This window comes from Phascolarctos cinereus, unplaced genomic scaffold, assembly GCF_003287225.1.
Source record: "Phascolarctos cinereus isolate Bilbo 61053 unplaced genomic scaffold, phaCin_HiC Scaffold_4;HRSCAF=312, whole genome shotgun sequence".
Classification (NCBI taxonomy): domain Eukaryota; kingdom Metazoa; phylum Chordata; class Mammalia; order Diprotodontia; family Phascolarctidae; genus Phascolarctos; species Phascolarctos cinereus.
The window spans coordinates 142,235,756-142,307,844 of record NW_027555847.1 but is presented as its reverse complement, the minus strand read 5'-3'; the positions used below and the strand labels follow the sequence as shown (position 1 = coordinate 142,307,844).

Genomic DNA, 72,089 nt, shown 5'->3' with positions numbered 1-72,089 from the left:
CATTTACCTCTAGTTGGGAGGTTGTCTTTCCTCTTAGGCTTCAGCACACTGCAGATTGCTTTGCCTTGATTTTCTCTCTAAAGCAAATGATTATCTCCTACTTTAGGCAGCTCCTCAGTGTAATGATGAGTTTCCAAAAGTCATTCCTAATGGGGAGACATGTTGCTTCAGAATTCTATGGTCTTATTTGCATTTCAATTATAAGTTTTAGATGTAATTTCCAAAGTCCTTATATGTACAGGATAGTGTTATTCCAAATGTTTATGAAAGAAAGAAAGTCAAAATTGCTCAGTGATAGGGAACACAGGAAGAAAAAAATAGATAGATCTGTTTCAAGAATTTTTCAAGAGTTTACTCAATTTTATTTGTCCAAGAGGAACCGATGACCTGACACCATAGTAGAGACCCCCAAAATCTCTAAAGAATCAGCCACAGGCTCTAGATGGCAATTTAAATCTCTTGCTCTTAGGGATTACTTTGTCCCTGAAGCAATTTAAAGTTCTGACTTGCATATATACAGAGATTGAAAACTTTCTGATATTTCATGAACTGTGCCTCCAAGGCCCAATTACTTGGAACTTTTTACATTATATTATTTTAAACAAAACTATGTTTGAACCTTCACTCTAGGAAACAATGTAGTTGATCTCAGTTCAATTAAATCAAACACATATTTATTAAACTGTCAGAAGCCTCATAGTATAATGGATACTGGCTTTAGAGTAAGGAAGACGAGAGTTCAAGTCCCACCTTTGACAGATCATACCTTTGTGACCCTGGATTATTTATTTTGCTTCTCATTGATCTGGACAACTCTCTAAGACTATAAGTTGCAGAGAAAGTGTCAAACTACATTGGTAGAAAGAGTTTCCTTCCAAGGTATCACATACATCAATGAAATCAACAGGCTAATCCCCATCTCTATGAAAAATACTATACTAGGTGATAGTGCAAGTATTAGGTGGCAAGGAATAATTGAAAAAAGGAAAAAAATGAGGTATTTTCCTTCAAGAGATTTATGATCTAATTTGAAAGAGAGCACACTGCACAAACCTATTCTTAGCTATACCTTGTGTTTTGTACTTAGAATGTATTAATATTTATTTCTGCGGAATTTAGGGATGTATATTGTTAAAACATCTTGAAGACATGTTGTAAGGAGTTGGACAGTACACAAGAAATACCTGGTGTCCTTATTCTATTCCAGTGTTTGACTTTTCACCTTATTTTAAGCTGCAGTTATATTTCATCACTGAAAAGGACAAAAGATAAGTTGGTGTAATCTTTGCTAACATTTTATTCAAAATTTTTGCATATATATTCATTACAGAAATTGGTCTATAATTTTCTTTCTCTGTTTTGACTCTTCTTGGTTTAGGTATCAGAACCATATTTGTACCCCATTCTACCTCTCCCTTTCTCATTCTCTCCATACTATCCTCTCTCACCCTTAATTTTATTCTCTAGATATCATCCCTTCATCTTCAACTCACCTTGTGCCTTCTATTTTTCTATCTATCTATCTTACATATATTTCCCCCCCTCTACTCTATTACTGACAAAGGACTCATGAGTTACAAATGTCGTCTTTCCATGCAGAATGTAAACAGTTCAACCTTAACAAGTCATTTATGATTTCTCTTTCCTGTTTACCTCTTCATGTTCTCTGAGTCTGTATTTGAAAGTCAAATTTTCTATTCAGCTCTGGTCTTTTCATCAAGAATGCTTGAAAGTCCTCTATTTCACTGAATGTCCATTTTTTCCCCTGAAGGATTATACTCAGTTTTGCTGGGTAGGTGATTCTTGGTTGTAATCCTATCTCCTTTGCCCTCCAGAATATTATATTCCATGCCCTGGTCCTTTAATGTAGAAGCTGCTAAATCTTGTGTTATCCTGATTGTGTTTCCACAGTACTTGAATTGTTTCTTTCTGGCAGCTTGTAATATTTTCTCCTTGACCTGGGAACTCTGGAATTTGGCTACAATATTCCTAGGAGTTTTCCTTTGGGGATCTCTTTCAGGAGGAGATCTGTGGATTCTTTCAATTTCTATTTTGCCCTCTGGTTCTACTATATCAGGGCAGTTTTCCTTGATAATTTCTTGAAAGATGATGTCTAGGCTCTTTTTTGATCATGGCTTTCAGATAGTCCAATAATTTTTAAATTCTCTCTCCTGGATCTATTTTCCAGGTCAGTTGTTTTTCCAGTGAGATATTTCACATTGTTTTCTATTTTTTCATTTTGTTTTACAGTGTCTTGATTTCTCATAAAGTCACTAGCTTCCAATTGCTCTATTCTAATTTTTAAGGAAGTATTTTCTTCAGTAAGCTTTTGGACTTCCTTTTCCATTTGGCCAATTTTTCTTTTTAGGGCATTCTTCTCCTCATTGACTTTTTGGGCCTCTTTTCCCGTTTGGATTAGGTTATTTTTTAAAGTGTTATTTTCTTCAGTATTTTTTTGGGTCTCCTTTTGCAAGGTGTTGACTTATTCTTCATGATTTTCTTGCATCACTTGCAGTTTTTCCTCTACTTCTCTTACTTGCTTCTCAAAATCCTTTTGAGCTCTTCCAAGGCCTGGGACTGATTCATATTTTTCTTGGAGGCTTTGGATGTAGGAGCTTTGATTTGTTGTCTTCTTCTTTGTATTTTGATCTTCGTCACCAAAGTAAGATTCTATGGTCTGACTCTTTTTGCTGCTTGCTCATGATCCCAGCCAATTACTTGAGTTTTAAAACTTTGTTAAGGTAGGTCTGCTTCCAATGTGAGAATGTACTGTGCAGCTGTTTTCAGAGATACTTCTAGGGACTTGTAAATTTTCAGTTCTTCCAAGGTGCTATGGTAAAGGGCGAGGTGTTTACTCCTTTCCTGGCCTGTGCTCTGCTCTATGAGTGACCACAAGCACTCCTCCTCACCCTAGAACCTCCATCCAGAACTGTGACCCAGATCCAAGCATAGGCAAAGCAAGAGAATCCTGCACCAGCAGAGAGATCCCTGCAATTCCCTTCTGATCAGCCACTTGATTCTCCCTCAGTCGGTAGGCCTGACCCTCGCCCCAGGGCCATGCTCATGGACTGGAGCTGGCAGCCCTCCCTTCTCTCTCACCCCAGACACAGACTTGTCCTATTGACCTTCTAAGTTGTCTTTGGCTTTCAGGGGTTGAGAAGTCTAGAAACTGCCAAAGCTGCCCGTGATTCAGTCCTCTGAGGCCTGCTCCAGGTTCACCGAGGCCTGCACGCGTATGCCAAACTGTGTTCGTCTCCCAGCCCTGTGCAATAGACCTCTCCAAACAACCATCCAAGTTATCTAGGGCTGGAAATTTGCTTTACTTTGTCTTTTTGTGGGTTCTGCTGCTTTAGGATTTCTTTAGAGCCAGTTTTTTTTAACAGGTATTTGGAAGGGTTTGGGGGAGAGCTCAAGCAAGTCACTTCTTTTACTCTGCCATGTAGTCTCTGCCCCCCAGTTTCCTCACTTTAATATGGAGACAATAATAACCTTTATTTCCCAGAATTGTCATAAAGATCAAATGTAATAGATATAAAGTATTTTGCAAACCTTAAAGCACTATAAAAATCACTTTGCTTTATTGGATGGTGAGTCCCATGCCAAACCCCATTATCTATAGCTTGAGAAATAAAGAAGTGAAAGGAGCTGTGGAAAAGCTATTGAGCATGTCTTTTCACAGAGACTCTGAAAGACTTGGTATTGGGTTTATCATTGGCAAGAAAACAGTTGGCTTCCCCTGAAAAGTGCTAAGGAGGATTTTGATTCCTAGGATGTAGATTTCAATTCATATCATTGTTGTGGGTACTTTCTCTATTATCATATAGATTAGGTCCATCATGATTTAGTAGGGTATTTCTTGAGTTCCTGTGAAGAAAAACTTGATGGTGGGTGGGAGCAGGTCGATGGTTCAGTGGAAATAACACTGGCCCTGGATTGAGAAAGATCTGAGTTAAAATTCGACCTCAGACACTTGACATATACTAGCTGTGTGACCCTGGACAAATCACTTCACCCCATTGCCTCACAAAAACAAAAACAAAAACAAAAACAAAACCATGATGGTCAACCTACTTGTGATGAGTCTCTGGATTTACAGTACCTGCCCTGGTCCTCAAACAAGCCTGTCACCAAGCAAACAAAAAGCCTTTCCACTATGGGAGATGCCAAAGTCTATACTCTCAACAATGCTTTTGAGAGCCTAGTGCTAATTGCATTCCATCCTGAGGTATCAGGGAGGACCTTATGGGAAGAGTTTATCACATTAACAAAAATTTAAAAATCATATGCTCCTATCAATGGTTGAACTAAAATGTTTTCCATAAATAATAATACTTTGGCAAGAGGAAAAAACGATAAATACCTCTGATTACATTGCAAGAAAGTGAGAACCTAATGGGGGTGAGATTTACCAAGGGTTACACAGCAAGCAATATTGGCTCTTGATTTTAAAGTACATCATGATGAAGTCTCCTATTTCTGTTTCTGTTAAAATTACACATGAACTAATAATTGTTTTATAGCTTTGTTAAATTGTGGATTCACCATAAGGGACTAGTGTGTGTGGGGGGAATGGATAAGAGTAACTAAGAATGAGGAGGCATATGGGAGAAGCTCTGTGTTTTGATAATGTTCACAACCCTTTAATGCTTTTCATTTTGCCTTATTGAACATTTTTTTCTCAATGATCTTATGATCTTTCATAAGGAATTGGCAACTATATAGCAATCCAGAATGACTCTTAGCTTATCTATGATTTTTAAAAAACCTTTAAAAGTAGAAATTTTAGGATTTTTCATCATCATGATGAGATAAATCTACTTTGAAAGTTAAAAAAAAAAACAGTAGCTGTGCTAGAGAAGGAAATGGCAAACAAATTCAGTATCTTTGCCAAGAAAACCCCAAATGGGGACACAAAGAATCTGACACAACAAAAACAACTGAAAAACAGCTGTTTTACCTTAGGCAAGTTACTTCCCCTCTTGGGAGTTTTGTTTCTTCATCTGTAAAATGGAGTTATACTAGATGATCTCTAATGGGTATTCCCAGTTTTAACATTCTCTGATTATACTAATTTTTTTTTGTTTATTCTGTATTGGAAACACAATAGCCACCAATAGAACCATTCCAAATCATAATAGTTTAAAAAGACAATGAGGAAAATTATTTAATTTATGTCGTATGACTAACTCAGCTCACCACAAGAGCAAGGACCCTATACTAACCTTGAAGGGATAAGACCAGCTTAACCTTCTATCTCAAATTCGCATTGATGAGGTGGGAGACAAGATGGAAGCAACTCTGTTTAATTTTAACAAAGCATTCACTTAAGTAGTAAAGTAACAGGAACTTTTTCTCAAGTTACGATGACATAGAGCTCATGCTGTGCTAAGGACAGTGTGTGCACATCTTATGCACTTATCTGACTCCAATCCCAGATAAACTGCTAATGACCATACAATAACTAGGGGAGTTAAAGATTGTTAAAGATCCATAGAATGGAGCACCAAACCAGGCGACCTTTGCTCATAGATCAGTCACCTGAGAGGGGCTTCGGTACATCAATGAGACCTCATGAACAGCCTGTGGCCCTCAACATCCTTACAGATCCCCAACAACTCCCCCTTTTTGTTAGAGATGGAGCTTATGAAGCTCAGTCCCAAAGTCCTTTATCTGATTAGCTATGCACCTGAGCAAACACGGTCCAAAACACAGCATGGCCAGCAAAATCAAACATAATGGCAATAAAGAAGAAAATAGAGATATAAACCAATGTCCAAGGTTATTAAAAGGGTTATGGAGTTTATCTAGCCAATCAAGTATATGTTGGGCAGTTTTATCTGGCATCAAATCTTCATCAGCCACCCTTGTAATATCTTTAGCAATTTTGTATAAGTCATCAATATCCACTGCAATAGTAGAATTCCCAAACAGCCCATTTAGATGTCTACGTATTCTTTGCCAATCCTGTGGAGGTATTTTCTTGCAGAATGACCTCAGGTATTATCTCTCCCCATGTAACTAGTCTGGGCCATGGTGGTTTTGTCATGAAGGCCCATCGTGTTGTATTTCCTGTCTCTGCTGCTGCTGTATTCTGTATCCCTGCTGACGATAATGACAAGAGGCACAGCTTGGTTAAAAGTTCTTGTAGCACTCCATTCTTATTCTTTCGGCTCCTGTGATTCCTGGCCGGCCTGTGTTTTCTTTTCAGCTTGCCTTGTTCCTTCTGAATGGATAATATGGACATCCTTTGTTCTGACCCAAAGTTCTCCATCACCTGTGAAAATAAGAACAAACCCTTGCCCCCAGGTTAGCACTTGCCCTGGGCCCTGCCAGACACCATCAACATCTCTCCACATGACTTTCATATTATGTTTAGGAGAAAGGAATCTGTTTGATTTAGTGGTGTCACTAGCACTGTTGTCATTTCCTGCCAGATATTTCATTGCAGGAGAGAGGTTACAACTATCAAATTTTAAATAATTTATAGTGTAGAGTACAATGTTCAATTGATGCCAAGGGGATCCCCTAGCTCCCCCTTTTTGTTTTTGGAGCACCATTTTCAAGGTACGATTGGGCACGTTCAACTGTGGCCTGACCACGAGGATTATAGGGAAGGCCAGTAGTGTGACTAATAGAGAACTCAGCACAGAACTTTTTAAAACCCTGCAAAATATATGCAGGACCATTATCAGTTTTTAAGCATTGATGTGGGCCAGCAAAGGAAAATCAGTAAAGTCCTTCCCATTCTTTTGCTTTATTTGTGCAAAACACATTTCAGATCCTGATTCTGGTATTCTTTTCCATGCAGTTAAAACACATGAAGCTATTCTTTCATATGTTCCAATTGGTAAATGAATTTGTTCTGCATTAGTGGACCATTGTCCTTGACCAAATAGTTGTTCAGACATGGTTTGAACTTGTGGGCCTGGGGCTAAGCGGAGGGCCGTGGCACGGGCCTGTTCTGAAAATTCTGCTATCCAAAACATTGCTTGACCATGACTCAGCACTGCCCTTGCTATGGCTTTCCAATTATTGGGAGTAAAAATAGTGTATGCCATGTTTTCCTATCATAATAATGTATAGGGAGAATTAACTCTGTAAGTAACACAAGCCTTTTTCAATTCTTTTATCATTTGTATGCCTATGGGGTCATGTCTCCTTCTCATCTGCCCTGGATTCTGTGGATCAGGCTCTTCTATCACAGGATATATTTGTAAACTCTCTATTCCTTCAAAATCTGAAGGTTTACACTGCTCTAATAATTGTTGTAAGGGGATGGTTACACTCCCTCGTTCAGAAATTTTTTCACTTTGTAATATTCCACAATGCTCACAAGATGGCTCTGTGACTACATGTTTCTTTTCTCTTTCCCCTTTTCTTGGGGATTTTTGAAATTCCTTATGGCAGGGTTTTTGAAATTCCTCATGGCATGTGGCGGGAACTTCCTTTGTTCTTACAGCTCCTAAAGCTTCCTCATTCTTTGTGCAGCTCATATCCTCCCATGTGGGAGGGGGTTCTGGCCATTCCTCTGCCTGCTCTGTTCTTAATTCAGCTAAATCAGGATATAACATATAAATCTTGGGTCTGTTCTTTCTCTCAGGAGATCCGGCTCTACTATTGTTAGGCTAGCACAACGAGGAAGTTGTTTGAGTACAGGCAGGGGACTTTCTTTTCTCACCCTGTATTTCAGCTTGCAAGCCCATTTTTATAAGATTATAGATAGTGAAAGTACCCAGAGGAACTGATTTGGGGCTTTTTGGTGTTATAAAATTCTGTCATTTATTCTGCCACTATTTTCCATTGTTCTAAATCTAAGCTCCCTTCTCTGGGAAGCCATGGAAATATTATATCAATAATATCTAGAAACTCTTATTTTCTTAGGAGTTACCGAGCACCCCTGTTCCTTAATCACTTTATATATTACCCTAACATTCTGTTCCTTATCTGAGAGTTTACCTAGATTTTGCCTCATGATAAGACTTTATCTTACCTCTCTGTAGTCTTCTGCCACGGGATACGATTCGGAGACCTCTCACAAGGAGGCTGCCTGGCTTCCCAAAGACCTCGGTGTCCTGACCGTGGGGTGATTTCTCTGCCTTTTCTCCAGCCTGACCCTTTGCTTTTCAAGCTAAATGGGGTCCCACATTGTGGGTCGTGGGTTGTTTTCTCAGTTTTCCTCTGCTACCTGCCCTTCAGTCTTCAGACTACCAAAAGGGGCCCCACATTGGGCGCCATTTTGTCATAGGACTAGCTCAGCTCACCACAAGAGCAAGGACCCTATACTAACCTTGAAGGGATAAGACCAGCTTAACCTTCTATCTCAAATGCGCATTGATGGGGGCAGGAGACAAGACGGAAGCAACTCCATTTAATTTTAACAAAGCATTCACTTAAGTAGTAAAGTAACAGGAACTTCTTCTCAAGTTATGATGACATAGAGCACATGCTGTGCTAAGAACAGTGCGTGCACATCCTGTGCACTTATCTGACTCCAATCCCAGATAAACTGCTAATGACCATACAATAACTAGGGGAGTTAAAGATTGTTAAAGACCCATAAAATGGAGCACCGAACCAGGTGACCTTTGCTCATAGATCAGTCACCCGAGAGGGGCCTCCATCCATCAGTGAGACCTCATGAACAGCCTGTGGCCCTCAACATCCTTACAGATCCCCAACAAATTTATTTTAGTACATTTTATTTTCAACTCTTAAGTACAAGTATTCAAATATATGAATGAATATAACAAAAGAACATGCCACCTAAAACAAATGATTGTTTATGTGTCTAGAGATTCCATTACTCATTGATCATTATTCTCCCTTCCCACAGAAACTGTGAATATTAACTTTATTACTATTGAGGAGTATAGTTGTCATCATTCTTGTTTTTGTGACCCTTTTCTACTTCTCTACTTTGTGTATGATGGGTACTTTAGACAATTATCATTGTCTTTAACAAGTTATGACCAAGTATTTTCTTCTTTTTGATTCTTCTTTATTCATTGTGCATCAGTTCAAAGAAGTCTTCCAATATTTCTCAAATTTTTTTAGATTAATTATTTCTTATGATACAATGATATTTCATGCCATCAATGAATATTTGCTTAGTCATTCTTCAATTAATACACATACAGTTTCTCCCCACCTATTCTAGTATTTTTCTTTTACGAATAATATAGCCAGAATATATACACATATATATATTTGTGTATCATACATAAATATATATTTATACTATCCATATAATATATATATAATGTATGTACAATATAGGTAGTTAGGTGGCACAGTGGCTAAGTGCTAGGCCTAAAGTCAGAAAGACTTCACTCATGAGATCGAATCTAGCCTCAGACACTTACTATGTGACTCTGGGGAAGTCACTTACCCCCGTTTGCCTCACTTCCTCACAGGAAAAATGAGCTGGAGAAGGAAATGGCAAACTACTCCATTATCTCTGCCAAAAAAAAAACCAAACAAAAAACAACAACCCTTAATGGGGTCATGAAGATTTGGACATGACTGAAACGAGTAAACAACAATAACAAAATATGATCTGGGGTGAAATCACCCGTCTGAATATCAGTTTCCTCATTTATAAAACAAGTAAGATAAATATTGACCCACTTACTTCTCAGGATGGTTCGAAAGATCAAATGAAGTTCTAGATTGATAGGATTATAGGTGTTGACCCAGAAGGGACTCATCTGCAACCCTTACTTTAAAGAGTAGAAGAATTGAGCTCACAAAGACTAAGAGCCTTGGGCAAGGCCACAAAGGTAGTAAATAACTGAGCTGGGGTTTGAACTCAGGTCATGGAGATTTGAAAGTATTTTACCCAATGTTACACTTTATGCAAATAATTATAGGTTCTTATTATAAAGACCATTATTATTAATGATTGGTATAAAGATAATGGTGATTTTCAAAGTGACATACATAAGGTAGTCTTCCCAGTGGACTGAACCACTCAGAGAAACAAACTTTAAATGCTTCCTATCAATCAATAAATATTTATTGAGTTCAATTTATATTCTTAAACCCTGAAGTGAACACAAGATAAATAAATGATATGAAATGAGTCTTGCTCCCAAGGAATCTAAAATCTAATCAGAGAAACAAAATGAGCATGTGTGAAATTGATCAGGATTTCACAAGCACACAATCAAGTAGCATCTCTGTAAACTGCAATGGTGAGGCAATGTTGGTGGAAAAAATGAGCTGTGGGTTAGGCCTTGAAAGCTGATTAGAATTCATATTTCTGAAAAAAGACAAAAAGAAACATGTCCTTGGTGAGGAACTTAGAAACAAATTCCTAGAATTGCTAGTCAACTCTCTCTCTTTCTTTTTTTTTTCTTTTCTTCAGCCAGAGGAAAAGTTTATTAGTGGTAAAACATATAGGCCGGGTGACACCCGTAAGGATGAGTGGGCAGGAGAGGTTCTCAGCCTTATGGGCCTGAGATTCTCAGCATCTGAATGAGGGCCAAGGTGGATCTTAAATACTAAAGTAACTTTGGGTGGCCAGAGAAGGGGGTTGGGAAAAGGGTCTAGGTAACAATTCTAATTGGGGAGGTCAGAGAGATTGAATAGACAATGGGAATAGATAATGGAGGAACAGGAAGGCAGAAGTTTGAAAGGCATCTGCACAAAATCAAGGTGGGGCTAGGACTTTCAAAAGGAGATAAAGAAAGGCCTTTCTGGGGCCTATAGACAAAAGGGAGCCAGATTCTTTTAGGGAGCATCTGAATAAGATTAAAAGGTAAGGCTAAGGCTTTCAAAGGGAGATGAGGGTTTGGGGCCTGTGAGTCAGATTTCCTTTGGGCAAAGGGTGAATATCTTGGCTTCTGCCCCACCACCCCCATCATTCCCTCCAAAAATCAGAACCAAATTCTTTTGGTGAAAGGAGCGAAGGTCTCTGCTTCTGAAACTGCTTCCTGCTGGCAAGGGGCGTAGAGCTGTTCCTGTCTCTCTGGGTCCCGTTAAAGGGGTCAAATTTCAAAACCTGGCTGATGCCAGGTTCAATGGACTAGAGACCTTGCGTTGGTATACAGTCATCTGGAAGTTGATGGCTCCAACCCTAGAAGAAAGGAATCTGGCAAGAATATTTAGTAAACGTGGATGAAACAAACACAAAAATATGATCAGTAGTGGAATGAGAATAGGGGCCAGTATAGAAAGAAGCCAGGACTCCCATGAAAAAGATTTTGGAGAACTAAAGTTATTGTGAATTTCTTGCATCCAAACTGGTTTCTCTAAAATATGAGCAGTACAGAACTCTCTGCCCAGAATTGTTATACATGCAACACAATGTGTTTGCTAAAGCACATACACTCCCACTGCAGGCAAGCAAGTAGTCTAGGGCTATTCTGTCGTCTAGAACTACTTTTGCTAAGGAATCCAAAGATTGCTGGATTTCCTGGAGACCATAAGCTGTCACATTTGCCAACTGGTGAATAGTCTCTGACACTGGAGGAGGGGGAGGATCAGGGGAAAAGATGCCACCGTGATACCCTTGTCGAGAGCCTTAGGAGGAGTCCCGTCTGAAGTAGAGGTCTAGGGAGGAGGCATTGATTTGAGAACCTTGTCCGGAGCTTGAGCTGGGGTCTCTCTGGAAGTAGACACTGGGGCGAGGCCCGTGCTCAAGACCTGAGTAGAAGTAGCCTCTAGAACAGGGGCCAGTTGTGGCTGAAGAAGCATTTGAGATTGGCAGTTATTTCCCGGCCAGGGAACCATATGAAGAGGTCTAGGGGTTTTGGGGTGCTGGGACCCCAAGATCACAGTACCAGGCCCTGCCTGAAACAATTCAACTCAAATCTTCTTCAGCCAGAAGAAAAGTTCATTAGTGGTAAAACATACAGGCCTTGTGGGCCTGAGATTCTCAGCCAACTCTCTCTCTTAAGAGAAAGAGAGTGAAAGAGAGAGACAGACAGAAAGACAGAGAGACAGAGAGACAGAGACAGAGAGAGAAATGATGAGACTAAACTAACAGGTATAGTGTTTTTGTTTGTGGTTGTGTAGAAGAAAGTTGGATAAATGAAGTATGGTCAAGTTATAGAGGGATTTCTCTACTTAAAGAGATTCACAACATCACAGAATGTGAAAATGGCAATTCCTCTATGCAGCTATTGTCCTACAGCGGATGGAATGTTGGATTTGGAGTCAGGAAGATGTAAGTTTGAATCTCACCTTAAATATTTACCCATTGCGTGACCCCAAGCAAGTCATTTAACCTCTCAATCTTATCTTTGAAAATGGGCACGCTTAATGCCTTCCTCACAGGGCTAATGTGAGGGTCAGATATGAAAAGTTGTATGAAGCATTTATCAAACTTTTTAAAAATATAGAAATGCTAGCTATCTTCATTATTATTATCTCAGAAGCCATTTAGTCCACCCCTTCCCCTAAAGGAACTTCCACTCTAACACCTCTAACACAACCAATAAGTGGTTACTCAAGTTTGCTTAGAACTATTCAATGAGGGGTAACCCATCACTTCTCAAGGCAACCCCTTCCATTTGGGGGAAGCTCGGATTGGCAGGAAATTTTGCCTAATGTTGTTTTCAACTTCTACTTTTTTTGTTCTTGGTCCTATCATTAGGGTTCCACTTCTTTTAATCTCAAGTCTTTTATCTTTTCAAATAGAGAAAAAAATGTTTTATGATGTGTGTCTTTCATTTTAGTCCCCTCCGTGACTGTTCCTTACCATAGGTGCCGGGGTGATGAGTGTCAGTGGGGAACAGAAACAATCAGGCTTTGGGAAGTTGATTTTGAAAGTGGGTGATTTGTCATTTTTCACCTTATATGATTGGTGTATTACACACAGGTTCTCATGTTTTCTGTGAGAAGATAGTTTTGCTGAGTTTTATCACAGCTGCTTTCACATCCTTGTTCCTCAGGCTGTAGATGATGGGATTCAGCATGGGAATGACTACAGCATAGAAGAGAGCAATCAGCTCATCTGTTGCATGGGAGTCTTTAGACTTAGGCTTCATGTACATGAAGAGGATGGTCCCATAAAACATGATCACTACAGTCAGATGGGAGGAGCAAGTAGAAAAGGCTTTTTTCCTCCCCTGAACAGAATTGATTCTCAGAATGGTAAAGAGGATGAAAAAGTAGGAAATGAATATGAATATCACTGGAGTCAATATTACAAAGATATTTGATATCACCAATACAATCACATTGAGGGAAATGTCCTCACAGGCCAATTTCAACACAGCCAGTATCTCACATGTGAGATAATCAATGACATTCCACAAAATGACAACGCATAGTTAGGGTGGTTTGTATCACTGAAGTCAACCCACCTGCCATCCAGCAACTGGTCACCAACTTCACAGAAAGCCCCTTATTCATGATGATGGGATATCTCAGAGGCTTACAAATGGCCACATACCGATCATATGCCATTACAGCCAGGAGCACACACTCTGCACTCCCCATGGCAAAGGAAAAGAACATTTGTAGTCCACATCCAACAAAGGAAATAGATTTTTCCTCTGAAAGGAAGTTCACAAGTAACAAAGGAACTGAAGCAGAAGTGTAGCAGATGTCCAGAAAAGAGAGATTACTGAGGAAGAAGTACATGGGAGTATGGAGGTGAGAGTCCAGAATGCTGATTGTAATGAGGAAACTGTTGCCCAAAAGGATTATGATATACATGATGAGGCATAACAGAAAGAAAAGAAAATAAAAGATGGGGTAGCCAGCAAGGCCATGAAGAAAGAACATAGTCACAGAGGTCTTATTTTGTCTTTCCATGTGCTCTCTATCTTCCACCTACAAGATTTCAGATAAGACAAGGAACCAACTTTATCATACTACAGTGAATTCAAATACTATTTTTATTTTTGAGAATCTTATATTTAACATATGACCATAAATGTAAAATTTCCAGTATTCAAGCCAAATTTTGCACAGTGGCCATTTCTCCCAAATAATGTATCAAAATCACCCTCACTTTCAACTTAACAGTGTTACACACACACACACACACACACACACACACACACACACACACACACACACACTGCTCTGAAAACAGATTTCAAGCCATCATTGGCTCTCTAGACCTAGGAATTATTAGGACTATTAAAGTGATGCCTGACCTGATACTAGGGTAGATTCAGCAGCCATTCTCTAAGCACATGAATTTTCTAAAGAGAGAAAGTGAAGCTAGAAGATATTTATTGAACATTTATAAACATGTACATTTTTGCAAATATCTAGTATAGCATAAACCTGCAAGTGTATGAAAATAACTCATTCTAATCAAGATTATAGTTTTCATAATATCCACAAAATATCATACAAACATTTCTGCAATGAAATTAGGTTACAAACTAATATAAGGTCCTACATGGGGTTCAATAGGGTCCTAGTTCCTCTTGGGTATGCTTTGGCATAACCCCAGTCTCCTTGTGGGGCAAAGAAAACTTGCTTACCTATCAACCAGAGAAGATGAACAGAATTGCTTTTTCTGATGAAGGAAATAGGGAAGAGAGAAGAGAGAAGAGAGAAGACCAAAAAATTTTATTTGTTTTTAGCTCCTTCCCTGTACTTCTTGTTTAATCTACATTAGTTAAAATCTCTGTCAACCCTTCTTGAGTTGAACTTGATGTTTAGGTCTTAAATTACCCACTTTGTTTTTCAAGTTCTGTGCCCAATCTTATGAGAATTGGGAATGGGCAGGAAGGTTGTCATCCAAACCAAGTCAGTTGGCTGCATGCTTACATAATCATATTAATTCAGTAATACTTCTCCATGTTTCCACACATTCTTTCTCCTTTGCATACTTAATGTCTGCTTCCAATGTACTCCTCCACAAACTGCCAGAAATTCATACCTACTCTAAAGATTATGATTGTTGGTAGCGTGGCCTTATACCTGGCACCTTTGGAGTATAGTGCTCTGTGGACTTTTAGAACTAAGTCAAAGTATGGCAGAAGAATACGATTAAAGTCACTTATCTAGATCAATCAACAACCAACAAGCATTTATTAAGTGATTACTAGAGAAGTGAGTTTTATCTTTTCCTTTACCCAAACAGAATGCATCCAGCATGTATGCAGGCCACTTAGCCTTCTGAGAAAAAATGGGCCATGCATCAAACTTTAAAAACAAACATAATCAAACCTATATTGAGTTTTTAAGTTATATTTTTCCTTCAACAGGGGAAATGTATGCATTTTTGAAAGGTATCCTTACTGATATGCTGGGATCCGTTTTCTAGGTATGATGGTTTTTTAGTTCTGCTCTTTTCTACCAGTTACACCAAAGACTTTCCCCAATCATTATATTCATCCTTGATTTATTGAAGGGAAGCATCTATTTTCAATGAGCTTTGCTCCCCACACTACCTTTACTCGGCCCAAAATGCATTTCAGTCCTGCCCCTAATTTGAAGCATGCTGCCTGTCAGTTGTGGAGCAAGTCATCTTTTCCTGCTGAAGCCACAATGGCAACGGCATAGGAACTGAGGCAATCAGATGCCATATTACAATCAGGCCAGTGATCTATTCCAGAGATAATCAAAGGCAGGTCCACACAAAAAGACAGTGTGAAGGATGCCTGACATCATAAACATAACAAAAAAAAAGCTTTAGTAAATAGAGATCTTAGGACAGAACTATGTGCTCTCTGTACCAATTGATATTACCTGTTGGTTGGGAGATGCCTGGTGCCTACAGGTTTTATGTCTAGGAATGAAAAAATCAAAAGCCTGAAGAGGAATCTTGATGATTCTTAGGGCAGAGACAGTGCTATTAGCATGACCTCTTATCTTCCACCTGGCTTTTTGTATGATCTTGTCTGCAGAATCAGACCTCCTGAATCTACTGTTGTCTACTTCTGCCAAATGTGTACAGTAGGGCAGAACTTTGCTATTCAGTACAAGGAATTCTTGTCAATAAAATTCATTTTAAAATTATGGACTCTTGAGTTGGAAAGTTAGTCCTTCCAATTTAGTTCAAATCACATCCAATCACTTAGTCCAAATTGTGATAAACATTACAGAATTACCATTACAGCGATCAAAATTACTTTTAAGCTCCCAGGTGTGCTTATAGCCCATCATATCCAGCTCTCTTCCCCTGGGGGCTCAGAGCTGTGTCATTCAGATATCTATGATCATTTATAGTTTATCATTACTATCTAGGTAATAGGAAACCTAGACACTAGGACTCATCATGTCTATGATCTTGCTGTTTAGCTTCTCAGGTGGGGCATGTCTTCAAGATGAAGACCACTGGCCCTGCTTTCAGTGTAGTTCCTGAAACCATCATCCAGGGAATCAAATCTTGTGGGATTAGTATTTGATGACTGTTTCTGAAGGTGCTGTAACCCCTAACTCCCTGCAGCAATAATTGCTAAAGACAAAGAAAATACATTTCTCTCCATCAAAGTCTTCAGTGCTGTCAAATAGTTCAATATCAGAATAAATATGGTTTTATAAGGAGAAATAGCATACAAGAAGATGCATTTGTCTTGCTGCTATGCCCTAAGAATTACATGGCCTTTCCATCTAACTTGTAGCTAAAACCTCCTGCATGTATTCTTTCCCTGTATCAGAAAGTGAGTGCCTTGAGAAAAGGTACCACATAGCTTTTTTTTATTTTTATCCTCAATGCTTAGCATGGTGTTCTGCACAGAAGTGCTGAAGAAATGCTTTTCATTCATGCTTGCAGTCATTCAATTGTTCATTTATCCTCTCCCTGACAGCCTGAATGATGGAGAATCTTTCTTCTAGCCCCTCTACCGTCTCTTCCAAGAGAGAGGCCAGATTGCTTTTCATCATAAATAATACCTAGCATGGGAGAAATACAAGCATTGCACAGTTTAACAAATATTCCCTAAAATTCACTGTGTTCTCCACACTATGTGAAAACAAGATCTCCAGTCCTCAACTGAGCATTAATACCTGCTGGTGTAAATTAGAGACCTAGTTTTCCATCTCTGTTGGTTTTGCACATTTTCTTTTCTATACAATTTTGACTTTTTAAAATTTTTTCACTCCCTTCTGACTTTCTGTCTCACATGATATAGCTTAGAATCCACGTTTGTGTCCAAGAATCCCTTTGCATAAAGAAAAATTCCACACCCAGAGTAGATGGTTTAGCCTCATCTATCCTCATGAACCAGAGTCTTGCTTAGCATTGAGTGATTATTATGTCTTTAGCCATTACAGTCATTTACCTCTAGTTGGGAGGTTGTCTTTCCTCTTAGGCTTCAGCACACTGCAGATTGCTTTGCCTTGATTTTCTCTCTAAAGCAATTGATTGCCACCCCACTTTAGGAAGCTCCTCAGTGTAATGATGGGTTTCCAATAGTCACTCCTAATACGGAGACATGTTGCTCCAGAATGCCATGGTCTTATTTACATTTCAATTATAAGTGTTAGATAATTTCCAAAGTCCTTATATGTACAGGATAGACTTATTCCAAATGTTTATGAATAAAAAGAAATCAAAATTGTTCAGTGATGGGAAACACAGGATGAAAAGTAGATTGATCTGTTTCAAGAATTTTTCAAGAGTTACTCAATTTCATTTGTCCAAGAGGAACCAATGACCTCACCCCATAGTAGAGGTCCCCGAAATCTCTAAAGAATCAGCCACAGGCTCTAGATGGCAATTTAAATCTCTTGCTCTTAGGGATTACTTTGTCCCTGAAGGAATTTAAAGTTCTGACTTGGATATGTACAGAGGGTGAAAACTTTCTGGTATTTAATGAACTATGCCTCCAAGGCCCAATTATTTGAACTTATTACATTATATTATTTTAAACAAAGCTATGTTTGAATCTTCAGTCTAGGAAACAATGTAGTTGATCTCACTTCAATTAAATGAAAGACATATTTATTAAGCTGTCACAGTATAATGGACAGCTGGTTTTAGAGCAAGGAAGACAAGAGTTCAAGTCCCACCTTTGACAGAGCATACCTTTGTGACCCTAGACGATTTATTTTGCCTCTTATTGCTCTAGACAACTCTCTAAGACTATAAGTGGCAGAGAAAGTGTCAACCAACATTGGTAGAAAGAGTTTCCTTACCAAGTTATCACATAGATCAATGAAATAAACAGGCTAATCCCCATCTCTATGAAAAATGCTATACTAGGTGATAATACCAGTATTAGGTGGCAAAGAGTAATTGAAAAAAAGAACAAAATGAGGTCTTTGCCCTCAAGAGATTTATGATCTAGTTGTAAAGAGAGTACACTGCACAAACCTGTTCCTAGCTGTACCTCAGATTTTATACTTAGAATGTATTAATACTTATTTCTGTGGAATTTAGAGATGTATATCGTCAAAACATCTAGAAGACATGCTGTGAAGATTTGGACAGTAGACAAGAAATAACCTGGTTTCCTTATTCTATTCCAATGGTTGACTTTTCTCTTCTCTTTATTTTAAGCTGCAGTTATATTTCACCTCTTAAAATGACAAAAGAAACAAAATGTGCAGATCTCTTCCTCCTCTTACTTGTTCACAAGTCACAATCTTTCAACCTTCCTTTGGAGGAAGTAAGTGCTTCAGCTGAAAAGCTTTTCCTAAAAGCTGGGTAGAAGCAAGAGTGGACAAATGGCTTCAAAGCTCTTTCTTACTCCATATGCACTATAGGCCAGGTCAGCAAAAATTGGTTGACAAAGTATAAAATCCAGCAATATGGCCAGGGAAAATTGGTGTTTATCTCTTACATATTAACTGCTCCAATCAGAGATAGTAACTACTTCTAGTTGTTCACATTAATTTATATTTTATAATTATAAAACACTTTATATACATTATTTGATCCTCAAAAGATCCTGTTAGGTAGCAGAGATATTACTGGACTCATTTTGTAATCAAGAAAAGTGAGACCTTTACATATTAAGCTGTTCAGTCAGTCGACAAGCATTCATTAAACCTTAATCATGTGACACATTACTAAGTGCTGGGGATATGAGGAAAGGGCTAAAAATAATTCTTGATCTCATGGAGCATGTATTCTAAAGTGTGACTCAACAGCTAAATAACTAGGGCCATATAAGATAAATGCAGAGTATATCAAGATGATCTGAAAGGGGAAGGCATTAGCAGCTGGGCAGGGGCAGGAACTGAAAGAGACTATCCTGCAGATGGGATCTGAGCTGAGTCTTGAAGGAAACCAGGGAAAGTAAGGGGCAGAAGTGAGAGGTAGAGCATTCCAAGAAATGAGTCAGGCAGTGCAAAGACCCTGTGAAGGAACTGCCAGTAGGTCAGTGTAGCTGGATCACAGTGTATGCAGAGGAGTAAGGTCTATGAAAGAAGGATAATTTGCCCAAGGTTAAAGCTCAAAAGTGATGTGCTTGAGACCTAAGTTCAGGTTTTGACATTTAGTAATTCACCCTACATACAAGTAAATTAAATTTATTCTTAACTTAATGACTCAGAGGTTTAGTACATATAAACTCACTGAAAGAACTCTTCTATTGTATCCTTTGGGATAATTCGAGTGAATTCCACTGGAATCTTACACAGAAGGCTTTTCAATGTGACTTAAAAAGACTTAGTATTAGACCCTCTGTGCCTAGAATGGAGAACGCAGGGTGAATGTTTCCATGTGTCTTGGCAGAGTCATAGAAATCATAACCACAGATCATGGGGCCCTACTCAAAAGCAATGATGGAGAATATGGGGAGGTAAAGGTACTCTCAAAAGATAAAGGAAGCACAAGGTATTTTGTGTCATGAAAGAGGGATCTGTTTCTGCTCAAAAGATCCACATAGTCAAAGCATTGGAGAAGAGGGCAATTAGGTACTAACAACTAGGATAACCAGAAAAAGCCTCTAAAAGGAAATGATATTTAAGCTGATTCTTAAATAGACACATGTATTCCAGGAAGAGGAGGTGAGGGGGGAGAACATTCCAGTACAGGGTATGACTTGGTACACAGGCACAAACCTGGGTCACTGATAGTCATCAATCAAATAAGGCAGTTTGGCTGGAATGTGGAATGTGTAAAGTGGAGCAATGTATAATAGATCTGAAAAGGGAGGCTGGAGCCAGATTAAACACCCAACGGAAGAGTTTGTGTTTTATCCTAGAGGCAAAAGAGAGCCACTTAAACTTCTTGATCCCAGCTGTGCTTTAAGAATCCTGATTTGGCAGTTGAATGGATTGGAGAGGGGAGAAAGAAATTAGATGCAAAGAAATGAATTAGGAACATATTTCTAATAGTTAGAGAGAAGGTGATCAGAGTCTGAACTAGGGTAGTGACTATGTGAGTGGACAGTTACAAGAGATATTGTGGAAGTAGATTTTGTAAAACTAAGCAACTGATTGGACTTGGGAGGGGAGAATAAGAAGTTAAACATGATTTCTAGTTTATGAATCTTGGTTATTAAAAGGATGGTGATACACTCTGAGACTCAGGGAATTTAGCAAGGGGTAAACTTTGGAAAAGATAAGATCAGTCTTGGAAGTTCTGAATTTGAGAGGTTTTTGCACACCCAGATGTGCTATATCATCAGGGGTATGTCTGAGTCAAACCTGGTAAACCCACTTTGAAGTGTTTGAGGCAATGATAATGTGTCTTGTCTGAACCCACCATTTTATAGTTTTGCAGAAAAACTAGAGTTGACTCCCCTCCTTGAATAAGCTTTGTCATGACTGATTCTTGTCTTTGAAGATTCTATTTCACCTTTCATTTACTTCTCAAGCTTGTATAGGAAAGTTTTTGATTAACATTGAGAAACAAATAAAGAGGAGTTGTTGTAAGTCCCCTGGCTTATGAAGAAGTGTTGTGACATTCCAACTGGAATTATATGTTGTCCTGATGTCAACAAATCATTCTCATCTTGTCTTTCCCCTCTAGTTTCAGAGAAAGAGGTATTCCCTCCTATGTATAATCTGTATTTCACCCTTCCTTGTTCCCTCTCACATCCTTTTCTTGTGGATGTAATCTCTTCTTGCAGAGGTTGTTTTCCATATCTTTTCAGATAAATACGATAAATATTTAAGACAACAGAGTTCATACCTGACCCTATTGCCCAATTTACTTAGGTTCTAATTTGCCTGATTCCTTTTGCTAATAAATTCCACAAGCATATCACCTAAGCCTCATCTCCACTTCTTCCACTCTCTTTCTTCCTCCTAAAATACTGTGTTCTGATTTCCATTTTCATTCTTTGATAGAAAAGGATGATCTTTGAGGTCAAGGTTGATAATAGCAATAGATTAAGTACACATGGCACTTAATAGGTCACAAAGTCTTTTCCAAACTTTGAGATGAATAATGTAGGCATTATGATGCTCTTTTTATACATGAGAAATGTGAATAAAATGCAGTAAGGTTTTGACTTACTCGTGGTGACCTGGCCTAAAAACACCATAACGAAGGTTCAAATATAGTCTTTCTATCTCAAATCACAGCAGCTAGGTGGTACAGTGGATAGAGTGCTAGGCCTGAAGTCAGAAGACTCATCTTCCTAAGGTCTGAGACACTTACTAGCTGTATGACACTGGGCAATCCTTCAATCTATAAGTAGCATAAATGTTTCAGGGCCCATAAAGGCCCTGATATAGTTCACCTTGGTTGTCATTCCCCAAATTTGCCATTGTCCTAGGCCTTGGTCACAGATTGAAGTACGGGTTGGACAGTTACTTGGTTATCATCATCTTCATCATCATCATCAGCAGCAGCAGCAGCATTATTTTATTATTGCTTTTGCTGTTTGTGGCAGTTGTGACATATTTAGTTATCATTATGTTCTTTCAAGGCTCACTTCAAATTACAGCTCTATTCTTTTCTCTAATGTTCTAGAAAAATTCTGAAATTTTTTCTAGTTACAGAGATCTCTCCTTCCTCTGAGTTCGTGCAGTCCTTAATATTTGTTCTAGTCATTAAGAATATATGTTTTTGGCCAATATTCCACTTCTCCAACTAGATGCTAATTTCCTTAAGTTCCTAAGGCTCAAAAATTTTAAGGCTGACCCATAGACACACAACTAGTAAAAATGAGGAGGTGGAGCTGAAATCCAGATATACTAATTCTAAATCAAGGATTCTTTCAACAGCACCTCAATGGCTCCCAAGAAGGTTTCATGATGTGTTAAAATTCTAACTGGGTATGGTAGCTTTTGGATCATCAGGGAAAGAAATTTGACAGGGTAAATTATTTTAAAAATGTTTTGTTTCATACAGTACAGTTAATGGGACTTAACAATGAACAGGATGAGAAGAGCAAGGAAGAGTCAGGGAATGTGGCCACAAAGGACTTATCTGGCATTTCCCATTCTTTACAATTTTCTACAGCTACCAAAGTATTATTCCAGATAGATAGGTCTGGCCGTATCATACTCGCTTCTCCACACTCCTAGTTCCTAAATTCCAGTAGTTCCCTATTCCTTTTAGGATCAATAAAAATTCCTTTCTTTGAAATAAAATCACTTAAAAACATGATTCCATCCTACTTTTCCATCTTTATTATTCATTATTCTATTTCATTCAGTATAAGGCACAAGCAAATTGGCCTTTTTGCTATTCCCTTTCCTGACTCCATGAAGTTGTATGGTCTCTTCATGCCTAGAATTCATGCCTTTTATCACATTCTTGGAATCCATAATTTGTTCAAAGCTCAGCTCAAATGCCATCTTTTACATGAGATCTTTCCTTATTCCTCACCTTGAGCTTCTCATGCCTCCCACCAAAAAATGTTATATATTTATTTTGTACATATTTGGAAGATGTTTGTATGAATATATGCTATCCCTCCCAATAGCATAGAAGCTCTTTGAGGGCAAAGAATGTTTTGTTTTTGTCTTTATGTCACCAGCACAAAACACAGGACCCAGCAAATGGTGGGTGCATATGTTTTCTGACTGATTTATTAGTGAAACTTATGCATTGAGCAGGCCTCTCGATTGGTATTCCTGCTGTTCTATAAATTCCTGTCACTCATTGAACCAAAGTACAATGCCTTTCATGCTTATTTGCTAAAAGATTTCTTCCCTACCAGACGTTTAACTGCCTCTTTCACATCTTTGTTCCTGAGACTATAAATTAAAGGATTCATCATGGGAGTCATGACCCCATAGAACATGGAAATGAGTTTGTCTGTAGCTTGCAATTTATCTGAATTTAGTGATGCTTTGGGTTTGGGTTTCATATACATAAACAGGATAGTCCCATAGAATATAATCACCACAGTCAGGTGGGCTGAGCAGGTAGAAAAGGCTTTACTTCTCCCTTCAGCTGAGTGAATCTTTAAGATGCTGGAGATGATTAAAGTGTAAGAGACAACAATCAGTAGCAATGGAGTTAAGGTGAATACTGTGGTGGCTACTAACATGATAAATTCATTCCCAGAGATGTCAGCACAGGCCAGTTTCATGACTGCCAGGATTTCACAGCTGAAATGATTAATGACATTATCCCTGCAGAAAGGCAACTGGACCACAAGAATTGTTTGCACCAAAGAATTGACACCCCCTGCTAACCAGGAACCAGCTGCCATCTGCACATATATAATCTTGCTCATGATGATGGGATATCTTAAGGGGTTGCAGATGGCCACATAGCGGTCAAAGGCCATCGTGGCCAGAAGCACACACTCTGTGGTCCCCATGGCCAACCCAAGAAACATCTGAACTACACACCCAGAAAAAGAAATGGTTTTTCTTTGAGGTAAGAAGCTCACCAGTGTAGGAGGAATAGAGGTGGTTGTATAACAGATGTCCAAGAAAGAGAGGTTGCTGAGGAAGAAGTACATGGGAGTGTGGAGGTGGGGGTCCAGGATGCTGATTATAATAAGGGTGCCATTGCCTAGAAGAATGACCACATACATTACAAGGATCAGCATAAAGAAAATAATCTCAAGTCTGGGATAGCCAGAAAGTCCCTTCAGGAAGAATTCTGTCACAGTGGTTTCATTTATCTTTTCCATTTCACCTGTAGAAATTCAGAGAACACAGAAGAAATATTTTTACATTCAAATCTGTTATTGTTCAGCTACATTTGTGTGTCAAGTACCTACCGGGAACTTCAGTGTTGAAGGTGGTGATCTTATCAATAACCATATATTTGAATTTTTTAAAGCTGTGTCTAAAACTGAGACAATGTCAGGGTTGAACTGGACCTTGAATTTTTATCAGCCTCTTTAAGTGGACCAAGGTCAGGTCCTTGTTGTAAAAACTCTGCTCAGGAACATTTGTCCCAAGTAATGATCTTCTTCCCTGGCCTCTCCTTGGTGATTTAATGACTGGATTAGTCATAAGGAGGTGGAGAGTCCTTGGTGACAAAAACACTGCTCTGTCTGGTTTATTATTAAGATATTAACATTTAGAGCTGGAAGGAACCTTAGGAATAATCTAGTCCAACCCACCAATTTTACAGATGAGGAAACTGAGGCACATATAGGCTAAATGATTTCCAGTTCTGCTTTCTTTGTTTGAATTATTTATCTTTCCAAATTTCTTAATGTATCAAATATTTATCATCTTCATTAACTGATCTACTGTTGTACTTGGATGCTTTGAAGGAATCATGATTTTTCTAGTGTACATACTCACTCCACATATTGAGATTATAATCTCTCTATAATTTAGTAAATTGTCCTCATCAGTGGCTGTAGCCAAAGACTTTATTACATTGATATAACTCAAAACCCAAATGGATCTGGGATCTCATCAGTTCGGGTATTACTTCTAATAGTGCTGTTCTGCAGATTGCAACTCATCCATGTCTGGCCCTCTGGTGAGAGTCTTGTTCCTAGACTCCCATAGCTTTACCCTAGTAGTCTTTCCCCACATGCTGGAGGTCTTCATTGCTTTCTCTCAATATCTTGAGAAGAACAGTGGAGCACTAGGCTATGCACCCATCATCTCACACCATCATAGTGTCAGCCAATCTTTTATTCTTATCTTGATGAAATCTTCAGGTTGATCTCCTTCAAAGAATATTCATACATCACTGTTTATTTAGCCATTTGCTAACTGTTAGGCTAATTTAGGTGGTTTCTAATTCTTTGCTATTATAAATAGTGCTGTTAGCTTTGATAAAATGACTGTCTTTAAAGTTATGCTGGTGGCTTATGGTACAGTCTCAATGATGGGATTATTAGACAAAGCAGTGATATGATTTCAGCAATAATTTTTGCATATCCAATTTGCAATTCCACTAGTGCTTAGGAATGTGTTTCTCAATATTCCTGTTAGCACTGCTTTAACACCTTTGCCAATTTGGCCATTAATATGAGTTAACACCTCAAAATTGTTCATTTGTATTTTTGTGATTATTAGTAAATTTAAATATGTTTTCAAATGATTGTTTACAATATGTATTTCCTCTTTGTAGATTATCTGTTCATATTCTTTGACCATTGTGCTCTGGGTTCCTTATCAGTTGTAGATGTTAAGTTTTATTTGTTATATTTATACAGTTATTTCCCCCAATGTTTTATGCTTTTTTTGGGCATAATTATATACTTTTTGTTGATCAAACATTTTTACATAATTTTCCAATATTTGAATCTATATACATAGTTCTAATAAATTCTTTTTTTAACATACACATTTTTATCTACTTTAATGACTGAAATAAAACATCCCATTTTCTTTATTTTTTAAAAGTTCTTACATAGACCAATGTTTAATTAAATGATTCAGGTGAAAATTCTTATATTACATAGCATGGGGTAAAGACTAAATTTATTTTTTTTGGTCTTTATTGAGCTTTCCCAATCAATTTATGATATAATGAATTTTTCTCTATTTTAATTTTCCATATTTTTGTAAAAAAAATAATATTTTGCATGAAAGGCAGCATGGCATAGTGAAGAGAGAGTCAGCCTCTGACTGATGAAGTCCTCAGTTCCAGTCTTGCCTCTGACACATAACTATGGGATCCTGGGTGAGTCAATCAACCCTTTATATTGTTGACAATTTATTTTTTCTACATAAATTCCATTATTTTAATTTAGTTTTGCAAAGAAAACATTGGCATTTTGATAGCTACAAAATATATCAATAAATTAACTTGATGACAATGGTTATTTTTTTGTCTAATTTTCTCACAAACATTGAATTTCCCCCTAATTATTAAGATCATCCTTTTTCTATAACCAAAATTTTATTTATTGTTATAAAATTGCACACATGTAGAGGTAAGCTAATGCTTACCTATACATTATAAAAGATAGTTAATATATTTATTATTATTATAACAAATAATTATATTATCAGTTATTAATTATGTTATAATTATTATTATAACAGATAGTTAATATATTTATTATTTCCAGTAAGCAAGACATGGGCCAGTATACAGTTCACATATTCCACTGGTATCTAGCCATTGCCAAGAATACCAAGATCATCAAGCAAGTGATATTAATCCCTTGTGGTGAATTTATGGGAAGATATGATCAGGGGGAGGGGGATGTGTTATAATCCACAGAATTGGAGGGAAAGTCCATATCACTGAGACTGCAGTTCTGTTTGCTGGGATTTCTATTCTTAACAGGGATGCTTTCTTTAAAGTGTAGCTTATTTCTTACAACCTTACTCAGCTTATTTAGTATCTCAATTTTTTGAGAATTTTTCACAAATAATCATACATTTGAAAAATAATGTTTTGATCTCCATAGTAATTAAATCACAGGCAAAATCCTTATTCCTATCCCTAATTTCCTATATTAATTCTAATACTTTATTTTTTCTGTTTTCCCTGTTGTGTATGTATATCTTACTGGCAAGTTGCTTAAATTCTGAGACTCAATTAGTCTGTGAATAGGAAGAATATAAGTAATATTTCATTCATAGTATTCTTGTGAGATTCAGATGAGAAAAAAACATATTGTAAACATTGATATATAAATCAAATCTAAATGAAACTCTTATTATAACTCACATTATACTGTGTTAAATAAGAGTGTTGAAAGCAGAAAAAAAGGTTTTTGCCTGTTTTTAACACAACAAGGACAGGATGGAAGTTCTGAGATATAGGATCCAGGTTTTCCCTGGCCACTAACCATTTGGATGACCCTGAGTATCTCTCTTGTCATAACAGAGTCAATAAAACTAATTTTCACCAGAACAACATAGCATTTTATATGATTTGATGCTAAACCTTATAAGCATCAAAGTATCATGTTGAGTTTATTGTTTTTAATTGGAGGAACTCTATCTTTTGAAGCTATTCAGAAAGAAACAGTCTTTTTTTCCCCTTTGTACTCTGGTGCCTGTGGTATTTTTTACTCTAGGTGGCATTTTAAAGTAATACTCAGTTTTATCTTTTCAATATCATATTGATATTTCCCTTTTTGTTTTTACTCATTCTTGAACATGAGTCCTGTATCATGCCTGCATCATTATTATTGAATTCTACTTCATGAGCTTCGTAAAACAAATGTTATGAAGCTGGACATTGGAGCCTGGTGATGAATTGAATGACACCTGTTTTAACTGACATCTGTTATCTTTTCGTTTCTCTGGAAAGGCATCCTTTACATTGCACACTGTTGGGGAACTCAGTGACATCTTGGGATAGTAGTTCTTTGGATCTCTAGACCTCTGTCTAGGTGGAATCTGCCCATTAGAGTGTACAAATGGAATTAACTAAAAGAATTAAGGTAGGACAAGGCTTTGGAGAGCATAACAGGGACATTTACCTACTCTCTGGGTGAGGTGGTTCAAGAAAGAAATTTTCTTTAGGGGCCAAGAAATACCTGAGAGAGAAAGGAGCTCTAAGTCATCTGGTATGTTCCTGCTCTGCCTGCTTCTTCACCCTCCCCACTACAATGTAACAAGAAGAGAACTCTTGTTAACATAAGGTGAAATGAGAAGCCAATTTTTTTTTTCTAGATCATCTGTGGCACACATTCTCTTCCTTCCTTCTCTCCAGCTAGTCAATATTCCTTACTCAATTTGTGGGCATCATTCCCCATGTTCTACTACCTTGATGGCCTTTACATGTTTTTTAGTCTTCCACTCATGATACTCCACTAGTATATAACCATGTTAGAGCAAGAGGTAATACAGGAGACATATTGGTTCTGTGCTGTAATAGGCATAGAAAGCATACATTTTAGAGCAACATGTTTTTTCAGATATTCATGCATCTCTCATGAACTTAACTAGGAACAGGACCACAAACCTCATCCAAACATCAATTTATTTTAAATGATGGGATGATTTATGGAAAAGCAAAACAAATGCTAGAAGTTAAACGATATTGTGCACCAGGATTTTCATACTTGTCCTCTAAGGCACAGGCAGTAACACAATGGCACAACTGTTTTTCTTCAGTGTGAGAGAGAGAGAGAGAGAGAGAGAGAGGAAGAAGAACAAGAACAAGAAGAACAAGAAGAAGGAGGAGGAGGAAGGAGGAGGAAGAAGGAGGAAGGAAGAGGTGGAGAAAGGAGGAGGAGGAGAGGAATATTTATATGTACCTTAATTCCAATGGAGATAAAATGTTGAATTATTTTTTCTTCAATGTCCACCTTACCTACTACTACTATTACTACACACAATGACAGAGAGACAGAGAGAGAGAGAGAGAGACAGAGACAGAGACAGAGAGAGACAGAGAGAGAAGAGGAGAGGAGAGGAGAGGAGAGGAGAGGAGAGGAGAGGAGAGGAGAGAGGATCGCACTATTGACATTTTTCCTAAAACCAATGGAGATAGAATATATTGGATTATTTTCCTTCAATGTGCACTGTAACAAACTATTACTACTACTACTATTACTACTACTACTACTACTACTACTACTACTACTACTACTACACTACTATTACTACTACTACTACAACTACAACTACTACTACTATTACTACTACTAGACATACATAAAACTACTGAGAGCAGATTCAGACACTCTCTAAGCAATAAATTGTTAGTTCAGGTGATAGCTATATTCTTTGATTAGAACACAAATGCATACTTGCATGCCAACCTCTCAACAATAAGACTTCACAGTGTGTACAAGGCAGGACATATAGAACCATAGAATTTAAGTAGGATAGAATCTGTACCTTCAATAATCTCCATCAAACCAACTCAATCTCTGGTTAAAGACCTCAAGGGATGGGAGCTCTTTATTTACTAAAGAAACTCCTTCTATTTTTGGACAGTACTCATTGTTAGAAAGGGTTCCCTTACATGGAGCCTAAATCTTCCTCTGCAACTGTTTATTTAACTCAACTCATTAGCATTAGTCAGAGTACTGCTCTATTGCTCAAGACTGACTGATCAGCATGTGTATGGTCTTCAACTCAATTTACCTTTTCTTGAAAGACTGCTTTCCTTTCATTTTCATCTTCAACTTTTTTCGATTTGCTTTTGAAGATTCTTCAGCTGATAGGTTCCCAAAGAAGTCAGTCCTAAAGGGGAGATACATTACTCCAGGATGTCATGATTATTTAGTTCTCTCATGAAGTTGCAGTTATAACAAGTAAAAGACCTTGTATGTTCAAGACATGCTTATTCCTGAAAAATTATCAAGGTAGTATACTTAAATCATTATTGTTCACAAATAGAGAAAGAATGAAGAAACGACAGTTGCATAATTTAAGGTTAAGGACAATTTCATTTGGCAGGATGCCCAAATGCAATCATTGACCCCCCATGGTGGAAGTCCATTTCAAAAGGACAAGCCATGGGCTCTAGAAGGCACCTTAAATCCCTATTTTCTCTTTGGGATTTATTTTGTCCCTAAAGTAATTTAAATTGTGGCTTGTAGAACTTCATAACTTTTTAGTACTTCAGGAATAATGCCCTAAAGACCTAATTACATAGAAACCATTTTCTGATTTCAAATGGAAAGATTATCAGGGATAAGGGTTTGTTCCAGATCCTTAATCCTCCTCATGATAATGATAAAGAATTTCCTCTGCATCTATTCTAATAGCTTTGTCCAAACTGCTCGATTCCCCCTCTCACAATTTATTGACCACAGAGTAAAATAACTTGAAGTCCCAGATCCTGATTATTTGCAGTAATGGGGCAGAACAATGCTATAGATAATTCGAAACTATTTCCATGCGAATCAAAGGCACTCTGAGGATTTATCTCACATCCCCAAAGTTGACAAAGATGTCAAAAAACAGAAACAATCAATGTTGGAAGAGGGAAGCCAGCCACAATAATACTCAGTTGGTAGGCCAGTGAATTGGTTTTACCATTCTGGAGAATAGTTTTAACTTATGTTTAAAAAAGAGACTAAGCTTTCATTCCCTTTGACACCTATAGACACCTAGGGACACCGATATTGGACATATATCCCAAAAACAAAGATAGAAGGAAGGGTCCCATGTATAATAAAATATTCAAAGCAACATTTTGTGGTAAAACAAACAGGATAAATAATTGATTTTTTTTAATTATTAAGAAGATTATTATTGGGGGAGCTAGGTGGCACAGTGGGTAAAGTGCCAGCCCTGGAGTCAGGAGTACCTGAGTTCAAATCCAGCCTCCAACACATAACACTTACTAGCTGTGTGACTCTGAGCAAGTCACTTAACCCCAATTGCCTAAACAAACAAACAAAAAAAAATTATTTACCAAGAATTGTGCTAAGCACTAGGGATACTGAGGAAAATCAAGATAATCTCTGTTTTCAAAAAGTTCACAGTCTAATTAGAGGACAGGATATATCAGAGAAAGTTCAGCTTGAGAATGGAAAGGCTGGGAATTCCTAAGTGACTATCAGTTGAGGCAAGGTCAAAATCCCAAAGTTCATATGAGCTATATTGAAAGTTAAGATGGTAGTAGGGCACAAAGGCATGGCAGATGGTAAGACCTGGAGTATTTTAGGAAATGGGAGCAGCATAGATGACACATATTTTGAGCTGAAGGAAACATAAAATAAAACACATCAATGTGAATAAAACAATTTTAAGCTGTCAACAAAACTAAGGTATAATTTTTAAATCTATTTCCATTGAACTCTGATTTTTTTTGGTTTTGTGTTTGTTTGATGTAAACTTATGGTTTTGTCAGTTAATGGGGAATCTTAGGGTAAGAACTCTGTCCACTAGAACAATGACTCATCCATAAATTATCAACAAGCATTTCTTAAGTACACACTCTGCTCCAAGCACTATGCTAAGCCTCAGAAATACAATAAAAGGCAAAAAAAAAGCATCCCCTTCCTTCAAGGAGCTAACTTTCTTTTTAAAAAAAATTAACCCTGAATTTAATGAACACTCAAAAAACCTCCTTTATATGTAGTAGGAGAGAAAAAAGATTAATATGTGAAACTTGAAATCTCTATTTATTGCTTGATCTTATTAAAGTACACATGATTCTTTCAAAGATGTCCTGTTCATTTGTGTTTCCTTTTAAGCATCTTTCTCTTCTCTTCTGTGCATTTAAAAAATTATGCAATTATCCACTTTTCTTTCTTTTTTTCTTTTCTTTGGCAACACTAGAGCTAAATCCTCTCTCCCCAACAAAACCTTCAATAAACAAGAAAAACAAAAAAGAAGTTTACAATCTACTGGGATAGAATGTGTGTGTGCACGTGTGCATGTTTTAAGTATGTGTGTATGTATAAGTTTATACACACATACATCTATCTGTAGCTATACATATATATACCTATACCTATACACATATGTACATGTATGTGTGTATACACACACATATAGTCACATATAGGATACACACATAGTAGATAGAAGGTAACTTTAGAAAATTTCATGAGGACACTGAGATGGTAATAGACTTGTTATGTTAATAGTCACATAGCTATTATATTTGTCAAGTCCTAAAATAAATAAAAACCATGAGTTGAAGAATAAAGCATCTTTAGGTGAGATATCAGGGTAGCAAACCTGGCACCCTGGAGTATGTCCAGTGGATTTCCCAACGAAGAGATTCATGAAAAAGTTTTTATAGTTTTAGGAGAAGAAGGGGAGGAGATAGTATGAGGTAGCAAGTCCTGGTCATGACACCCCAGTGGCCCTTGGCAATCTGGGCAAAGAAAATCACTTCATTTTGCTTGTTTTCTCCTCATGCCATGAATCCAAAAGGAAGGAGGCAAGGACAGTAGAAGCTGAGATCCAGCTTGAGCTGGACTCCCCACAAGGCAACATCCCTGGGTTGGGGGACCTAGGGTATGGTTCAGCTTAACCTAATCCCTTTATCTTAATGCTGGGAATGTCAGAAAACTACTAGAATTTTGACATTGGCATGATGACTAAGAGGATTAGGAAGTCCATATTACAATTGGTATTAATAATTTCTGTCATTACATTAACAATTATATTACCAATTTTGTCATTTGTCACAGGCATAACTCTAACCAGATTTTCTTGCCTCCAAGCCCAGCCCCCTGGCCGTATTGCATCTCTTTTCCATCTACATGTATATGTATCTGTTACATTTGGGAACTCTACAGTATTTCAAAGAATAAGGAAGCCAAACTTTGGAGACCTAGAGAGCAAGAAAAATGTCACATTTTCCTGTCGTGTTCTACTGGTAAATTGTTACTTTGAAAACCACTCCAAGTTACAGAAATATGGAACCACTTTCTTTAACTAGAATAAAATATTAGTGTAGCAGACATACACAGAAATTTTTACTCTTCTCTTTCCTAATCCCTCCTGGATAAGGACAGTTTCTCTCATACCCTCAACTCACCATTGTCACTTTCAGACTATCCTTCTAATACCATCATCCTGTAACCTCCTCTCCTCTGAGGTTTATACATTCATATTAATCATTCAATTCAGATCTAGGTGGGCCTGATCTATTGAACTTCGAGTAAGTCTCTCTCCTTTTGTAAGAGTTTAATGTATGTCTCACTATCTTCTTTATCAATTCTCACTTGGACTAGGAGTGTGGTTGTATGAGTGGAGAGAAAGGTATATAAATATAAATTTGGAGAGAGAGAGAGAGAGACAGAGAGAGAGAGAGAGACAGAGAAAGAGAGAGTCAGAGAGAGAGAGACAGAGAGAGACAGAGAGAGACATAGAGAGAGAGAGAGAGAGAGAGAGAGAGAGACAGAGAGAGAGAGAGAGAGAGAGACAATCAGAGACAGAGAGAAAGGGGGGAGAGATGTAAAGGTAGTGTTGAAAGGAAAATTCTTCATTTGGGCTTTGACCTTGACTAATGAGGCAAAACTCAGGATAAAGAAATTTAAATGGAGTTTATTCTAAGTATATCAAGGTAGCAACACGTTGATGAGCTGATTGCTGAAGATCAGCAAAGGCTTCAAAATGGGGCCAGGTTTTATAGGTAACTTTAACACAGTTCACATAGGTTTACCTCAGCAAAAGAAGTTGGGCCCTTGCATCTAAATTCCTCCCCGAGGTAACAAGAACATGACAATTTGCAGGTAGGGGTATTAAGGTCACAAGTAGGGGATGATTTGGCTATGTGACAAATATCAGGGGACTGGGTAATGCCTCCCCCAACACAGATTGATAAGCAGGACTGGGATACTGAGTCAACATAACTTTCAATAGTAGAAATGAAAACATTGAAAATTAATTGGTTATCTAGGGCAAAAGGGTGAGGAATCAATGATAACACAAAATTTCAAAACTGAGTTATTGGAAGGATGGTGCTGTCCTCAACAATAATAAGAAAGCTCAGACTAAGATAAGATTTGGGGGGAAAGATAATGAGTTCTCTCTTAAACATGTTGATTCTAAGATAACTATGAGACATCAAGTTCAAAAATTCAAATAGGCCTTGTATTGAAGACACAATATTGGAACTCAGAAGAGAGATTAGGGCTAGATATATAGATCAGAAAAATCACCTGCATATAGATGATAACTGAACCCAAGAAAGCTGATCAAGTAAATGGGATAGCACAGGGAGAAAAGGAAAAAGGGCCCAGAAAAGAGCCTTGGAGGACACACACAGTTGGAAGTATGATATGGATGAAGATCTAGTAAAATAGACTGAGAAGGAGTGACTAAGCAGGTACAAAGAGGGCTGAGATAGAGCAGGGTCACAAAAACCAGGAGAGAAGAGGGTACAAGAGGAGATGACCAACAGAATCAAATGTTATAGACTGCTGAGGAAGAACGAAGATTGGGAAAGGCAATTGTATTTGGCAGCAAAGAAATTACTGTTAACTTTGAAAAGAACAGTTACAGTTGAATTTTAAAGCCGGGTTACAGAGGATCTGAAAAAAAGATGATAAAAAGGGAAATGAAGGTATTGAATATCTTTCAAAGAGTTTAAAGGAAGTAGAAATATAAGAGAAAAGCTATTGAGGATGATAGGATAAAACAAGAACATTTTAAGAATAAGAGAGAGATAGATATGCAGGAAGTAGAGAAAGGCACCAGTATATAAGGAGATATTGAAGAACAGAGAAAAAAGTGGGATGACAGTGAGGTCAATTTGCTGGAAAGTACTAGGGGAGATTGGATCCAGGGTACCTGCAGACAAGGTGGCCTTGGCAAAGAGGTCTAACTCTTCATCAGAAAATAGAGTGAAGTTGGAGTAAGGGATGATGACGGAGAAATGTGATATCGGGGGGGAATAGGGAGTTTGTGCTGTTCAGCCTTAAAGTTTTTGGTGAAGCATGATGTGAGATTCTCAGTTGAGGCTTGAGGAGAAATAAGAATGTTTGCAATAGGAATGGCGAGTGAGATAAGGAATCTGTTAGAGGGGAATAGGGTTGCCTTACTACCATGAAGGCTCAGTTGTAATTAGATAACATAAAAAGTTAGTAGATCCAATCAGCTCAGTTTCATGATGTCCTCTAGTTCCATTCAATATTAGGAATGAAGGGAGCAGATGATTGTTATAATCTAGGTTTGGGTTTTCAATAATCATCTAATTGATCTCCATGCTTCAAATCTTTCCCCACTCCAATCCACCCTCCAAAGAGCTTCCAAAATGATTTTCCTATCTTTACAACATCTCTTATAGACATCTCCTTCTTTCCACTCACACAATGAAAATCTTTGCTCAGGCCCTCATTGCTTCTTGCATGGACTATTTCAATACCCTTCAAATTGGTCTCCCTGACAGAAAAAGAAACTGAGATCTAGGGAGATTAAGTGACTTGTGCAAGCTCACAAAGTAGTATGAATTTAACCCAGGTCCACTCACTCCAAATTCTCTACCAGATGCATCAGTAGAGATGAAAAAACACTCCTATTAAAGCCACCAATTCTTTTCAAAAGGGAATAAATACAGATGAGTAGGTGATATGAGGTATATGGTGCTTTATATGTTTGAAATTATGTTGGATTTTTCATTTTTCTCAGTGTTTTATGACAAACCAACCTGCATTTAATTTCTCTGTGCCTCAAGCAATTTTTTTAGACTTTCAGTTGTTGAACAAAGTCCTGACCAGTGGCAGTACAAGAAATTTCTTTGCTGTTGACTGCTTTCCACTTAGTTTATGAGCAAAAATTCAGCATCCCCATATTTTCAGTTTCAATTCCACAGATTTATAGTTTCCTTTACTTTTATCCATGTGTAAAGAATCATATTTCTCTGGGCAAGTTTTTGGTGTAATATGTAGGTAATATTTATAATAATAGAAGACTTCTTGATATTTCCGGTTTCTGACATCTTTGAGAAGTGTTCTTTAAGGCAAGAGCCTGATAGCCCAACAAAATATTTCTAAAAAAGCCATAACTGGGAATCATTGGTGCTTCAAAACAAAACAAGAAAACAAAAACCAAGTTTAGATAATTGAGTCTGTGTAATACGCAAAAGTTTGGGCTATAATATTCCTCAGGGTATACTGAAGTTCCCAACTCTCAAGTTGAAATTGCCTAAGGGATGGAGTAGGTCCCTGAAAAGAAAGTATGAAATTGTTTTCCCAGAGCAGGCTTGGTCCTTCAGAGAATGGTCCCAATTTTAGGCACTATGGAACAGCAGGAGTTACACAGCTAAATGTTCTGTGAGATCACCTTAGTAGCCTCATGCAAGACTTCTTTCATGTATCAGAAGCATAAGCCAGGTCTGACTGTGCTGCTTCTCATCTTGCTCTGGAGAAGAGAGAGAAAAAATCTCCCCAGTGAGATTCTTCATGCAAAAAGAATATGTTATTGGTGCTGATATTTCTGAGAATCTTGTGTTTGATCACTTCATGACAAACTGTTCCAGGAGAAGAACCCAAAGCCTCTTGGGAATCTAAGATGTTTTAGAAATCAAGTCAACAGCAGATAAAGAAGAAAATAACACATGCTTGAAGGTAAACAGAAACTTTGGTTTTCTCTAATCATATCAAGAGTGTTTTTATACCTGGTCAAGTGAAAAGAATTATTTAGAAAATATCTGGCAGTTCATTACACACACAGATTATTATGAGTTTCTGAAATTCCAATGTAGTCTCTGGAGAAGGAAGCACTTGATATGCAAGCACAGGAGATTGCTTACAAAGCAGCAAAGTTTTATGGTCAATCTACTCAGTCTTAATGATGACTAAACTATTGAGGTGAATTTACTGATTTGGTAACCATCATTTTTCATATATTGAATCTTCAATAGGGAGAGCAAGAGGTTAATGATAGAAGGAAAGGCTTCAAAATTTCATCAGTGGTCTGCTGAACATCCCCACCCAAATGTCCTATAATCTTCTCAGACTCAAAATGTCAGTGTGATACGGTTAAAAGAACACTGGCTTTAGAGTCAGAGAACCTCGGTTCAAAATGTCCCAGGCTTCATGTGACGTTGGGCAAGTCATGTGTCCTCCCTAGTTCTCAGTTTACTCATCTATAGAATGAGACCATTAGACTACTCTGAGTTTGCAGTCTCTTCGAGCTCCAGTTCAGTAATACTATGACCTTCAATCCCATGATCTTGCCTTCAGACTCATTCTTTTTGCAACCTTCACGCCAAGATCCAAAGGTGGAAGAGGCACAATCCTAACCCTGAAGGCATACACAACCTAGCAGACCTATCAGGTGAAAGAGGGCACCAGCCATGATCTCTGAATAATTATCTCAAATCTCTACTTTCCATGAGAAAAGGCTGCATAAATTGCACTCTTTCCATTTCATATCAGAATGGAAACTCCTGGAAAGTGAGGGCTCTTCCCTTTTTACATTTTTGTATCTCCTTAGTATAATTACTTGTATCTCTCGGCAGCCTTCTATATGCTCCTTTCCTTTGCATTTGAATAACCAGAAACACTTGATTACTGCTGACACAGTTTAGTTTAACCTGTCGTTATTCATATATTTCTATCAACAATGTCAGTGTCCTGTTTCTTCTCAGGAACAATTTTAAGTATCTTTTTTCTCACAGAGAGTAGAGATTTGAGATAATTATTCAGAGATCATGGCTGGTGCCCTCTTTCACCTGATAGGTCTGCTAGGTTGTGTACTCCTTCAGGGTTAGGATTGTGCTCATCCACCTTTGGGTCTTGGCGTGAAGGTGGCAATAGGAATGAGTCTGAAGGACAAGATCACGGGATTGAAGGTCATAGTACTATTGAACTGGAGCTTGAAGACACTGTAAACTGAAAGTAGTCTGACATCCTCATTTTATAGAGGGTATTAGATGAGTAACACCCTCTACTGGTGTTGTCACTCCACTACAGTAATAATAACTATTGGAGATGTTGTTACTCCAATCAGATAGAGTGATCTAATTGGAATTAGATTATTAACTCTAATAGTTAGTAATAGATGAGTAAACTGAGACCTAGGGAGGACATATGACTTGACCAAGGTCACATGAAGCCTGAGACATTTTGAACCGAGGTTCTCTGACTCCAAAGCCAGTGTTCGTTTCACCATACCACACTGACATTTTGAGTTTGAGAAGATTTTAGGACATTTGGGTGGGGATGTTCAGCAGGCCATTGATGAAATTTTGAAGCTTTTCCTTCCATCATTAACCTTTGCTCTCCCTATTAAAGATTCAATATGTGAAAAATGATGGTTACCAAACTAGGCCTCTATTTCCTCATCTATAAGATGAGGAGGTTGGACTAGATGATCTCTAAGGTACCCTCTAGATCTAAATCGATAATCCTATGACATGGGTTACATGTTTAATTGAGTTTTTAAGTGGGTGTCAATGTTTTTTTGCTTGATTGATAGGAGGGGCTCAGTAAATCCTTTTGGAAGGAATTGAGCTTCCTTTTTAACAAAGGCTAGAGCTACAACTTCCAGGTTCTAGTCTGTGGCTTCTTCCTTAATATCAGTTTGTGCTAATTGGTTAATTCCCCCCTTCCTAAGCTTCCCACTCCCCCAGGGACCAATCACTAAGCAACTGTTCTTCTCTGTTGGAACTGCTACAGGTGAAAGAAAATGTGATGGAAGGACTCAACCGGACATCTGGGAAGGAGTTTGTTCTACTGGGGTTTTCAGAATACCCAAAGACTGAAATGTTCATCTTTCTTTTATGTCTGGTGATGTACATGGTAATCATATTGGGGAATACTAGTATAATTATTCTGACTATCCTGGATTGTCACCTTCACACCCCAATGTATTTTTTCCTCAGTAATCTCTCCTTCTTAGATATCTGTTTTACATCCTCTTTTGTCCCCAGAATGTTGACAAACTTCTCATCAGGGAGAAAAAACATCTCCTTCTCTGGGTGTATGATTCAAATGTATATCTTCCTTGCCATGGGGTCCACAGAGTGTGTGCTTTTAGCCACAATGGCCTATGATCGGTATGTGGCCATCTGTAATCCCCTCAGATACCTTATAATCATGAACAAGAGACATTGTGTGCAGCTGGTGGTTACATCCTGGGTTGTAGGTTTTCTCAACTCGACTATAGAAACAGCTCTTTCAACAGGGTTGCCCTTATGTGGGAAAAATATGATTAATCATTTTTTTTGTGAAATCTTAGCCATACTAAAGCTGGCCTGTGTTGACATCTCCTTGAATGAAATTGTTGTTGATAGACAGCATAACACTTGCATTCTCTCCATTATTGTTAATTATTATCTCCTATATTTTTATTCTCTCTGCCATCCTGAGAATCAACTCTGCAGAAGGGAGGAAAAAAGCCTTTTCTACTTGTTCAGCACACTTGACTGTGGTGACTGTGTTTTATGGGACCATCCTCTTCATGTATATGAAGCCCAAGTCCAAAAATTCAATTGCGGACAAATTTATCACATTGTTCTATTCAGTAGTGACCCCCATGCTGAACCCCATCATCTATAGCCTGCGGAACAAGGAGGTGAATGCAGCTGTGAGAAATGTGCTGAAAAGACTTCCATTCAAGAGGTGATAATGAGATGCTTAAACCTGGTCATTAGCCCCTTTCTCCTCATGATTCTGACACAGAAAAAGTGGAAGTGGAGTATCTTTATAACTTGCTTTATGTTCTTCATCAAAAGATTGTCAAACAACATTTCATCTGTTGTTACAAGGACTTTTATGATTTTCACACATGAATGAAAAGCATCTGGTAGGAAAAATAACTTTAAGACACTGCTTTCTCAGCAAAGGAACTACCACCACTAATCATCTCTGACTGCCAATGGTACCAACAGTACCATTGAACTTTTGCATTCAGAAGGTCTTAGCAACATATCCCTTTTGATTCTGTTGCTTGGTCGCCTACTCAGGGAAGAACAGGCACAAATGAGACAAAAGTAAGGCATTTGCTCGTAGCCACCATGGCCTGGTAGGATAATAGGAAAGGTGTCTCTCCCCTACTTGGTTCTCTCTTCCTCATTTATAGCTAGTAAGAAAGCAAAATGATAGAAGGCCGAGTTGTACCTTTTGACTTGCCCAAGGTCACACAGCTAGTTAAGTGTCAAGTGTCTGAGGCTGGATTTGAACTCAGGTCCTCTTGATTCCAGGACTGGAGCTCTATCCACTGCACCACCTAGCTGCCCCTAATTCTTTATATATTTTGAAAATGATAACTTTATCAGAGGAACTTGCTGCAAACATTTTCCCCATTACCTATATCTCTTCTAGTTTTAGATGCTTTGGGTTTATTTGTGCAAAAAGTTGTGAATTTTATGCAATAAAATTTTTTTTTATCCTCTATCACCCTCTCTATTCTTTGTTTGGTCATGAACTTCTCCTCTGTCTTTCATTACGCTTTCAAATGCCTGCTCAACAGGTTAGACTAAAGAGTTTCAAAAGGTCCATGTGGTACAATTCACAAAAATATAGAAATTTGCATTTATCCAAACTTCTGAGTACATATTTTAATTTTAACAAACATATAGTATTTTATAAAGTTCTCATGGTTTACTTTCTGTCTTGGAGCTTTCAAATGTATACCCCAACCAAAAAATATAAGGAAAAAATAGAAAAGGATCTCAAACTTCCAGTCTTATAAGAAAAATGAGGTCCTTACATAGTTTCCTTGTCCTGTTGTCTTAGCCCTAGATCATTTCTATCATCTGCCTCCTTCAGCCTAGTCAACCAACTTCTGAACCTTAGTGTTCTTCCAAACTCCTCACTCTCCCTTACCCAACATATGCAATCAGTTATAAATCTTACTGCTTCTACCTCCACAATCTCTCTCATGTCTATTTTCATCTCTATATTCCTATAGACATACTTGTTCAGGCATTCATCTCCTGTTAAAACTATTACAATAGTCTTCTAATAGAAATCCCTACCTTAAGACTCTTCTCTCTATAATCCATCCTTCCCACAACTGCTAAATCAATATTACTAATATGCAGTGCTAGCCATATCATTTCCCTACTCAGTGACTTCCTATTGCTTTTAGAATGAACCAAAAAGGTTTTTTGGTTTGATATTGTTTTGTTGTTTTACTTTTAAAGTCTTTTATACCATAGTACCAAAATACCTTTCCAATCTTATATTTTGCTCCTATTCCCATTCTCTGTGACCCAGTCAGGCTTGCCTTCTTGCTGTTCCTCATTCATGACACTCCATCTACCTTCTCTGTTTCTTTGAAGTGGCTGTTCCTTGCCTAGTCCCCCCCCCCCATTCAGAGAATTAGGCCTGGAATGCACTCTCTCTTAGCTTCACCTTTTAGAACTCCTTGTTTCCTCCAAAACTAGATGGAACAGGGAATATAGAACTTGGACAGTGCCTGGTACATAGTAAGAACTATATAAATGATTTAAAAAAAAACAGCTCAAATTCCACCTTCCATGTGAATCCATTTCTGATCCCCTAGCTTCTAGTGTCCGTTCCTACAAAATTTCCTTGGATTTATTTTGTATACATTTATGTAATAGGAGAACTAGCCAAGGGGAGCCTCATTCCCAGAGAATGCACAACTGCTTTGCTGATACTAGCCTAGGTGGAAGAGGCTGGGGTGCTTGCTTCCAGAAAGGCATAGTGACATGTAATGGAAGGGCCCTGATCCCTGATTTGGAGAATGAGCAGGTATTCTGATGTTTCCAATCTGTTTACCTCTTGTTGACTATTGAGCAGACCTTGGTATACATTCAAAAGGCACTAACTGCCCAAAATGATCCCTCTGTCTTTCAAGTCTAACTCAAAGAGACAAAAGATTGCTCTAAGATTCTGAGTTGAGAGAGAGAACGAGAGAGAAAGAGAATGAGAGAGAGAACAAGAGAGAGAGACAATGAGAGAGAAAGACAGAGAGAGACAATGACAGAGAGAGAGAGAACAAGAGAAAGAGAGAGAGATCTAGCACCAATGATCATCTCTCCCACCATGTTCAATATGAAGCTATGAGCAAAAGGCTCTACTCTTGCTCTTATTCCTGTTGTGCCTATTCTTTCCTGCATTTGGTGAAAGAATACTGCAAATAGAAAGGACTGGGCTGTGATCTTGTGAGCTTTGAAAGATCAGAAGAGTGAGTCACCAGAGATCGAATGATATGAGTCCATGCCAGAGTTTTGGGGTCAACCAAGGTATGTGAGGAACAAAGCCCCAAGTCACCTGCTTAGAAGAAGATGGTTTAGAAGAAGATAGAGAGCAATCGAGCCAGAGTGCTTTGTTCATCAGTTATTCTGCATTTAGAACTGAACTTTGCGGGAGTAAATGCTATGAGTTTGACAACACCCTCCTCAGGGTCTGCAGTGGTATGAGGTATAGAGTACTCCTATCTTCAGGGAAGAGTTGGACTTCTATTCTTGTTATATCTTCTTGTAAAGTGATCAATACATAGAAAAAAATTACAATAATGAAACATTCCACACCCATGGATTTTCCACCTCTGCAAAGAAGTGGAGGCAACTTGTCTTCTTGTATCATTTCTTTAGGAATAATTTTTGCAATTTTGCAGCATAGTTTTTTTTATTATTTTTTGGTAATTGTTCTTCTTTTTTTTCATTGTTGTAGTCATTGTATATACTGTTTTACTAGATCTGCTTACTTCACTTTGCATCAGTTAATGTAAGTTATTCCATGCTTCTCTGTATTCATCACATTCACAGTTTCTTATAGCACAGTAATATTATATTGCATTCATATACCAAAATTTTCTTATCCATTCTCCAGTTGACAGACATCTACTTTGTTTCTAATGACTTGATCCTGAAAAAGAAAGTGCTTCTATTAATATGTTGGTATATATGGAGCCTTTCTTTTTATCAGAGTCTTCCTTAGGGCTTGTGCCTGGCTATGGAATCTCTAGGTCAAAAGTTATGGACATTTTTTGCCACTTTATTTACATAATTCTAGATAATTATCTCCATTAAAGCTCCATCAATAATGCTTCAGGGCTCCTATCTTTCCATAATACCTTCAACATTGACTTTTTCCAGTTTTTGTTATCTTTTCCGTTTTGATGAGTATAAGATAAATCCTCAGGGTTCTTATTTGCATTTTTTTATCTTTGGTGATTTAGACTAGGAATAGGGTGGGGTTTTTTTTAAGTGCTAGCACACTTGAATCCCCAACCGGTGTGATCCTTCCATTGATTTTCTTACCTTTCCTCAGTATGTGGAGTTTGTACTCTCCTTTTAATACAGACACTGTGTTAACTGTGTCCAAGGATGTTGCCAGGACTAGGAGGCCAATAATAAATCAAAAATCCCTGACTCTCTAAAGTTTACAAAGTCTTCTTCTGGTCACAGGTGGGGAAGGAAGGAGGCTCACTGGTCTCCTCTTCCAAAAGTGACTCCTTCTCAGGGACTTGGCTGGGACTCTTTCCACCACTGACTAGGAAGACTCTGGAATCCTCTATTCCAAACTAGTTTGCCAGTTTTATACAAGCCGTCAATTCTCCTTAACCAGTCCTGATATACTTTCTGTGCAGTATCACCCCATTTCACCCAATCAATTTGAAGGACTTTCCCTATCTAGTATAATGCCTTAGTTTGATTAAATAATGGAGATGCCTGTCTTGTTCACAACTGGTTCATATCTCTGATTGATTCTATCAAATATGTCCATAAAAACATTAGGAGATGACATCTTATTAGTTGCTTAATTTGGAATGGGAAGGATTCATTTGATTGTTTCAGTTGGCCTTCCCAGCCTTACACATAGACTCAGAGATTTTGGCATGCTGTCATCATGTAGTTGATTGCATATAGGATAAAGTCAAAAGGGAATTAGAACAAACACTTCTATGTGAAAATAGTTGCCACCAACCACCCCACCCCCCAGCTATTATTCTGAATCATTCCTAGATCTTAGGGTATGGAAGGAGACATCCTGATCTCATAGGGCTGAAGCTAATAAAAGAATAGGTAGACTCCCCACCTCACTCCCATGGACTAAAGAGAGAAATCAGTTTCCCCATGCTTATCAGTGAAAAGGGACTCTAGAATGTTGTATTAGTCACCAACCCTGGATTTCTTTTGTCTTTGTGGTGCAGTTATTACTCTCTTCTCTAGGATCCCTAGTCACAATTCCTGCTTATGGCGCCAGTAGCTTGACTGATTCTGGCCAATAAAGTCATGGTGTTTGCACCAGTGCATGAATTCCCTGGTCACTCTAACTTCTCTCTCTCTTTCTGTCTGTCTGTCTGTCTGTCTGTCTGTCTGTCTCTCCCCCCTTACCGTGGCCCAGGAGGCAAAAAAGAAAGAAAGTGAAAATAGATTGCCCTCAAAGTATGGATTCTTCTTATTGTGACAGGCTTCTTTCCTGTCACAAAAAGAAGACATTCTTATATCCTCTAGATCAAGGAAGGAGGTATAATGGATTTCCTATCCCAGTATCATCAGAAGTTGCTGGTCCAGTCTGTCTTTGTCTATTAACCAACTCCTGAGCCCTAGAGTCATGACAGAGATGAAAAGAAATGATCTTCATCAGCTGGGCTATACCCCATACAAAAATCATTTCTATTTCTGCCTACACTGACCTGACATCTAGACCTGGGAGGGATCTCAGAGGTCAGTTAGACCTCCTGCCTGATTCTACAGATAACAAAATGAAGTAGCAGGGAGATTACTGATTTACCCAAGAACACACAGGCATTAAGCATAAGAGGAAGGATTAGATCCTCCTACTCCAAAGTCTAAGTGTATTCCCCAGCCCTTCACTGGGCTATGCCCATCACACAAGTGCTCTTTATGATGCTTTCCCTTTTGGGTTCTGGGATTTGGCTGCATATGTATATCTTTGTAATACTTAATAAGATTTACTCATCCAGAGCTGTATTCCAGTCGTGGTCTCATGCCTCCACATTTCACTGATACCTTTGAGATCAAATTTATCTCATAATTTTGGGGACTTAATTCATCAAGCTTATTGCCTCTACTTAATACATTTGTGCATAGTCATTTGAGGTCATGGCTTTCCTATGATGTCCTTTCCTGGGTTTTGTCTCAAGCAAACTTCTGGGTTTCTCAAATAGTCTATTTTCTTCATTATAACTATGCTCTATGGTTTCTGGATTGATGGGTAAACTAAGTAGAAACCTCCTTCCATTTTTCTCTTCAATTTAAAACATTTTTGAGTAGATTTTCAAGGCTCCAAGCACATAAACTCTTACCAGCCCTTGAAGACATATTCTGCCCATAGCTAGTAAACTGTCATTTCTCTGTTACAAGCTATGGTCTGGGAATTCATATAACTCATTCTCAGAAAGCATCATCTAAACTACTTGTTAATTTCCCCTCTGAGAACTTACATGTAGTATTTCATCCATGTAGATAATTTCTATATTCATTTATCTGAACTAAGGTTTTGTCTTGAATATAATACTTTTGTGCCATCTTCCTTATTCATAATGGGGTGGAGGAGGGAGTGGACTGTTAGGAATAGAAATGTTGACCTGAACATGCACAATTGAGAAATCACCATAAAGGATAGTCACTAGAGATTGATAGAACTTTTAAATGGTAGACTAATCCAATTTTGACTCTTGGGTCTTTCTGGTATTTGCTCTCCTGAAGAGTTTGCTCTTTAAATGACATATCTCAGAGTGAATCTACAATATCAGTAGAAAATTCAAGCATCTGGCCATATAAGTGACTTAATGAGTGAACCCAAAGATGACCCATGGTACTATGACATGGCTTATTCATTCATAGACTTCTGTTGGCCACACATAAAGATACTCAGAAAAGGAATCTGGGCGGGGGTGGGGGTGGAGGAGGAGAATAAAGGACATTTCCAGGTGGGCATGTATTGGCATTTTACTAAAATATTAAACAACTTTCTGGTCCATTGAGCCAAAAAATGGATTCACTTGGTGGCTGATTAGGAGTTGAATGTCTTCTCTATGAGAGCAGTAAAACAGAAATCAGAGGACCTGGATTTAAATCCCACCTTCAGTACTTACTAACTGATCTTTGGAAAATGATTTCACCTCCTTCAGATCCTATGTCCTCATCTCTAAAATGAGGGGATTAAGCTGAGATCCCTTCTAGCTCTAAATTTTTGATGATATGGGATAAGCTAGAATATGTGTAGGTGACTTCATCATCTCTTAGTGACTTTGCTGTCAGAGTCATGATATTCTCCCCTACAAAGGTAACTCAGTCTCCCCTTCCTTGAAATTGAGAAGAGACATAATGCAGAAGAGGATGATCAATTTTACCTGAAATAACTGTGCTCAGTTACTTCAAAACTCTTTGTTATATTTGCCATATTTTTTTAAGATAGTAAATTCATTGTTACCTATATGATGACTGGGTCCTTTGGGGATATCCTTAGTGAAGTGGAAGGGGTGGGAAACTGGAATCAAATGGGCTGGGGCATTGCCAAGAAAGTTCTTAACTATTGTTGGGATGTACATGTACCTGGGGCAGCCAGGTGGCACAGTGGATAGAGTGCCGGGCCTGGAATCAGGAAGACTCATCTTCCTGAGTTCATATCTGGCCTCAGACACTTACTAGCTGTATGACCATGATGAAGTCACTTAACCCTATTTGTTTCAGTTTTCTCATCTGTAAAAATGAGCTGGAGAAGGAAATAGCAAACCACTCCAGTTTCTTTGCCAAGAAAACCCAAAATGGAGTCATGAAGAGTCAGACATGACTGAAAAACAACTGAACAAGTGAACACATGAGCCTAAACTTTAAATGCAGGGACAAAGAGAGCAGTTGAAGATGTTTAAGGATGAGACAGCAAGGATGGCTTCTGCTATCTGACTAGGTAAAGCATGAGTTAGTTGAAAGAAAAACATTCATGCATTTATCTTTGAGTTGATTTGCATTGCAAGCTTAGACTGCTACCTGGTGGCTTGGAGAAATATTACAGCCTGGCAGCTGCTCCAAAATACAACCAGTCAAAGCATTAGTAGGTGAAAGAAATGCTTCATAGGACCATACAATCATATACCTAGAACCTGAAGGGACTTCAGGGTTTATCAAGTCCAATCCCCTCATTTTACAGATGAGGAAACTGAAGTCCAGGGAAATGACTTGCTTGAGTTGATGCAGGGAGTGTCAGAGTTAGGGAGTCTCTGAATCCATTAAGTACTTTTTTCTATATTTGTTGTATTTTAATGTTTCTTTTGCTTTTTATTTGAAGACTATATATGCGAGTTTGAGGCATTGCAATTTGGGAGAATTTTACAGAGCTATGATATTTTAATAGTTGAGCAAGAATTTTGATGGTATTGGTGAGACCTAGAATGTAATGCATCCTCCAGCACTGGAGATTATAATCTCTTTGAGAATCTAGTGTAATTGCGTTAGGGCCCACCGTTCTGGGCTGGTCACGAATATGTCCGTGGTGTGATACCCGCCCTCCTAACGAAATGAGAGTTACACATACGTAGGGGTTGAGCAGATGGTAGTCGAGGTGGCAGAGTACTATACTCCTGCCACGTCTCCATCCACACGCCCACTCTGTGTCCCTTGAGGCACCTAGACCTATGGGTTCTAGCCAAGTCTCCGTCATTGGCCGCCCATGCATTGTGATTGCTCTTCATGAGTATGGAGGCGGGGTTGCACTATGGAGTATACATGGCTTGGTCTGGTGATGGGAGGGGCTCTTCCTACTCTTTCCTTGGCTCGACGCTTTACCCTCCCCGTTCCTCCCACTTGCTCTCTCTGCTCTTAAACCTTTCAACATGTTAAAATAAAAGTGATTGAACACTTCCCAGTCGACTCGTCCTTTCATGTATCCGGGTAGGCTCCGAAGACTTGTGGTGAGTATGACCCTGGGTGCCTGATCTCAGTAGGAGATAAAGCATGGCGACCCCGGCCATGGCATAATTGTTAGTTAATTAATTAATTTTAAATAACTGATTTTAACTAATACATACCATGATGGAGTTGCAGGTTTTTCCCATTTCCTTTAATGTTTTTTATTCGTCTTTTCTTAGGAAAATATTTAAATGATGGACCATACCTTCTATCTTATCTAAGTTTAGGGTCCGTTCCACTCTATCATGCTAACAATTAGAGCAAAGTCATGAAATCAGGAGCTAAAGGGGTAACTAGTAACTGAAGCTCATGAAGATCTTTTGGGCTACTAACACTTTAAAGCCACATATAATTTCTCAGTCCCCAGTTTGTGTCATCCATGAATATAATGAGCATACAAGCCATTAATAAAAATTATAACGCAAAAAAGTCAAAGAAAGAACTTTGTGCTACTCTGTTTGGCACTTCATTTAAGGCTAACATCGATTCAGCAGTCACTCATCACTGGGTCCAGTCTTTAAATTAGTCTAAATCTATCTATTGTCTTGTCTACATGTCTCCACTCTGAATAGAAGCAAAGTATAAGCCAATATCAGATTGAATATAGGTTTCAAAGTTGCGTCTAGCCTAGAAGATGGATTCACATGAGAGGGTAAGGGTAGGGGATCAATATGTGGAGATACTGGTGGCTTTGATCCAACCCTCCTCAGTTGGTAATACCCAGAGAAGTCAAAGAAAATTGGGAACTTTGAATTGAACCACTGAGATAATTATATTATTCTCACTATTATTTGTGTTAGCAGGGTGAAATCTATATTTAATTTTATTTAATTGTTTTTTCTCAATTACCTGTAAACAAAAATTTTTAACATTCATTTTTAAAAATTTTAAGTTCCTAATTCTTTCCTTCCTTTCTGTTCCCCTCCTTGAGAAGGCAAGTAATTTCATATAGATTACAAATGTATAGTCATGCAAAACACAACCAGGATGAAATCCAAGAGATTTTTTCCTGTTTTGTATTTTGTCGAGTTTGGCGTCAATTAAAATAGCCTAATAAGTTTTTTGTAATTAAGACTTTAGAGTATTTTCCCTAAAGTATCCAAAAGTTCATAATTTCCACATCGTTCCTAAACACAACTTTTAAATTACTTCAGGGATTATAGAGATTCCCTAAGGATAGTGGGGGCAGAAGTCAAATTGGCAGTTGATCCAAGCTATGATCCTTTGGAATTTTCCAGGGACATATCTAGGATAGGATGGAAATGTTACAATGCTTTCCACACAAATTAATGCTAAGGCCTTAGAATACAAGTGTCAGTATTCTGTTAAGGTTGACAACGTTGCACCGTATTTGAATTACAGGAAATATAATTTTTGTTTCATTACATGTCTTAGGAACAGCTTGGAGAGAAAGCTGAAGATGTAAAATAACTTTTGCAAGAAAAAAGAAACAGTTACAGCCACATACAAGCCAGGTAAATAGTCAGGTAAGGGAACACTGATCTATGTTTAGTGCTGTCTCAAGCCATCAAGAAATTTTTGGAAATTTGTGTGAATAACTTTTTTTTTTCAGAAAGGCAGAAGAACCAACTAACTTGGAATTAACTGGGTTCTGGATCTCACACTGAGAGATAAATGAAAGAAGTGAGAACTATCCTGGGAGGGCTGATTTTTGGAGATGGAAGTGGAAGCTGGGAATAATCTTGGCATAGAAATATTAAAAGGTAAAGAAATGCTGTACAGATGGTACCAGGCATGAGCATCCATACCATGAAAGCTCTAGCAATTACAAGTAAAGAACCAACAAAACAAAGTGAGAGAGTTTGAGGAAGTATTTTGCTGGAGCAGAAAAAAAAAACTGTTGCTTTCTGATTACTGTAATCTCTTTACTCTCCTTTTCACCCCAAAGTGAAAGCAATGTTTTTAAAGAAATTATTCTAATATCAGATTGCCTTTTATTAGCTTCCATTAGGTTATCAAGTTACTGACTACTGAGCCCTGCATTTATTTTTTGGCTCAAGTTTCTCGTCTATAAAATCATGGATTTGGACCACATCACTTGAAACTCTGATATTCTATATTTTTAATTCCCTCCTAGCTCAGCTATCCTACTTTTTTAAGTTACAAGGTCCCTTCCAATGTGCAATTCTATGTTCTGGGTTCTGGGTTCTTTTCCAGCCATTCATCATTTAAAAATTTCTTTAATTTGATTTTCTTATAATTTTCAAAACAAATTGCTCTATTACTATCTTTTGTTTTCACATCACTGTAACTTCCAGAACCATCTCCTCCCACTGCCAACCCTTTGCTTCAAAATCAAACAATTGAAGACTTGTAACAAAGGAAAACTGTTAAGGAAAAAAGACTGATACACTGAATATATCTAACAAAGTCAGCAACATTCTGTACACATAATCCCCCACTTCTTTGCCAAGACCATTACATGGCTTTCAGTTAATCAGTAAAAAGCTTTTTTTAGTGACATTTAAAAGTACTTTATTGATTATCTCATTTTTATATATCACTCTCACTTCCCACTGACTCCTCTCTTTTTCCAGTGTCTCTTATAACAAAAAGGTACAATGAAACAAATCAATTCAATCCATTAGCCATGCCTAAATACTTATGCCTCAATTAGGGTCCATTACTTCTTTGCCAAGAGTTATTGAGGTGCGCTTCACCAAATGTCACTGCACTGATCAGAATTCTGAAGTCTTTCCTTTAAATTATTGTGGTCATTGGAAAAAAAATATTGACCTCATTTTTATTTCCCTCTACATCTGTTCATATAAGTCTTCTCAAGCTTCTGTGAAATCTTCATATTCAACATTTCCTATAATTTTCCATCACATTCAGATGACATAATTTGTGGAGTCAATCCCTAATCAATGATCCCCAATCAATGGACACCCACTTTCCATCAGGTTTTTCTACAAAAAAATGCTAATATAAATATATTTGTGTGTATGTGTATATACATACATACATACATACATATGTGTATGTGTTTTAAAAAAAACCTCCTTAAGATACATGCTTAGGAATGGGATCTCAGAGTCAAATAATATATACAATTTAGTGACTTTTATAATTCCAAATTGTTTTCTTTCATAGTTGGTCAAATTCACAGCTTTACCAACAGTGCATAGTGTGCCTGTCTTCATAAAAGCTCCACAAATATTTGCTGAAAATGTATTTCTCATGTACTTGCTTCTCATAAGTCTAGCTGCATTGATTTTGTTTACACAAAAGCTTTTACATTTGATGTAGTCAAAGTTATCCATTTTGTCTTCTGGGATCCGCTCTACACCATTTCTTTGGTTCAGCTTGCAAGACTCTTTTTTGTGTTCTTTTCTCACGTTCTTAATGACATATTGGAGTATTTGTGCTTGTCAATGGAAATCAAAATAAAATTGATGTTGAGAAATAAAATTACAAAAGACAAAACATTATAAATAGAAATCATTATTAATTTGATTTCAATGTCTTCAAACTGTGTCCTCCTCTAAATCCTGCAGGTGACCAGATGCAATAACATGGACAAGCAGAATTATACACCTGTGACTGAGTTTTTCCTGGTTGGACTTTCTCATTACCCAGGCCTCCAGGTATCCCTTTATGTTCTCTGCCTGATGATTTACCTGGTTATCTTATTGGGAAACAGCATCCTCATTATCATCAGCATACTAGATCCCTGCCTTCACACTCCTATGTATTTTTTCCTTGGGAACCTTTCTTTCCTAGATATCTGTTATACATCCTCCTCTATTCCTCAAATGCTGGTAAATTTTGTGTCTGAGAGAAAATCCATTTCCTTCACTGGATGTACACTACAAATGGTTATTTCTCTTGGCCTGGGTTGTACAGAGTGTGTGCTTCTGGCCGTGATGGCTTTTGACCGGTATGTTGCCATCTGCAATCCTCTAAGATACACCATCATAATGAACAAGGGACTCTGTATCCAGATGGCAACTTGGACCTGGGTGTTAGGCTTTCTGTATTCCCTGCTACTCACTCTGTTGGCTATGATGAGACCTTTCTGCGACAACATCATTGACCATCTCACCTGTGAGATTTTGGCTCTTCTCAAACTGATCTGTGGAGACATTTCCCTCAATGTGTTTATCATGACAGTTGGAAATTTTGGTTTCTTAGTCACCCCTTTACTGCTCATTTTCTTCTCCTATGTGTTCATCCTCTCCACTATCCTGAGGATCAACTCTAGTGAAGGGAGAAAGAAAGCCTTTTCCACCTGCTCAGCCCACTTGACTGTGGTGATCTTATTCTATGGCTCAGCCCTTTTCATGTATATGAAGCCCCAATCAAAGGATACTAAGACTTCTGATGAGCTCATAGGACTGTCCTATGGGATAGTGACTCCAATGCTGAACCCTATCATCTATAGCCTGAGGAACAAGGAGGTGAAGCAGGGTGTAGAGAAAGTCCTGACCAGAAAGTTGTATTTGAGGAAAATATGAAAGGCTGTGAGGCTCTAGATCACTCTAATCTATCTACACATTTCATCCATTCTCCTTCCATGTCCCTTGCCCACTACACTCTCCAGAACTCTCATTTTATTAACAATTTGCTTTCAATATTAGACTTTTTCTTTTAATTCTCCTTCCATCTTGTGATCACAGAAATCTGACTCATTTCAGAAGATACTGAATCTCTCATCACCACTCCCAATGCTAGACAAACCTCTATTTGTGTCCTGCTGAGCACTGGGCCAACAGGAGGTATAAATACCTTTCTTGCTCTTCACTGCCACTTACAGACCCTCTCCCACCACTCTCACTCAGCAGTCTCTCCTGCTTTGTGACCCATTCCATCCAGATACACCACTTTTTTCAGATCACGTAACTGTAATCTATTGCCACCAACCTCCCCACTTCTCATGATCTTCCATCTTCTCCACACCTAACACACAAAGGGATTGATACTCTTGATTTCATCATCACCCATAAGTGTCATAGTTCCACACTTTCTAAAGCTGAAATTGTTTTATGTGCCATAACTTCTTAATTCTTTCCTTCCATCTGTCCCTGTGCTTTAACCCCTTCTAAATCTATCCTCCATCCTCACTGCAATCTCAAGTACTCCAGTGCTCCCATTCCATCCAGCAGCACCCCTCCTCTAGCCTAATTATCCTCCCTTTCAAAATTGTGAATATGTATTTATATTCTTATAATATATATATATATATATATATATATATATCCCTATAGTGAATATATATTTATATCCCAATCTGTATTCAACTTCATGATGTCCTCTACTCTTGAATCCCTTTTCCTTTCATCTTATCACCCCAACTCTAGATCACTCTAATCATCCACTATCTCTGTTCTTATCCAGGTGCTGCTGAAAGCCACTGGAGGGAGTCAGACAACCATGCTTACTGGGTTCACTATAAATTTATGTTATCTAATCTCAGCTGGGGCATGCCAATTATTTTTATTTTCCAGAATTGACTCTCTAAAACACTTCTGACAGTATCTATTCCAAACTTTTTTTTCTCTCCTCAAGCTATCTACCCCAACCCCTTTCTCTTCCTTCTCAGTAGAGAACCTTGCCTCATACTTCACAGAGAAAAAGTGAGACCATCTCTAATGCTCTTATTCTCTTCACTTTTATACCTTAGATCCCCTGAACATACTCTCATAATCTCTTTTCTTTTACTTCTCTCTCCCCACAACTACCTCATTTATTTTATATATATTATATACCTATTTATATAACACGTATTTTCTCCAATATTAGAATGTCAGATCCTTGAGGGAAGGGATTACTTTATTTGTCTTTGTATCCCTAGCATTAAGCAGAGTTCCAGGCACAAAATCAGTGTTCAGCAAATATTTGTTGATGGATGGATGGATGGATGAAAGGATGAATGGATGGATGCAAATCTCCTTGCTAATGCCAACTTCCATGTTCTCAAATCCTTCTCCTACTGTAGCTTACTCCCAATTCTCCCTTCTCTCTCCCTTTTTCAATTTCTTCTTCCCTGTGGCCCACAAATATACTTACTGTCTCTCATTCTTTAAAAAAAAAATTCTCACTTGATATCCTTTCTCCTCAAATTATTGTCATATCACTTTTCCCTTTTACAACCAAACTTCTAGGGAAAAAAAGTTGTTCATAGCTGTCTATATTCATTGTCCCAACTTCTCCTCTCAACTGTCTCTCAGCTATCCACAATTTGATTTCTTATCTCTTCACTCAATTAAAACCATTTTCTCCAAAGTTATTAATGATGATCATTCCTCAGTCTTCATCTCTCTTGGCCTTTCTATGCCATTTGACACTGTAGATCAGTGGTGTCAAACTCAAATAAAAATGGGGGCCACTAAACCATAAATAAGGATCCCTGCCATTATATATTGACCTAGAAAACTGCGTGTTAACATTATCTATGTTTTACTGTATTTTTATTTATTTTGTTAAATATTTCTCAGTTACATTTTAATCTGGGTTCAGCAGAACTTGGAAGTATTGCAGGCCACATACAGCTCGCAAGCCGCATGTTTGATATATCTGCTGTAAACTACCCTTTCCTGAATCTCACTCCTCCTTGTTTTCATGACACTACTCTGATTCTCCTGCTTGTCTGACCACTGCTTCTCAATCTCTTCTGCAGTATCATCATCCATCTCATGCCTTTTTACATGAGGGTACACATCAGTACTCTGACCTAGATACTTTTCTCTTCTCTCTCTGAATTCTCTCTCGGTGATTTTATTAATTGCCAGAAGTTCAGCTACCATCTTTAAATCTATATTTATCATGCCTCCCAAATCTGTGTATCTAGCCCTCATCTCCTGACCTTCAGACCCACATCTTTAAATTCCTTCTGGGACATATTATTTACATCTTAAACTCTGTTCAAATAAAACTCATGTTTCCGAAATCCTCCTCCAAAATTCCCTGTTTTGATAAAGGTCACCACCATCCTTGTAGTCACCCAAGTTCACAACCTGGGAATTATCTTGATCCTTCACTCTTACTCACCAATATGCCCCATAGAATTAGTTGCCAAATCTTATTGACTCTCTATTCACAAGTATATCTTTCGTTTTCATCTCTTCTCCACTCACACTTATTGTTGTTCAGTCATTTTCAGACATGTATGGCGCCACATAACCCCATTTGGGGTTTTCTTGGCAAAGAGACTAGAGTGGTTTGCCATTTCCTTCTCCAAATCATTTTACAGATGAGAAAACTGAGGTAAACATGATAAAGTGGCCCTCTATTCACCTACAACCACTGGAATTCAGGCCTTCTTCTTCTTTTGGCCGGATCATAGAAATAGCCTCCTAATCAGTATCACCACATCCAGTACCCACCCCCACATACAAAAAAAAAATGTTCATTTTGTGGGCACATATGTGTATGTATATGTGCTTATAATTTATTTATTTACTTAAATGTAGTTTCCTTCCAGTAGAATGTAAGCTCCTTGAGGACCAGGGATATTTTTTTTCCAAGAGCAATGCTTGGAACACAAGTAGGTGTTTGATAAATACTTCCATAATTGAACTAAATAGGAAATTATTCCTATTTTCAAGTGTGTGATAATCTATTACATATATGTTAGCACCTGGCCTATCGTTCATATCTTCTCTCTTCAGTTCTGCCTCTTGGTCTTATGGTAATTTTGATACTTTCTATTAAGTCACACAAAGACATAAAACATATACATTAATTGGCCACGGGTTGCTAGAGAAAAATGAGCTTTGCAACTGCCTATTGTGAAATTTGAGGGAAATTGATATTAAAGTAGATAAGCTTTTGAGATAAAAATGTAGATTTTACTCATATATTATTTCATTCATTCAACAAATACTTATTATGTATCTACAATGTAGATTTAATAGAGCTGGAATGGACCAAAATATTTATAGTAGCACTTTTTTGTAGCAGCAAAGAGCTAGAAACAAAATATATACCAATATAATATTATTGCTCTTTTTATAGCAATAGCAAAATCATTTCTCTGATAAAGACCTCATTTCTCAAATATATAGAGAACTAAGTCAAATTTATAAGAATACAAGTCATTCTCTAATTGATAAATGGCAGTTAAACAGCAGTTTTCAGAGAAAGAAATCAAAGCTATCAATAGTATATGAGAAATGCTCTAAATCACTATTGCTTAGAGAAATACAAATTTAAAAAAATCTCTAAGGTACCACTCCACACCTATCAGATTAGCTAATATAAAAGAAAAGAAAAATTATAGATGTTGTAGGGGAAATGGGAAAATTGGGACATTGCTGCACCTTTGATGGAGTTCTGAACTGATCCAAGCATTCTGGTGAACAGTTTGGAACTATGCCCAAAGGGCTAGAAAACTGTACACATGATTTGGTTCAGCAATGCCACAACTAGGTATGTGCTCCAAGGAAGCTTTTTTTTTAAAAAAAAAAGGAAAAGGGTCTATATGTACAAAAATATTTATAGCAGCTCTTTTTGTGGTGGCAAAGAATTGGAAATTGAGGGCATGCCCATCAATTGGGAAATGGTTGAGTAAGGTTGTGGTATATGGATGTAATGGAATACTACTGTGCTATAAGAAATGACGAGTAGAATGCTTTCAGAAAAACCTAAGGACGTGCATGAACCGATGCAAAGTTAAGTGAGAAGAACAGGAGAACATTATACAAAGCAACAGCAATATTGTAAGATGATCAGCTGAGAATGACTTAGCTCTTCTCAGCAATATAATGATCCAATACAATTCTGAATGACTCATGATGAAAAATGCCATCCACCTCCAGAGAAAGAACTGATGGAATCTAATTGCGGATCTAAGCATACTTTTTAAACTTTATTTTTCTCTTTTTTGTCTATATTTTCTTTCATAATAGGAATAATATGGTAATAAGTTTTACATGACTACACATATATAACCTATATCAAATTCCTTGCCTTCTCAAATAGCAGGAAGGGGAGGAAGGGAAAGTTTTTGAAACACAATTTTTAGATGAATGTTAAACATATCTACATGTAATTAAATATATTTTTAAAAATCAAAAAAGAGAAAAAAGAAATTGAACAAACTTTTGTTTCTGTAAAGAAAAATGACAGCAGTCTGGTAGGTAGGGTAGGAAGTCTTGTACGTAATTCCAGGAAATCTCTCAAAAGAATGGAAATTCCCTTCAAGATAGGAATATGAGTTTTACTTTGGATCTCAACTTAGTGGATATAATGCTTATTTGTAAAGGAGGGTCAATAAATTGAAGGGATAATTTTGAAAATTAAATTTAAGATATGTTTGGGCTATAAGGGATCAAGAGAACATAATGAATTAAATGTCAGACATGTTGAGTTTAAGATGTCTCTGGAATATCCATTTTGAAATGTCCAATAGGCATGAAATCTGAGGGAGAGACAAGTGCTGTAACTATAACAATATATAACTATATCTAGATGTAGGCTTCAATTCTATTAACATTTTCTGTTCTGCTTTTCTAGTCCAATTTCTCTCTTTAGGGAAGATAACTGAAAAGGTCATAAATATTTCTGTAAATAACTATAATACAAATAAAATATGAAATACAAAGTGCTATGATATTAAAAGACAGACAAGTCTTCCAGGAAAGGCTTTATGGAAGAGGAATCATTCAACACTGGTTTCAATAAGGACAAGCTATCAATGAGTATAGTACCATATCTCAAACTATAGTACAAAGCAGTAATAATCAAATTATTTGGTACTGGTTTAAAAAAAAGTGATTGGGGAAGAGATTAGGTACATAAGACCCAGAAACAATTGAACATCATACCATAGTGTTCCATAATATCCATTACCCTTAAAACTGTAATAAAGACTTCCTTTTCAGCATAGACTTCTCAGAAACCTGGAAGTGGACTGGCAGTACATCAGCTTTCCAGCAGTGGGGAACCTGCAGCCTCGAGGCCACATGCAGCCCTTAATAAAAGGATTTGTTCTGTGAAGTTTGGATTAAGTTGAAGGACTGCACTTGAGTGCTGCATGTTTTCTCAAGGTTGCAGGTTAGGCCAACTACTCATCACACATACTACATAAGGTCCAAATAGATACATGACCAAAATGTCATAAACAAATTATAAGATAAAGGAAGGATCCTAGGGTCATGGATATAGACCTGGAGGGAACCACAGAAGCCACCTAGTACAACATCCTTATTTTACAAATAAGGAAACTGAGACCCAACAAGGCTAAGTAACTTTCCCAATGTCACATAGGTAGTAAGTATCAGTTAGGATTTGAACTGAGCTTGTCTAATTCCAAAGCTAGTGCTTATTTCACTGTATCCGGCTGACTCAAAACTATTATGTTATAGTGATGATTCCTTCATGTATGGGTTGGGCTGAATAGTCATTGAAGTCCCTTCCAAGCTCTCAAATTCTGTGCTCTATGGAAAGAAGAAGAATCAAAAGAACAATTTACATAATGATCATAAGAATGTAATGGAAAACAACTCTGAGACTTCAGAACTCCATGAAGTGACCAATCATGACTTCTAAACACTAATAACAACACATGCTTCCCACGTCTTGGCAAAGAGGTGAAGGACTCTTCAGAGAATGAAACATCAATTAACAGAAATAGCCAATGTATTAATATGTTTTGCTTGATTACATTATTTGGTTACAAGGGAGGGCTTCTATGTGGGGGCAGAGTTAGTGGATAATGAAAAATGTGCAAAAACAAGAAGAAAAGAAAGAAATGAGAACAAATGAAATATTTTTAAAACACACAGAAGAAAACAGAAGGAAATTCAGAAGTGGAAACAGACAAGGTAAACACCTTGTTACTATTGTGTCCAATACACACACAAGATTAAACATAACAAGTTACAATTTAAAATACAGTCTTCTTTGTTTATTAAAATGTTGATGTTTGTTAAATCTGTGATTCCTCTCCCCCCAAAAAAACTTTAAAAAAGATAAGGAATAAACTTGTAATTCCTCTGTTAAAGAGAACCCTCAAGTGAAGAAAGTCATACTGAAGCAGGTCATCACTTTCTTTACAACTTGTGGTCTCAGAGAGTTACCTGGACCATGGAGAGGTTGAGTTACTTGCCCTGGGTCACACAACCAATAGATGAGAGGCAGGACCTGAACCCAGGTATTCCTGGATTTGAAGCCAATTCTCTATCTACTATGCCTTTTTAAAAGATATCAATAAATGAAGAGAAATTTTTTTATTCCAGTGAAGATTAGTTATAAAATGTATTTGTCAATTCATACAATATATTGATATATCAATATATTGATGTTTAATAGTTGTTTAAAGACACAAATCCTCTCTGCAGTAACACTTCCCATGTGAACATGTGTGTATGCTGTATTTCATTCATATAGATAACTTTCACATTTCTTCAATGGAATTAGTATCTTGTAATTGACAGTGAGTTTTTGTCTTATGGATTCTTTTATTGTTTAACTTTTCCCCAATGCTCTTATGCAGCATTTTCATAAGTTCTTGGCATTATAATTTTGGAAAACTTTATAAATCTGGGCAGCTAAGTGGCACAGTGGGTAGAGTACTAGATCTGAAGAAGATCTGAGTTCAAATCTGGCCTCAGATACTTACTAGTTGTGTGACCCTAGCCAAGTCATTTAACCATTTGCCTCAGTTTCCTCATCTGTAAAAGAATACCTTCCTCCTAGGGTTGTTGTGATAATCAAATGAGATAATAATTGTAAAGTGTTTAGCATAATGCCATGTATATAGTAAGTTCTATCTAGATGCTAGCTATTATTTTTAATAATTGCATTAGGAAAGTATTTAACAGTATAGTTGGGACCTGAAGCATGATGCGCATCTGACACTAGATGTTGGGTCTTCTCTGAGGATCTTGTATAATGATTATTCCATTAATTAACATAATATTACAAGTTTAGATAAGTGGTCTTAGCTGAAATACACTGTGATTGAGCTACCTGATTTTCCCATTTTCCTTTTTCTTACCTTTCTTCATTTTTGAGACAATATCAATGTAGTAGGCAAAAAGCTACTCTCTTAGAGTGCTCTAATTCCAAGGCCAAAGTTCAAGCCATTATACAACAATCCAGATAAATGAAAAGTAAAACCTCTTTTGTCATTGTTTTTTAATCCTAATTCTACCAGAGCTAGAGTTCCTGGTCTCAACTTTGTGTCATCCATGAATATGATAAGCACGCAAGTCATTAATTTTTTTAAAAATTGCTGAAGAGTCAAATCAAAGAATCAGGGGTGCATAAAGGAATAAACAAGGCAGTGTCTCCTGACTGGAGAAATATGGTGGCACATTGGACAGAATGACGAAGTGTTACTGGAGTAAGGAAGACCTCAGTTCAAACATGGCCCATATACTTAATAGCTGTATGATGCTGGGCAAGTGGCTGAATCTGTTTCTTTCAGTTTCTTCATCTGTAAAAGGGGGATAATAACACCTCTGTCCCAGGGTAGCAAGGATAGTGTAATAATCAAAAGACATAATATATGCAAAGTGCTCTGCAAATCCTAAAGTGCACCAATGGGTCCTATGTCAAGAGTCCATCTTCTAGTCTATTAGATTTTTCATCTCTATACTCCAGTGAAATTTGCCTATATTTTTGTTGTAGTCAAAATGGGGAGAAATAGGATGGATGATGTGGAGCCTGCATGGATTCATAACTGATTGAAGTGTTGGAGTCTACGAGTGATCATTACTAAACTAATGTCAAGTAACAGGGGGTATCTAGTGTAGTGTCTCCAATCCTTTGCTTTGACTCTTCAGCAATTTTTTTAAACAAAGATTTATTTGCATGCTTATCATATTCAAAGATGATACAAAGTTGAGATCAAGGACACTAGTTCTGTTGACCGGCAAAATTGGGCTGAATCAGTCAGATAATTATGATTACTTCCCACTGTGTTTAGCAAATGAAAGGTGAGATTTTCTTTATTTCTTGTTTCACATATTATGCTATCAATCAAAATAACTTAACAAGTTCGGTTTAATTAGATCTTTGAAACATCCCTAAAGCTTTGAATTTGCTAACTTTCACACAGTTCCTACATAAATCTTTAAATGACTTCAGGGATTACAAAGATTCTTTGAGGAGCACTGAAGGGATGATGTGGGGATGGAGAATTTGCACCAAGATTTAATGGCTGATCATTTAGAACTATCCAGGATCCATAGGCTAGAGCAGGTATCTAAAGAAGAGCTTGAAAATCAGTAGTATTTTCTACATAAATTAATGCCATGGCCTCATAATAGAAGTGGTAGCCTTCTGCCAATCCTGGTCATGTTTCATACTATTTCTGAATTTTAAGAATCTAACCCTTTCTCATATATATATACACACACATATATATATACACACATATGCATATATACACACTTATATATATACACACACACATATATATACACATATATATATACACACATATATATACACACATATGCATATATACACACATATATATACACACACATATGCATATATATGTGTGTGTATGTATATATCTCCTATTATTTATATATATGTGTGTGTGTGTATATATATTATATATGTGTGTGTGTGTATATATACATATATATATATATATATATATATATATATATATATATATATATATATATCTCCCATTACATATATATTAGAAACAGTGGCAGAAGAAAGGTAATGATGTAAATAAGCTATAGTAAAAATGTAAGTAGCCTTATGTAAGAAGAATACATAGTGGAAACAGGTTATATATTTATATGTTTGGTGATCTTATAAGGTATCAAGATATTTTTGGAAATGTTCACAAAGTAGATTTTTTGTTCAAAAAACTGGAAGAACACCAGCTAAGTAAAGAGGAGGAGGAGGAAGATAAAGATGAGAAGGTGGAGGGAAAAAAGGACAGGAAGAAGGAGAAGGAGGAAGAAGAAGGAAGAAGTTCTGGATCTCACACTGAGGTAAATTAAAATTGTGATGACTGCTTTGAAAAGGGTTATTTTTCAGAAATGGAAATGGAACTGAGAAGTAGAAAAGTCATATAAAATGAGGAAATTTTATTCAGTGATACCTAAGGCCCTCACAGCTCTAAATCTAGGATCCTCTCATTCTGTGTTCCATGAGTTTATGTAAGATAGACGGGACCAAATCAGGAAACTTATAATGGAAGATGAAGATAATTCCAAAGGGAAAGCCAACAGAGAAGTTAGAAATTCTCTCTGGGCTTCAGTGTTCTCAGCTATTAAATCATTTGAATTCTGAGGTTCCTTCTTTGTTGCGAGGTCATTTGCAGCTCTGACATTGTCTAACATTCTAAGTTTCATTTTCTAAGATCCCTTCTGGCTATGACATACTATCTTTCATGCACTAATATTTCTTCAGGCTCTAACATTTTATAATTCCAAAATTCTCTACTGTTGGACTCAGGACCAAGAATAGCTACACCAGAAGCTGGGGTACATACCTCACAGAGAAACTGATCCTACATCCCTTCCTTTTCTCTTTTCAAATGTGTTCAGCAATGTTCTTTACTATCAGAAATTTTAAAAAATTAAACGTGAAAAATGAGACCAAAGGCGGTTTCATTTTTAGTATTTTCATCCCTACCACTTAGCACTGTGCATGGCATATTTGACTGATTAGTTGTATGAACTCTCCTGGTTCTGCTCCTATCTCTTTGAATATACCTTCTTTTTCTTTTTCTTTTTCTTTTTTTGGTTAGGCAATGTGGATTAAGTGACTTGCCCAGGGTCACACAGCTAGTAAATGTTATGTGTCAGAGGCCAGATTTGAACTCAGGTCCTCCTGGATCTAGGGCCAGTGCTTTATCCACGGTGCCACCTAGCTGCCCCAAATATACCTTCTTGATCTTTTATTCTGATTCCTTATGTTCTAACAGGGGAAGACGACACAGAAAAGGAAGCTGGAAAAGAGGATGGACAACAGGGGTAACTGACAAGGGGGTATCTCATTCTGTGGAGTTCAAACCAACCAGAACTACAGCCAGAAAGTGGAAAGTGAGCTGAAAGTCCAAATCCTGCCTTCTATAAAGGAAATCAGAGGTGAGAGGAGGCTAAGGGAGTTGGAAAGGTGTTGAGTATCCAAAGCTGTTAAAAGCATGATGAGCAGATTTCAAGTGATTAGCTTATTCTGGGAGGGACATCTTGTTCCCTGGGATTCAAACCAACCAGAGGTGCAGATGGAAAATGGACAGTGTTGAATAAAGTTTTGAAACTGCTTAGCTCAGTATTTAAAGCCCTTCACAATCTGAATACACTCTACCATTCCAGGTTGATTGTACATTACTCCTTCTAATGACCTCTATGTTGCAGCCTAATTAGTCAACTGTCTAGTGCCTAAATTCATCACTTCATCTCTTGCCCCTTTGCATTTGCATAGTTTTTTCCATGCCTAAACTGAACTTCTTTTTCACTTCTGCTCCTGTAATTCATATCTTCCTTCAAGACTTGGTTGATACACCATTTCCTATATGAAGCCTTGTCTGAGTCCCTTAGCTGTTATTACTTTTTGTCTTCTCCTCAAAATATCACCTTATATTTTGTACCCTCCCAGAAGAACGTAGCCTCTGAAGGCCAGGATTGTTTTGGTCTTTGTATATGCCCATTGCCTAGCATGGTTGCCTTGAATATAACTAATTCACCTTGGATTGTCAAACTCCTATAAGGAATAATCTATGTGGTTTGTTTCTACTTCTTCATCATCTTCTCATTCTTTAGTCTGTTGTAATCTAACTTCTGTTCCTACTTCTTTACAAAAATTACTTTATAGTGCTAAATTCAATGTGCTTGTCAGTGGAAAAAAAATAGAACAAATATTGGGAAGTGAGTTGTTTATAATTCATAGTATGAAGCTGATTATTAATATATTACAACTATTTGTTACTGTTGTTCATTCCAGTTACTTTGGGAATGTTCTTTCTTAAATTCTGCAGGTGGCACAGTGAAAATAAGATGGACAAGGGGAATTACACAGCTGTGACTGAGCTTTTTCTGGTTGGGCTTTCTCAGTACCCAGGCCTCCAGATGTTTCTATAAGCCATCTGCCTGGTGCTGTACTTGGTGATTTTGTTGGGAAACAGCATGCTCATTATCATCAGCATAGTAGATCCCCACCTTCACACACCTGTGTACTTTTTCCTTGGAAACCTCTCCTTCCTGGATATCTGTTAACACATCCTCCTCTATGCCTCAAATGCTATTAACTGTTATATCAGAGAGGAAATCTATTTCCTTCATTGGATGTACACTACAGATGATTCTTTCCCTTGGATTGGGGTACACAGAATGCATTCTCCTGGCAGTGATGGCTTTTGACCGGTATGTTGCCATCTGTAATCCCTTGAGATACACCATAATAATGAGCAATGGACTGTATGTTCAGATGGCAGCTTGGACCTGGATAATAGGGTGTTTGAACACCCTGCTACTCTCTGTGCTTGCCCTGATAAAGCCTTTCTGTGGGAATATCATTGATCACCTTACCTGTGAAATCTTGGCTCTTCTCAAGCTTATCTGTGGAGACATCTCCATTAATGTGTTACTTCTGACAGTTGGAAGTATTCTCTACTTACTCCTCTGCTACTCATCTTCGTTTTCTTATGTCTTCATTCTCTCCACCATTCCGAGGATCAACTCTAGTGAAGGGAAGAAGAAAGACTTTTCCACCTGTTCAGCCCATCTGACTGTGGTGACGTTATTCTATGGTTCAACCCTTTTCATGTACATGAAGCCCAAGTCTAAGGACACTAAGATTTTTGATGAGATTTTTGGGTTATGCTATGGGATTGTCACCCCAATGCTGAACCCCATTATCTACAGTCTGAGGAACAAAGAACTGAAAGATGCTGTGGAGAAACTCCTATTGAGAAACCTGTACTTGAAGAGAATGTGACATGCTTTAAAGCTTGCGATAGGTTGGTTTTGTGTCTTGGACATTGTTCTTTGAATTCAAATGTTGTCATTCCTGTTATTAAGTATAACATTGTCACAGCAAAATTTAATATGTGATCCTCCTCTTTTCCACACAGGGTATGCAAGTACCTCATTTGAGGCACAGTTCCATTCTATAGAGTCTTGTGCCAAGGGTCCTCTGCAGCTCTGCCTCTTGGACTCATGAGGTTTGCAGAAACTTTTGTTAAAATAAATCATAAACACACACCCATTAATGGTGCTCATATACTGGTAATTAGAAAAATGATGCTTCTAGCTGCCCAATTTCAGATTTGGGAAAATTAGCCAAAATTTTTATTAAAATGCAAGAACTTTCTAACAAATATTATAGAATATATTTGTGTATTTATGTATATGTTCATCATATTTATGAAGGACTTCTATTATGTTATATAAAAATTGTATAAAAGATAAGAATTACATGGACTTTGACTTTGAGAAGTTACCATGTTATAGGAATTAAAGAATCACTGAATCTCAGATTTGGAAGGAATCTCAATGGTCTTCTGGTACAATTCATACCTGATAAAGAATCCAATCTATATTATACCTAGTGTCCAAATTCCATGTAGAAAATTCACTACTTTCAGGCCTTCAATTCCATTTTGGTATCTTTAATAGTAAGGGAGTTTTTCTTAACATCAAGTCTGTATAACTCTGAAACTTCCTGGTGTTGCTCCTAGTTTTATATGCCTGGCACATGGTAAGCACTTATAAAATTTATTTTTGTCCTAATTCTTCTAAATGGGAAGAAGCAGAAGAAAAACAATCATTCATACGTAGGACAGCCCTTCAAATTCTTGAAGATAAACATCATGTTACCTGTCATTCTTCTTGGCTACATATCCTCATTTCTTTCCATCAATTCCAATATGGCATATATCCCATGTCCTTCATCTTAGTCTCCTTTCCCTGTAGACTTTATGGCTTGTCAATCTCCTTTCTAAAATATGCTATGTACAACTTAATAATATTACAGGGGTAGTCTGAGCAGAGAAGAATATTCTGGTATTTTAACCTCTCCGGTAATGGGCACCATACCTCTTTGAATGAAAACTAAAATCTTCATGACTTATTTAGTTACTGTATTGCATTAGTAATGTTTGCAGTCCACTACAACCCATTAGACCTTTTTGGGTGGGTTTCTATATAGTGATAACATCGAAGCATTGAGTACTTATAAAAGGGAATTTTTGAACGTAGTGGTTTGATGTTTGTTGCCATTAAGTTTCATCTTATTATTCATCTTATTAGATTCATCTCATTATTGCCATTCCTATGAGAAATGGCAAAACAATCTATTGCCCTTTGCCCATTTATTAGCTTTGTGATTTCTTAGACGAAAGGTCCCTTCCTTGGCCTCCAGTCCCTAATATATGTTGTATCTCCCAAGAAAAATATAAAGTCCCTGAAGGCAAGAACAATCTCATTTTTGTATTTGTATCCCATAGACTAACACAGTCCCTTGCATGTATTAGGCCCTTAATAAATGCTTATTAAGTAATTGTTTTTTAGGAAGAAAAAGGTCATTACAGAAGTAAAAGAACCAGAACAATTTAGACCTGTTAGAAATTTTCTAGGAAAGGAAACTTGTTTAAGAGGCAATTTTTCTGCAGAGAATTAATCATACTTCTAATAATCTTTAAGTTTAATTTCACAAATGTTGGAATCCCAGTTGGAAAATGAAGCTACAATTACCATATTGGAACAACAGATGGTCGAGTAAATTCTTCTGAGGAATTTGCCTCTTTCCCCTAATGAATAATTTGATATTGTATTTATTATTTTAGTTTTATCCATTTTAAATTATAAAGAATTACAGACCTGTTGGATTTCTAAATTACTAAAATTTTAAATTAGGATAGATATTTTGTTTGAAATAAAATTACATAAATTACCTTTAAAATTCATATTACCTTCAGCACAATACTTTTCCTGATCCCATAAACTGTTCTCATTATTTTGCATTTAGCTATTTATTTATTTTGTATTTAGACTTCACATATTTATTTTAAATGTACTTTTGAAGGTAAATATCTCACCCTATAGAATGTAGGTTCTTTGAAATCAGAGATGCTTTTCTTTTTTTCTTTCTTTGTATACCCAGTGACTAGCACAATACATATCCCTTAGTAGCATTTGAGAAATGTTTGGTGTTGTTTATTTGGTAATGCATCTAGTGGGAAATCTTAGTGGAGAGAGGAGACAACTATTATCCTTGTATATTTGGTCTTTGTTGTGGATAATGCGATAGACAATTTGACACACCTTTGCAACTTTGGTAACTTTTGAATGCAACCAAAATGAAATAACTCAATAAAAGGTCTATGAGTACAGTGTTTCATCTGAATAACTTGATTGAATTAATGTTATAAGATTGATGACAAGTTTTTGTTTCATGCAATATATTTTAATAGTTTATATTTTATTTTGTGTTTGGGCTACATGTTCATAAATTCTTGTCATTATTATTTTTGGAAAGTTTATGAAGCTGTGCTATCATTGATTGAAAAAGGATTATAACAGTATTATTCAGATCTGGAAATATACCTATATACATGTATATGTGTCTATATCTATCTATAACTATCTATCTATCTATATCTATTGTTCATATATATACATATACATGCATCATACATACATATATATGTATGTGTATATCTGGGAGCCCACTGAATCAATCACCTTAAAAATAATCACTTTTGTCATATGAGAACTGCTCCACTGAATTATAAACTAAGTATGAAAAAGACCTAGAGACCTCTGTTGAATCAATCGATCAACAGCATCTTGACAGGTAAGGTACAACAAGAAGTATATTCGATTTGCTTGATGAAACTCAGTCATGACTTCTGGAATTGTATAAAACCAGCAAGCTAGTTTAGAATTTGAGATCTGAGTATCTGGCAGTTTGGTGGTAGGACATCTGTTCCAGTTATTCCTTGAGAAAGAATCATTGGGGATAGGGGTGGGGTGGGGCGGGGAAGGAAAACTTATGCACTGACCTTGATCATAGTTTCTGTTTATTTCCCTTCTCCACCTCCATTCTTTGACCAAGGGAGGATCTTGTGAACTTCAGAAGGCTGGGATATTGGATTTTCCTTTGGTTTCCTAGTATTCCCAGAGTAGCAGTAAGTGGTGGTACTGTCTGCATTGGAAATCAAAGACAAATTAGACAAAAATTAAGAAAGTCAACTTTAAAACTCTACAAGGTGGCCTGCAGAAAAGCTTTGCCCAGTGGGAATCATGCTTATGGATATTTCATTAGTAACTCACTAAGGGGAAAGAAAGGCTTCAACCAGGACCTATAAGTTATCCATTTGTTACCACATGTCCTCATTAAGCTTGAGTCCATTTTCCCTTGGACTCTGTAATTATTTGTGTGGAAGGTGCAGGTACCATATAAAAGGAAGTCTCTTATGAACTGCTCTTACTATACCACTATAATACATATATCATTTCTAAAAGCTATTAAAGTTTTGCTGACTGACGATATCAGCTTATTATCATTGGAGAAAACAGGCTTTTGATGACTTATTCACCAAACCATTATAAAACCATCCTCAAACCTGTCAGGGCTATCCTCAGAAACCTGAGGGTGAAAGCAGTCAGCTACCCTCTGTAGAAATAGTTTGCCAACAACAAATCATAGAAACAATCAATAATTTCATTCAAGAGAATGACAATAATGAGACAACATACCAAAACCTATGGGATGCAGCAAAAGCATTTGTTATGGGAAGTTGTATATCTCTAAATGCTTACATAAATAAAATAGAAAAAGAGGAGATTAATGAATTGGGCATACAACTAAAAAAAACTAGGAAAAGAACAAATTAAAAATCCTCAACTAAACATCAAATTAGAAATATTGAAAACCAAAGGAAAAATTAATAAAATTGAAATTAAGAAAACTATTGAACTAATAAATAAAACTAAGAGCTGGTTTTATGAAAAAACCAATAAAATAGATAAGTCTTTGGTTAATTTAATTAAAAAAAAGAAAGAAAACCAAATTACTAGTATCAAGAATGAAAAGGGTGAAGCTACCACCAAGGAAGAGGAAATTAAAACAATAATTAGGAATTATTTTGCCCAACTATATGCCAACAAATTTGACAATCTTAGTGAAATGGATACATATTTACAAAAATATAAATTGCCCAGATTAACTGAAGAGGAAGTAAAATACTTAAATAACCCCATCTCAGAAAAAGAAATTGAACAAGCCATTGATGAACTCCCTAGGAAAAAATCTCCAGGGCCAGATGGATTTACATGAGAATTCTATCAAACATTTAAAGAACAATTAATTCCAATACTATATAGACTATTTGGGAAAATAGGTGAAGAAGGAGTCTTACCAAATTCTTTTTATGATACAAATATGGTGTTGATACCTAAACCAGGAAGAGTCAAAATAGAGAAAGAAAATTATAGACCAATTTCTCTAATGAATATAGATGCAAAAATTTTAAACAAAATACTAGCAAGTAGATTACAGCAACTTATCACAAGAATAATACACTATGACCAGGTAGGATTTATACCAGGAATGCAGGGTTGGTTCAATATTAGGAAAACTATCAGCATCATTGAGCATATCAACACCAAAACCAACAGAAACCACATGATCATCTCAATAGATGCAGAAAAAGCTTTTGATAAAATACAACACCCATTCCTATTAAAAACACTAGAAAGCATAGGTATAAATGGAGTCTTCCTTAAAATAATAAATAGCACATATCTAAAACCTTCAGCAAGCATTATGTAATGGGGACAGGCTAGAAGCATTTCCAATAAGATCGGGGTGAAACAAGGATGTCCATTATCACCACTGTTATTCAATATTGTACTGGAAATTAGCTTTAGCAATAAGAGAAGAAAAAGAAATTGAAGGCATTAGAATAGGCAAAGAAGAAACAAAGCTATCACTCTTTGCAGATGACATGATGATATACTTAGAGAATCCTAGAGAATCAAGTAAAAAACTACTTGAAATAATAAACAACTTTAGCAAAGTTGCAGGCTATAAAATAAACCCACATAAATCATCAGCATTTCTATATATTACCAACAAAGCCCAACAGCAAGAGATAGAAAGAGAAATCCCATTTAAACTTACTGTAGACATTATAAAATATTTAGGAGTCTACCTCCGAAACAAACCCAGGAACTCTATGAACACAATTACAAAACACTTTTCACACAAATAAAATCAGATCTAAATAATTGGAAAAACATCAGTTGCTCATGGGTAGGCTGAGCTAATATAATAAAAATGACAATCCTACCTAAGCTAATTTACTTATTCAGTGCCATACCAATCAAACTACCAAAAATTATTTTATAGAGTTAGAAAAAATAATAACAAGATTCATTTGGAAAAACAAAAGGTCCAGAATATCAAAGGAACTAATGAAAAGAAATGCAGGGGAAGGTGGCCTAGCAATTCCAGATCTTAAATTGTATTATAAAGCAGCAATCATCAAAACTGCTTGGTACTGGCTAAGAAATAGGGAGGTGGATCAGTGGAATAGGTTAAATATGCAAGACACAGTAGTCAATGACTATAGTAATCTATTATTTGATAAACCCAAAGACCCCAGCTTCTGGGATAAGAACCCACTCTTTGAAAAAAACTGCTGGGAAAACTGGAAAAGAGTATGGCAGAAACTAGGCATAGACCCAAATCTCACACCATATACCAAAATAAAGTCAAAATGGGTTCATGACTTAGATATAAAGGCTGATACCATAAGTAAACTGGGAGAACAAGGAATAGTTTACCTATCAGATCTATGGAGAACAGAAGAATTCATGACCAAACAGGAGATAGAGAACATTATGAAAAGCAAAATGGATAATTTTGATTACATTAAATTGAAAAGTTTTTGCACAAACAAAGCCAATGCAACTAAGATTAGAAGGAAGGTAGAAAATTGGGAAAAATTTTTACAACCAGTCTCTCTGATAAAGGCCTCATTTCTAAAATATATAGAGAATTAAGACAAATTTATAAGAACACAAGCCATTCCCCAATTGATAAATGGTCAAAGGATATGAACAGACAGTTCTCAGATGAAGAAATTAAAGCCATCTATAGTCATATGAAAAAATGCTCTAAATTTATTGATTAGAGAAATGCAAATCAAAACAACTCTGAGGTACCACATCACACCTATCAGATTGGTCAACATGACAAAACAGGAAAATGATAAATGTTGGAGAAGATGTGGGAAAATTGGAACACTAATACATTATTGGTGGAGTTGTGAAATGATCCAACCATTTTGGAGAACAATTTGGAACTATGCCCAAAGGGCTACAAAAATGTGCATACCCTTTGATCCAGCAATAGCACTTCTAGGGCTATATCCCAAAGAGATCAAACAAATGGGAAAAGGACCCACATGTACCAAAAATATTCATAGCAGCTCTTTTGTGGTGGCAAAGAATTGGAAATTGAGAGGATGCCCATCAATTGGGGAATGGCTGAGCAAGTTGTGGTATATGAATATAATGGAATACTATTGTGCTATAAGAAATGATGAACAGGCTGACTTCAGAAAAAGCTGGAAAGGCTTATATGGTCTGATGCTGAGTGAAGTGAGCAGAACCAAGAGGACTTTGTACACAATAACAGCCACATTATGCAATGACTAAGATTGTTAAACTGAACCCTTCTCAGCATTACAAGGATCTAAGACATCTACAGAGGTCTCGGGATCAAAAATGTTGTCCACATCCAAAGAAAGAATTATGGAAGTCGAATCACTCTCACTTATTTTTACCTTCTGTTGAGTTTTGTTTCATCTTTCTGATGGTTCCTCCTGTTGGTTTTAATTTTACTTACAACTTCACTAATGTGAAAATATGTTTAATGGGTATGTAAATGTAAAGCCTATATCAGATTGTGTGCTGTCTTGGGGAGGGTCGGGGAAAGGAAGGGGGAGAAAAATTTTCAACTCAAAAGCATATGGAAGTGATTGTTGATAAATCAAAATAAATTAATAAAATTTTAAAAAAAGAAATAGTTTGCCATTTTGAGTGGGATACTAGCTTCAGAGCCTCAACACACACACACACACACACACACACACACACACACACACACACATACAATATTTGGAATTTAACCTTCTCTGAAAATCTACTATAATGATTGGTTTATTTACTAAAGCAATATTCCAGATTGCTTCAGAATAATATTCCCCTGCCTGCCAATGTCTTTCTAAAACTGTGGAGCCCAAAAGTGTACTCCAGTGTCCAACAGAGTACCAAGGGACAGTAACCACCTTGTTCCTAGAAGCTATGCTTCTCTTAATGCAGCCGTAAATATTATTGAAGGTTTGGGGGTTTTTTTGGCTGTCACATCACAACATCGATACATATTACTCTTTTAGTATGCTAAAAACCCCAGATCATTAAAAAGAATCAAGCAATGCTTCCTTCTTCTCCTCCTATTCCTTGTAATTGTAATACTGAGTTTTAAAACCCAAATATAAGACTTAACATAGCCCCTGGACCATAATCAGTGCTTAATAAATACTTGTCAGCTTGACTTTTTATTTATGTTCATTAGATTTCTTCTTATTAAACTTGTTCTGCTCTAGCCTGTAATGATCTTTTTGGATCCTGATTCTGGAATTCTCTATGTCAGTTATTCCACCCTCCTTGTATCATCTGCAGATCTGATGTGGATATGTCTGTGTCTTTATCCAAATCTTTCATAATGTTAAACTATACAGGGTCATATATAGCTCACTGTAATATCT

General features: G+C 37.1%; 2 protein-coding genes, 1 long non-coding RNA gene and 3 pseudogenes across 4 annotated transcripts; 3 read left to right on the top strand and 3 right to left on the bottom strand.

Annotated features, from left to right (window-relative positions):
- Nucleotides 1-12,827: 12,827 nt before the first annotated feature.
- On the bottom strand, nt 12,828-13,764 carry LOC110214609 (olfactory receptor 13D1-like; annotated as a pseudogene).
- A 9,185-nt stretch (nt 13,765-22,949) lies between these two features.
- LOC110214607 (olfactory receptor 13C9-like) lies at nt 22,950-23,906 on the bottom strand. Its single transcript, XM_020995609.1, has one exon. The coding sequence runs from the start codon at nt 23,904-23,906 to the stop codon at nt 22,950-22,952; it is 957 nt and encodes a 318-aa protein (XP_020851268.1).
- A 5,351-nt stretch (nt 23,907-29,257) lies between these two features.
- On the bottom strand, nt 29,258-67,460 carry LOC144456823 (uncharacterized). The gene is made up of 3 exons (XR_013485952.1): nt 67,314-67,460; nt 63,838-63,989; nt 29,258-29,343 (listed from the first exon to the last, which is right to left on the bottom strand). It is a non-coding gene; the product is annotated as an uncharacterized LOC144456823 (long non-coding RNA).
- Nucleotides 38,205-40,007, top strand: LOC110214611 (olfactory receptor 13D1-like; annotated as a pseudogene).
- On the top strand, nt 50,891-51,846 carry LOC110214608 (olfactory receptor 13D1-like). The gene has a single exon (XM_020995613.2). The coding sequence runs from the start codon at nt 50,905-50,907 to the stop codon at nt 51,844-51,846; it is 942 nt and encodes a 313-aa protein (XP_020851272.1). The 5' UTR covers nt 50,891-50,904.
- LOC110214610 (olfactory receptor 13D1-like) lies at nt 62,302-66,118 on the top strand (annotated as a pseudogene). Its single transcript, XR_013485951.1, has 2 exons — nt 62,302-62,397; nt 63,288-66,118. The product of XR_013485951.1 is annotated as an olfactory receptor 13D1-like (transcript).
- Nucleotides 67,461-72,089: the final 4,629 nt, after the last annotated feature.

Excerpts from the sequence above, each read along its gene's own strand:
- LOC110214608 (XM_020995613.2), top strand. The coding sequence starts at position 50,905 with ATGGACAAGCAGAATTATACACCTGTGACTGAGTTTTTCCTGGTTGGA.
- LOC110214607 (XM_020995609.1), bottom strand. The coding sequence starts at position 23,906 with ATGGAAAAGATAAATGAAACCACTGTGACAGAATTCTTCCTGAAGGGA.